We start from the raw sequence: 72,089 nt of genomic DNA, 5'->3' as shown, positions 1-72,089 counted from the left end.
ACAAGACTTGGATGATAATTTGTTCTGTAAGTACTGTGATATCAGAGCTTCTCCCTGCAAATCTGCAAACTCCAGCAGCTGCAGTGGAGTGTTAGAAACCCCAGAATGCATCAGAGCAAAATAAAAATTGAAGAAAGTAAGACTTTCCTTCGGACACTGCAGCTAGTCACATTTCAATTCCTACTATGTATTTCTAAAGAATCAGAAAAAGAAAAAGCCTATTCAATGAAATCTGATTTACCTCTACTCATTCAGTCCCCATATATCAAGCACAGTACGATCTATGTAATTGACAACTGGTCTGGGACCTTCTCTACAGCTTTGGGAAAGAAACAAGACAGATAACTACACCCTCTCTTCACCTGGAGCTAGAAGTTTGCAAACCACAAGCACTGAATTTGGGAAGGATGACTAACAGTGATACAGCCTTTAGACTGAGAAAACTGTACACAGAGAGAAAACTTGGGGGTGCTGCTGGTTCTTTTTGTCTCCTTTTTTTTTTTTTTTTGTGATGGTGCTTTTTTTGTTGTTGATTTTATTTAAGAGGAATAGCCCTGGAAAAGGACATACCTGTACAGCCCAATTCCCAATTGCACATTTCAGTTTTGAGCCCAGAGATGAATGGGCTGCAGCGAAGTGAATTGTTATAACAACATTGAAAATTCAAAAGAACTCATTATCCTAAATTTAATTGTTCCTTCCAAAAACTCCGTCAGGCTCATTATCTTGCTTCCTTTTTTGACAAGGTTTAAGCTCCTCCAGAGAGCAGCTGTACAATAGCAATAATAATGATAAAATTGCTGTTTAAAGCTCCACTGGACATCAGAAATAAGTAGCCTAAATTCACACTTACAACTACTTTTTAAAGCAAATTATCATTGTGCCATAATGGTAGAGCTTATGATATGTCCTTACGGAGTTAACTAAACACAAGCTTACTGTAAATGGAATGCTAGCCTTTCAAGCACAGGCCTCTGAAGGGTTTGAATTAGTGTTGATGAGAAAGCAGGCTACAAAGCTGAAAAAAATCATTATTTTGATAGATATAAACTATCTGAAAAAGAGCTACAAGAAAAAATGAAGTATTCACAAATTCACACTGAAGGGAAGAAATATATTTAGCCAAAAACATCAAGATGGGAGTATTTTTTTGATAGTCATACAGCATAGCAACATACAGAAGCTCTCAGAACCATGGCCCACAATGTTTTCAGCACCTGCAGCATCCCAAATGCTGAATGCCATTAAATAAGAATTAATGTAGTGTCTAGGAATTGTCTGACTCCTCTCTCACCGTGAACTTCTTCCATGGGGCCAGAGAGCCTGGAACCACTATAATTACCGTTGTGTCGTGGTATTTCTCAGTCCTGGGAGGCAGAAAACTGCAGAAGCTGATGCGCACGGGGCAGACTATTCCCACAGTGGGCCTTGTCTGGTCTGTTAGACAACAGATGGTTTAGCAAAGAAAATAAAAATCTTCAGGATACTCCACTTTTCTTACCAGAGGCCTTGTTTAGATAATAGTCCAATCACCATGAAAAACATGGTTACCTTCCTGTGAAATCTCAGTTCATCCACCTCAAACACAAATCCACTGAAACTGTAGTCAGAGGCTGCTTTATGAAGTATATGGGTTATACAGTACTGTTTTATGCTTCATTTACCTGCTTGCCACTGTGTGACATGAACAAATGAACCATGAGGACTCTTTCATCAGGTAATGGCAGGGGGGAGGGAAATATATATATTATTATATACATAAACACACACTGGATAAAGCATATCTATGTGTGTGCATATATATACACATGACACACACCTATCTGACCTGCACAGAAATTTTAAGGGCACATAGGACAAGCAAGAAAGGAAATCCTAATCTACTGCTTTTCCTTTCTCACGCTGATGAAATAGTCATAACTGAGCATACAAGTACAGTATTTTGTTTGTGTTTAAAATTTAATAGGCAGGGGTGTTGGCAAATTCCCTAATTTTCTTCTGGAACATAAAAAGCTGAAATTTTACCCCAAAGTGTTACAGTCTGTAGATTTGGAAATAGTTGGTTTCCTGTCCATCACACTGCTCCTGCCCAATGGTGCAATGTGCCAGCCAGGCACACTCAGCCTACACCACCCCACACAACCATCAAGGTCCAGAACGCAGCCCTGCAACACTGATAGACCACACAGAGCTGATTCATAGGTTCTCTGGAGGACAGACCTTTTATGCACAGAGTCTTTTCAAGCCATTGCAGGTTTCAGATAAGAGATAAAGGAATTTATTCATGCTTTTTGCAAGTCATATTTGACTGAGATTCTTGTATTTCTCAGAGGATTGTACTGTCAGGTGATGCACAAATGTTATGCATTTAAACAGTCTGTTTTGCAATATCGTACCCATTTAAGTTGGCTTTATTACACTTCAATGTGTTGCATATACTCAGCTTGCCTTTCTTCTCACTGAATTTCAGAGATATTGAACCCAGTTATTGCATATCTTAATTCTATTGCCTGAACGCTAGGCCAGAGTGGCCATCGTAGCAAAACTCCTCCAATACAGAGATTCCTCCTACAGAGAAATATTATTATTCCTTCACAAAAGCACAGGAAGCAAGGAGTTGGACTCAAAGATCCTCATGGGTCCCTTCCAACTCTGGATATTCTGCGATCTGCAAAAACTAGGCATCTAAATCTCAGGCCTAACGCGTGAAGGTACAACTCCTGCTGCACAGCTGACTTCTCAGTCAGGTCAAGCTCATCAGCACCCCCAGCTTCACCAGTAAAGGCCCTTGCTGCCCCTGTGCACACATGGGTCTGTCTGTGCTTTTCAGCACGTCACTATAGCTCAGACCCATGCAGCCCTCCTTGCCTATGTCCCATGGATGGGACCCTAACCCTGTGAGATGGGTGCCTACAGCTCTGCCCACGCTCTGCAGAAGGGTTCAGAGGCTCCAGGGGCTGGGGACAGCAGCGCTCACTGCCACGCTTCAGGTCCCTAGGTACAAAGGGCACCTGTCGATACCCAAAGGCCCACACACCTCCACTGATGCTCTAGCCATAGCCAGAACCCAGCCTGCTCTCTCTTTTACACTACATTTTGCTTTTCTGACTTCTGAGTAGAAAACCACCAACAACAACGGCACTGCAGAAAACAAAATATCATACCCCCCCCAGACACTATAATTCTACCGCTTGCTATCGGCTTTCATTTTATCAACAATAATCCTGGATAATAAAAAAATGGGAGCGCAGGGGTTCCAGAGAGCAGAGCTGTGCTTTGCACTGGAAGGGTGAGAGGATGATAAAGCATGGGTTTCCCCCCACCCCCTGCAGTTAGAGTAGGGCAGGTTCAGCAGTCAGCACCTTGGGGTACCACAGATGTCAGCGGCATTGGACAGGCAGGCACTATGGTTTCCCACGGCAAGGCCACCTAATGGTTTGGAAGCATCCATTTCCAGAAACACTTGGCCACGCCTCTCCTCTGCATTGCATAGCTCCCCTGCTAGGATCTGAGGCAGCCAGTGATACGGGACAGCTGCGCAGGGCACCGCAGGCAGACCCTGGTGCCTGGGGATCTCCAGCCTGGGCCCAGGGCCTCACCCCCGGCCCAAGCAGCCCTGAGCAGTGCCACAGCCGCAGGCACAGGCGGCGCGCACAGCATCTGTCCCGCAAGCACAGGTGGTGCCACACACCTCAGCGCAGGCGAGGCAGAGCCGCGAGGTACCTCAGAGCAGCCCTTGCCGTGTGCCCTCATGTTAAAATATGGCCCCTGCGACCCAGGGAGGCCTGGTTACTACAGAAATATCACCATACGCAGAGACCCATGTTTAGGAACACGCCTTAAACGGTACATCAAGGCAGTGGCTCTTCTCAGCAAAGGAACCCCCTGCGTGCTGAGACTGGCAAGACTTCACACATCAGAGTTTTCTTGAGGACAAGTAACATAAGCACAGGTGAACTTTCAGGGTGTGTGTTAAATAGAGCTATATGCAGGTGAATATCATCAACCAAATTTGTAATTAATTCCAGCAACTCAGCAACTGTAGGAGTGAAATCACTGGAGCTTCACTAGTTTATGAGACCTATCTACTAAATCATGCCACAGGTTTGTTATGTAGTGTAATGACTACTGTAGAGATGCTGTTCACAAGCTGCAAAGAACCAGAACAACATTTTAACTGAAATTCCACTTCAGCACCCAGGAGTTAAGTGGGACATAATATATAAAATCTGTACTAATTTCTCCTAAACTTTTCAGTATTTCCACTCAGAATCAGTAAAACTGCACTTCAGCTGCCTTGATAGGTCATGGTGAAAGAGCACAGAAACTTGAGTTGCATCTGGTCCATGCAATGCGCTTGGTACTTTGAAGTGTGCTGGGTATGACCCAGCATGCACCACTGAATAAACCAAAACCAAAGTGAAAAGTTACTTTGAGTTATTATTAACAAGCACTGCACTATTTTAATTGGCCCCCTGATGAATACTGGCCTAAGAGTGGGGACAATAAATTGCCTCACTGTGTGAAATTTCTGTTTTGACTTCAACGGTAAAAAAAGCCTCCAAGAGATACAAAAAGAACCAAAGTGCCGAATACTCTGTCAGACCGCATGGGGAGAGCTGATAGTACACCGGGTCTGTTGAGTGCTCTTCAGACATCCTGTCAACTACACTGATGCAGAACTCGGGAAGCCCTCATAGCTCACACAGTGAAACAAAGTTGTTCATCATCTTGTGTTTGAAAGGAAGATCTTGAAGATTATGGTGTAATTAATTCAAGTATTTCTGAGAGCTCCAGTTTAGAGGAAAATGTTCAGCTTTAAATTTTACCCTCTGTGCATCCCCCCCCCCAAAAAAAAAAATAAAAATCAAACAACAAAACACAACAAAACAAACAAACAAACAAACAAACACATAACAATGCTAATTAAATTCTGTGTCACCAAACCAGCAATGCTTATTTTCTAGCCAGGGTGAATGAAAATGGATTTATGCACTCCTGTGGTGGTTCCTCTTTCTCCTCAGGTGTCCTGATGCATCCGGAGCTGAGGCCAAGCTCTGGGAAAACCCAGGCTGATCCGTGCTCCGCATGGAAACCACACACATCAGCTGAGCTGCTCCTGCAAGCAGGGCAAAAGGCTTGTTTGCCAGGGCCACCTTCACGTGTGTCAGGGAGGAGAAGGGAAAGGGCACCTTCAAGGACAAAGGGGATGAATCCAGGGCATGCAACCAGGCCATTAGTTTGGAAAAAAGCCATCTGAAGTTTTCTGCAATCTACAGACTGAAAGTAAATAAATAAGTAAAAAGGCAACAGAACAATCAAAATGATTAGGGACAAAAATCTGTAAATGCAGTGATGCTGGGAGTCTGCTGTAGTCAGGAAGCGTTGTACTGGAAGGTACAGACAGAGAAAGAGCCACAATGCTATTAAATAAAAAAAAATCCTACTGGAAATTGAGTAATCCTAGAGATTTTAACTTCCCCTATCTAAACTGGTGAAAATGCTACCGGTATTGGTACAGTCAAATCTCCCTGGATGCAATGGATAGCTTGAACTGAACCAGGATAAAGAGATGTTACTGTTTTTTTTTTTTTTTTTTGAGTCAATTTTTGTGCATGCTATTTTGATGTGGACAAAATTGAATTTCATTCATTCAGTTTCCTATTTAGGTTAGAAAACAGAAGAAAAAAAATGTTTAAGTTGACGCCAAATATTTTTATTCCAACTTTGACCTGCAGCATAGGCTAATTCATATTTTTGAGCCTAAATGGAAGCTTTACCTTAAATATAAGCCATTTACACTCCAGTAATGGGTTGTTTGGCAGCTGTCTGATATACATGGCCTCATTCAGGCAACTCTGTGGCATTGGCATTACATTTATTTTAACCACGTCTGTTTCTCCAGCAGAACCTGGCAGTTGAGGGTGTTCCCTGGTGCTGCAGCAAGCCCAGGAACTAAGCACACCCAATATGCTTATATGGAATAGCTTATACCATAGCGTGTCTTCCATGTGGATTGCTGTAATAATCCCTGCCTTGCTGTTACTAGTTTGAGCAAGTTACATTCAGCTACTGCAGTTACACCTTGCTCAAGCTGAAATTGCTCACAGAACTGCTCAGAGTTCTTATGGTCAGAGAGTAACAAGAACAGGATAGTCTTGGCATTAATCTTGTGTAGAGCTGTCCCAGTTTAACTGCATTTACAGCACCTGGCTTTGGGATGGCTCTGGTGTTCTGCACTCCATACTTTGCTTAACCAAAAAGCTACACTTTAGAGTAAACTATTAATGATGACGAAGAAGAAGAATTACATTTGTCTAGAACAAAGTTCTTGGGCATCATGTAAACAGATAAATCCCAGCAGAACCTTAGCTAATTGCTTTTACGGTGTAAAAAATGTAAGAAAAGAAATGTTGATGAATTATTTAGTTTCCTACTGTGGTCTGCATAGTTGAAAATCCATGCTCTAATCAGCTGTGACTGAATTGCAGCAGGACTAACTTAAATTTAAGCTCATGAGTTTAAGACATCAATGGAAGTGAATATTATCAAAATGTATGATATCAGGATAATGACATAATTCCATCAAAGGTGCTTAATTTATACTAAAATCCACCATCTACTGATGACATTTGTGTCAATGCCATGGATGATGAAACAGTACGCATAGCAATGCAGCAATAACTCACCCTATGCTATGACAATCCATATCTGTATGGCAGCTCCTCATTAAGTTACGATATTATTAGCATCAATGACAATTTTGATGTCTGTAAGATCATGGGGTATTTTTAATGCTATATGAGCCCCAGTTCTGCACACTAGTTCTACATTTTCCTCACATTTGATCTTCTGGAGCTGCATCCATTGAGTTGTAGAAGTATTTGAGAACAGACACAGCCTCTCTTACAATAGGAAAATAACCATGGTGAAATCAAATGCTCTTGAGATGCAGTATTTCCTATTGCTCTGCTATGTTCTTCCCAACCTTGCTGATGGAGATGCCAGCTGACAATTCTGCATAGTCCAGAACAAATGTTCATGTGGAAGGTGACCCTGGTCATATGCATAGGTGGAGTGACTTTTCTTATGCATTAAAATTTTCCTCTCTTACACCTTTTGTAAAGTCAAAAAAGCAGCAGTGATCAAGTATTAGAACTCAAGACTAAAACAGTCCAGTTTTCATGTAAGTAGTTTTTGGAAACGTTATTACTTTTGCTTCTACATAGACCATTTCTTTGGCAGAGTGAAAGCATCCTGCAGGAAAGCACCAGGCCACTGCAAGAAGTCTGCACAAAGAACAGGGATAAGTGGCTATCATGAACCAGAACAGATCCACCCCAGGCACTGAATGGAGAGATGCTTGTTGGCACCAGCAAGGGAACTGGCTCCATAATTGTAATGAAAACTGACCCTCATTTGGTTAATTTAAAATTGCACTGGCTTGTGTAGTAGCTGTTACCCTCTCTCCCTGACAACTGGGTCAAAACTTGTGCTGCAGCTACATAAAGGAATATAACCACAAGTCATGTAAATATCTTTAGCCCAGTCAGCAGCACAAGGATGTACAATGCATTTTTAATTTTAAGGACAAAGCATATTCCCAATTAGTGCTTAAAAGGAAGCCTGAGTCCTTGATTCATCAACTGAAACAAATTGGAGGACTTCTACAGGAAAAAAATAAAATAAAAAATCACCCTAGAATAACATAATACCGAGCGTTACTAATGAAGAGAGGGGAAAGAGGATACAGGAGGATGGGGTAGATTAATACAGCACAGTGCAGTTATGGTCCCAGTGGAACTGCATCTATTCTGAAAGTTAAGCATATACATAAAGATGTTCAGGAGGGTAATGAAGACACAGGGCAGTCATATCCCAGGAGCTTACCACGTGTAAGGACAACAAGATTCACTTCTTAATAAGGGCTTCTTTTTATTTTGGATTAGGAAATTGTTCTGCATAAGTCATTTATACTTTCACATCATACTTATTTTCAGGGGGAGACTTTTCAAGTGCCTAATCACCATCTTGCTGTTCTCAGACAATCCTGTTGTGCTTTCTGTCTTTTTCTCCCTTTTAATTCTATTATTATTATTATTATTATTATTATTATTATTATTATTATTATTAATTTATTTATTATTTTTTATTATTATTATTATTATTATTATTATTATTATTATTACTATTCCCTGTGTCCTTTCAGCACAGGGAATAAAATGTCCTGAGTTGCTCACCTGGTTTTGCACTAAACTGCTGCCTCAGAGACTGCAGGAGATGCCAGTGGAGACATCCCCTCCGAATCTCCCCACTTATTTTCCTCATAGTTGTAACTCATGTTCTTTTAAGCCAATACCCATTAGGTAAAGTGACCTGACCCTGCCACACCACAGGCAGAGGGTAGATGCTTTCCCTTTCAACATTTTCATCTTTTGCACAGAACTGGTCCTACAAACCACTGCACAAATTCTTCCCATTTCAAAAGTAGAAGCAAGCCTCACTCAGAGCTGAAAACTCTATCAAATTCTCACAGCTCCTCTATTGTGATCCCTTCTTTTAATTATTGGGTTGGCTGCAGCAATAATGCAGAAGTGTTTTTGTCTACAAAGGAAGTTTTTATGTGTTACTATAGCTACTCACAGGGCTATCACTGTCCACTGTACCATCGAAAATACTCAGACCACAGATTTCTTGTTGCAATGCCAATATGTGCTATTCTATCTCTAGACACATTCAGACATGTTTTCTGTTTGTGCATTTACTTGCAGTATATGCTGGAAGATATCTTTCCAGGCAGTGTGCTCTAAAAATAAACATATTTCACTTGCTCTTCTACAGTGTAGAAGAGCTTCTAAATGTTGGGTGGCTTCTAGATTGATTCTTGTCTTAGAAATGAGCTTATTTACCTCCATTATTTGATAAAAACTACCTTTACTTTCACTCCTTCCTGACAAAGACACCTATTTACACTGAGCTGTGTGCAAGCAGTGCTTCTTCCCAAATACACGGTTATGGGAGAGTACAGTCTGAGGACAGCCTTCACCAAGGACAAGCACTCACTGGGTGCATTCAGTCAGGGTTCCTCCAAGATTCTGCAGAGCTCCACTGGATGTACTGAAGCTTGTGTGCTGGATCTAGGTTTTCTGGCATCACTTGCAAGAGAAAGCATCACAGAAGAGACAAGTTCTCCTGAAGAAAGCAATAACTGAGCCAAATGAACCTCCAGGTAGGTTCTACCGATGCTGTTGCCACCCAGCCCATTCATAAGGAACAATGGGTACGGGCACTGAGATTCCATACTGGATTCATAAACAGAGTGCTGCCTTTTTAGTATGTCATATTTAGGCAAGAGAACAGATTCTGGCTGTAAAAAAGTACCCTTGGAACCTGTTTTTATAGTTCTTACTTGAAATATTTCTAAACAGTTTTCTCATCACGCACGTTAAACAACTCCAGCCTCAGGAGTATAATAACACATAGCAAATATGCTGACTTTTGCAGAGCATAAATGCAAGTCTTACATGCAGGTCACAATTTAATGAGTTCACAGACAACACAGCCCCCAAATGAAATGAGAATCAATGCTAATTATGATGAGGAATCCCAGTGTCTGTACTGCATCTGTAGTGACACTCACCTGCAACCACTGACTTCTCACATATTGATTTTAAGGTTAACATCAGGCATAGTACCTTGACATGAAATGTGTCTTTCTGCCCTCAGATTTGCACTGACAGGGATCAGACAGCCAATAATTGGTAGTGGGGAAACATCCCATACTCTTCATGCGTAACTGGCACAAAAGAAAACACAGCTTCATGAATATTTAGCAAGTTCTCACACTCTTAGTCATGCCAGATGTATTTCAGATTTAAAAGAATGTCTCTTGTGCAATTAGAAAAGTCCTTGTTCCAGGAGCAGTTAGTTTTGCAGCTGAATCCCATACCCACTTCCTGAGTGAGGATTAGTTTGAGGTTAGAAATGCTCAGAGAGCAAAATGGTTTCTATACAGACATCTTTCGTTTGTAGACTTTTCAATTACATTTAAGCTTTTGATGTTTACATGTGCTATGTATCTGCCACAAACTAAAGTATTAGACAATGCTACCATTATTTCTTTAACAATAGCAGGACAAAAGAATGATATGCAACCAAAATACCAGCTAAGGAAGAAGCAGATCAGTGTGCGCGAGTGGAAGGTTACACGCAGGGCTGCCCACTGATGTGCAGGTCAGTCAGTTATGGGTGAGAAACACACCACAGAGCTAGCACAAAACCCTTCCTCGTGGCACAGTCAAAAGCACAAGTTCAAGGACGCATCAGAGGACAGGCGTGCCCAGCTGGCTAGAACAGAGTCAGGAACCTCTTCCCACTGTGTCCCAGACGCCCTGCTCCGCAAGCAGCAAGTGCCAAGGTGTCACCCAGCGGCTCGGTGCAAGCCATGGGCACCTCCCGTCCCTGGATGGGGTGAGGCAGGTGGATTCCAGGGCTCCTCTGCTGAGCCTTGTCCTGTCTCTGGTAACACAGGCATTCCCAAGCATGAAGGTGCCCCTCAGCCTGCCTCTCCAGCTCCAGGGACGGGGGCCTCACCGCTGGACCCACGCGGCTGCACCACGAACGCCTTTTCCTCAGGGAGTCTGCCTGTACCCATTGCTTGGGAATATGCTGTTGGAGCTGCCAGAAAGATAGTACAAGGGGCAGAGAGGTATATAAAACGCTCCGTTAGTGAATTTAATGCCTCGTGATAAAACGTTTTATCCATTCTGGAGGACAATATTTAAACAGATGCTATTAGTGGTTGTATTTCAAAAGTCAACAGGCCTAAATAAATAAAACATTTATTTCTACTAAAAATGTTATGAGGCCAAGCACTTTTTTTTTTTTTTTTTCTTTTCCCTTAGGTGTTCAATTAAGAAAAAAATACATAGATCTCCCACAGAATTTAAGACTGCCATCAACAGGAAAGCTTTTTGGTTAAACATTCATCCCATCGTGTAAAGAACCAAATTGATTATTTTTAAATAATTTACATCCCAGAGGCAGTATTAAAAAATGTCCCAAATGGAACTAAAAGCATCGTAAATATAATTTCCTGTCAGGTTATATGAAATATTCTGATGACTGAACAGTTCCTAAAAGGACACTAAGTGTGAACTTGGAAAGTCTGGCTCCAGCTTTCTGAAAATGCCAGCTTTGAGGTGTGTGTCGTTTGATTTAATTTTTGCTTACCTTGAGCAAGCCCTTTGAGCTACATAGCTATGTGTGTGTTTTCCTTTTCTCTGATGGATTACATTGATGCTTATATTTTGAATAGACTTATCTATCTGAGAAGCAAGAGTCATCAACCCAGAATTTGGGGGAGGGAGAGGAGAGGAAATCATGACTCTGCTTACAGGCAGGATAAAGATCCTTCTGAGAGCATCACCAGCTTGCCAATGAATGCAAATGTCTTTTATTTTTCTTTCAGTGTGAATACGTGTGGGAGGGGGAGGAGACAGAGGAGAGTCAGCGTTACCACCACTGCTGTAATGCTGAATTAAGACAACCACCTGTCCATCACCTACTTCCAAATTCTTTCTGCTTTTCAAAGATGACTGACATTTCACAGACTCCTGTTGCCCATCTTGCTAAAATATTAATGCATCCAAAGGTTCAGATGGCTGCAACCATTCAGAACAGAGAATCAGAAATTAAAAGCAAACAGGCAGAACAAAAAAACAAAATCTGGGTTTGAACTTGCCATTAGAAGAGGAGGTGAGCATGCATTCATCTTGAGATGTGAGTGATCCTGCTTTGCTATTAATGCAATATTTATTAGCATCGACTCCTCTCCTTGTGATTTCCACTAGCTCTGTTTTCACACCATGTTCATCATCACAACTTTTGAGTTTCTCTGCTCAGCTATCACAGTGCCCATATGTTGCCCAACTTGTCCAGCCAGGCTTCTTGCCTGGCTCTTTCTGTGTCGTATAATCTCACTGTGTAAACAGCCCCTTTCTCTGGATGTTTTCAATTGCTAGACAAAAATAAGATGAGTAGTTTTCTCATCTCTCTCTCTCTTTTTTTTTTTTTTTTTTTTTTTTTTATAAAACAAACAAACAAACAAAAAACCCAACATTTCAAGGACATTGAATATTTGCTTTTTTTGACTGAGGATCTCAGCAAGCAACCCATGAGTAATATAGACTGTTTTTTTTTTTTTTCCCCCACTCAGCTGACCACGGTTAATGTATTGGTGAAAAAAGGCAGCTGGGAAGTATGGACTATGAGCAGCTGCCTGAATACCTGCTGTGGAATAAAAATTAATTGATGTGGAAATATGACTCAGTAATGCTTCCAAGGATACAGAGATCTATCTATTTGTCCCATCCTGTAATATAAAACCAGGTGAGAATACCTAAATAATGATAATGATTATGATTATTATCAAGAATAATAATCTCAGAGATGGATGTGGTGATGCTCAGGGCATAAGCAAAGGCCACCTCTGCCTCAAGAATCATACTCCAGCCAGATCTGATGAAGAACCACAAAGGTCCAGTGCAGAAGGGTCTTGGGGACTTCACTGAGAGCTGAAGGGGACACAAGAAAATAGATTTGGCTGAAGAAAAATATATTCCACAGGAGGTCTACGAGGGGTTAATCACAAACCATGGCATGGGTCAAGACAAAGTAAGTACTCCTTCCTCCAGCCAAATTCCCACCAAAGCATCCTACACCATATGATTGCATAGCTAACACCTCCATCACAGGGTACTAAGGCACTGTGCAGGTCATCAGGATGCTTACAACCTGCTTTGTCTCTCTTTGAATTTGGCCAAGACACTTAGAGATTGTTCCACTAGCAGCGTGGAGATAACAATTTTCTTCTGTGTGTAATGTGGCTGGATTCCTCACCTATTGCTCTGTGACATCCTGTTCTACAGGCTGGGCTGAAATTCAAAGCAACAGCAACAGCTTTTGATGTTTTCAGAGGTAGGAAGAATGCCATTTGGACAACTAAGGAACATTACAGCTTGTGGAACTATCATTAAAACATGAAAAACCTGTCTTAGCATGAAAATACTAAGCAGACCTCCTTGCTCTTCTGGTGATAAAGGTTTATATTTCATTAAATCCGTGAACTCTGATTATTTAGCAGAGCGAGTTCTCCATCCCCAGCAATTTAATGGGTCTAGAATTTGTGCCCTTGTGCGTGTGTACAATTTGGAAAGTTTCTGATTTCCTAACAAAGAGATCAGGATACAGGGATCATCTTCCTTGTATTTATTACAGCATTATAATGTAAAAGTAATTTTGTGGAAGATGTCTGAGGATCAGTGACATGCAGGCTGCCCAGGGAGGTTGTGGAGTCTCCTTCTCTGGAGATACTCAAGGCCCATCTGGATGCCTACCTGGGCAGCCTGCTCTAGGGAACCTGCTTTGGCAGGGGGTTGGACCCGATGATCTCTTGAGGTCCCTTCCAACCCCTATAATTGTGTGATTCTGTGAAAACTTAAGTTTGGGTAGAAACTAATTACTAACAACAGTTCTTTACTGTGTCTTTGGGAATAACTGCAGAGGGTGACACACACTGGCCGTTCAGTTTCCATCTAGATCAAAGCCCTTGCACCACCCGTGACAGAGGTGCTTCACAGCCAGGATCATGAAGATTGCCGACCATTTGTGCCCATGAAGGCTCACGTGTCGGTCTGCTGGCCTCCATCCACAACATGGTGGCTTGCATGGACACAGCCCGTGGGGCTGAGAGAGCTCTCCCTTCGGCTAGGAGGGACCAGAGGGCTGCCAACAGCTGCACAGCAGCGTCTGGTGTCGGGGCAGGTAACCTTCCTGCCTGCTAGAGGTCTGCGACTGAGCCCCCCTTTCCAGGTGCACTCCAGCAGGCCCCGATGCCCCTGACTCGCAGTCACACTGGAAGCCCCCGGCAGGGCGGTGAGGAGCCCGGCACCGCACCAGGCCCCGATCCGGAGTGCAGGCAGGCAGCAGGGGCACAGAGGAGCCGGTGGTGCCGCAAGAGGAGGCACAGTGAGGGCTGGGAGACAGGCACTGAGAGCCGCTGGGGCACCGCGCCTGCCAGCCACATTGGCCCCTTGTCTCCAAAGGGGAGGAAATGCATGGAAGAGGAAAACTGTGCTAGAGGCAACACCAATGCAGACGTCATGGGAACTGCTCACGGTTTCCTTTCGCTCAGAGTGAAATTCAGGAATAACATCTAAACCCGAAGGAGAAGAGGATGAAAGGGCTTTGCTCCAAGGCATATGACACTGCCCGCCTTTGTTGGACCAGATGTGAGGAAAGAGAACTGAGGAGAAAAGCAAAGCTGGAGCTGAAAGACTTTTTTTTTTTTTTTTTTTTTTTTTTTTTAAGAAAGAACAAAATGAAAATGATCCTGAAAGAACAACTGTTCCTTTCAAAGCCATTAGTTTAGGAAGCTCGCTGTAAAAGGGTACATTTCTGAAATGTGGCTGCCAGTTTCCAAGCAACAGCTGAGCCCCGGCTCTGCTGCCAGCAGCCGCGCTCCTCCAAATTTGGAATTTGGGAGCCCACACAGCGGGGAGAGAAGGGGGGTGCAAAGGAGGCAGCGCTGCCCCCCAGTACTGGAAGCGGCTGTGGGGAGAGCAGGCTCAGGCAGTGCCCGGCGCAGGGAGCCCAGCCGAGCCCTCCCTAGGCAGCAGCAGCAGGCCAGCCTCCGCGCAGGGAGGTAGAAGCAGAGTGAGGCATTGAAAGTAAGGAGGATGGAAAACTGACCAACACGCTGCATTTGACAGAGTCTGGCGGAGGAACAGGGGCAAAAGGAAAACCTGAAATAAACCCTGTAACTGCAGCAGAAGAGCTCTAGTTTCTAGTGAATATAACTAAGCATAATTTGATGTGTATTACCAAAACCAAAAACTCTGAATTAGAGTGAAAAGTTCTCATGTGTTGGATACACTGAAGTGTATCTTTCTTCACGATTTCGTAGGCTCAGGGACCTAACAATGGAAAGAAGAAAGCAGATTCTCCTGGGACCTGCTTTTCTAGGCTGATTCTGTGAGCAGCTGAAAACATGCGGCTCCTGCTGCGTCCAGTGCTTCACGCTGTTTCACCCCACTAACTCCAGAGAAGGAAATAATTACAGTTACCTAATCCACTAGCTGTTTTGTTACCTCCATTACTATTCCAAATGACAATAGGCACAACATGTGCTTAATTTTAGAGCTTGAATTGAATTAAACTGGCAAAAATCTAAGCTCATGTTCAGCTACACAAAGGGCCGAGAGGTTTTATTTCCATGCATTTGGTGACAAAAATTGTCCCCCATACTCCACAGCCTCACACTGCCCCAAGCATCTTCCTGGCAACATGCATCCCCAACACTCCAAGCGGTCTGGAGCTGACATCTGGGTTCAAGCATCTTAGCCTGAAGCATTAGCAGAAGAACGGTGATTAAATGTTGGATGAGATGACTGAGGATGCCAATACCAAAAAATGCCCATCTACATCCACTCTGTTCATTACATAAAATAATGATGAATGGGGACATAACTGAGGTGTCCAGGATTCAGCATCCTACTACCACTGATACTAATTAGTTGCAGATACTTTGTGAGGTCCGGGAAAATTGTGTTGTGTATAACTGGGAAAGGAAAGGCTTTGCTGCACCCCCCTCAAGGAGCACTCTTCTATTTCATTGTTAACTGTTTGTAATGGGGTTGTTATTATTTCCTTACATAGATCCATTGCACTCTCTCTGCAAAGTGCCATGCAAACAGCTCTTTAACAGTCTGGAAACCCGCTTTGAGCATCACTGAACACCTGCTTGTTCTGATGTTACAGAAGAAATGAACTCGGCACCTCCAGCTCACTATTCCTTTTTCGTTCATCTTCCTACACTTTTCTATGATCCTGCCCCTTGTCCTTTCTCTGTGATTCCCAACTCTTTGGATTCATCTCTGATGGTTTGCCATAGCTGCTGTTTGTGATGCACTTAAAACTGAAGGGAGTGATCAGCTTTTGCCACCGAAAACCTAATTGGACAACTCAATAGTGCTGTCCCACGACAACCTAATTCATGGGCACCAAAGACAGCAGACTAATTGCAATGACTCAACTATTTACCTTTTCAGAGCTGTAAAAAGGGGGTGAGTGTTAATGACAAAGCCAGTTTGCAAAGAGCACCATACAGTACCCTGACTCTCATTTAAAGTCTGAATCAGTGTGATGGTTGCACTGGGCATTCAGGGCTCTCTAATTGTTGCTGTCAATTCCTGGTAATGAATGATTGGGTCAACATGGGTCAAAAATCCCTGATCTAATGCTATAACAATCTCACTTTTCTCTATTGAATCTGTAAAGGGAGGCTATGAAGGTTTCTGAGACGTGCTGATGCCGTTATTTTATGATACGGCCAGATATTTGGGACATTCAAATGTTTATTACTCAGGTGACTTTCTATATACTCAAGTTTATTATCGTCCACTAAAAATAAAGAACAAGACATTACTTACACTTGTCAAAAGACCAAGCCCTCAGGCAGAAAACAAAAACAGGCTTATTTGATTGAAGGCTTTAGCTGCTGTTGCTTTTGTGATTACCACAGTGTAAGGTCTTACCCGCATTATTCCTTCACACAGTCTGGCTGAACAGCTCCATTAAAGCCCCCCTTGAAATCCAGGTCTGGGTCTGAGTGGGAGAGGGGAAGCAACACCTCCAGAGCGTGGTGGCAGTGCAGGACCCACTGCGTACCTAGCTAAGACAGCAGCGAAGTAAGGCTCCTGGTGAAACTGCAGGTACCTTGGCCTTTCTTCTTTTCAACAAACAGCTGCATTTAAAAGATAATACAGGTCAAGAACATCAAAAGGAACCACTCAAGAAAATTTCAGTACTTTAAGCTAAATGTTTTTTTTCTGAGGCTGGAAGCCTCTCAAATAGGAAGGACAGACAAAGACAGGACGCTGATTTGGGCAGGGACTGTCCATCTCCCTTGAGCCTAGTACAAAGGGAACCTTCAGTTAGACACACAATACCAGGAAGAAATATACATTCACGGTTTTCTTCTAGTCCATGTGTGGTCACAAACATGTGTGTTTACCATTCCGAGACCAGGACTCCTAGTGAGTTGAGCCCTACATTTTGCCTCAGCTCCCCCACTCTGCTCCTTGGCCCACAGCAGGGTGGCCTGGGCTGAGCACAGAGCCAAGGCATGGTCAGGGCCCCGGCACACACTGCAGAGCATCAGTGGGATCCTGCTGGGCTCAGGCATGGCTGGTGCTGCTGGCCCAAGTGCAGAGATGCCGCAATACAGGAGGGGGCTCGCAGCCCCTGTGCATCCCAGCTGCCCTGACACATGGCCACCCTACCAGGATAAAGTACTTCTGCTGAGGCAAGGAAAGGTGGACATCACAAACCACCAGAAATATGTGGGCAGGACAGAGAAGACTAGAGGCGATGTAACCAGAAGTGTGGCACAGATTTTGAGGCCCAGAAGAATGATGACCACTTATTCTGGCTTCCTATCTGATACAGACCATTAAATCCAGTAACTTGCTTCATAGTTTGCCCTTTGGTTGTGCTACACCAGAGGCAATCTCTTATGACTAAGGTTGTTAGTCCCAAAATCACATTCAAATCACCTCAAAGATAATGGGTTCATAAAAACATATGTTTTCCAAGCACATATTGCAAAGTCCGATAGATTACCAAGACAGAAGTATTAGTATGTTCTTTGGGTCTAAAGCTTTGAGCAGTGCTATTAGCAAATTTACTTTTTACAGCCACTTAAAAATAATTCCTTTGCATCACCATCATCTCTTAAAGGTCAGTTCAAGTGATTCCCTCTATTTAGTTGCTTTTGCATGAAGCTGCAAGCATGAAGACCGGCAGAGATCAGCTAAATGTTGATTTTTACTGCAAAGCTAACAGTAAGTCCTATCCCAGAAATCACCTTCATGTGGCTATCTGCTCCAAACTGCACCTGCAGCTGATTCCCTTGAATCCTCTCCACCAACAACACCTAGCTGTCTTGTTCCTTGTCAATGCTGCAGAAAAGCCATGTAGTCATCTCATTTTTGTTCCACCAGTTGTATTTCTCTTCCCAGGGATGCTAACCACACCACCATCGCTTCCTTGTGCAGCCGTATGTGCAATTGCCATCTGTGTAGTTGGCACTTCATCAAAAAATATTTAAATATCTGTGGAACTTATAAGAGTGTAAATGAAACATGACAAAAACTGTAACACAACATAATGTACGCCTGAAGTAAGAGAACATCAACCAGTTCACAAGTGCAACACACACAATCCCCCTCTCCTAATTTTCAAAAGCTTGCCACCAGCCTGCCAGAATTGCCTCACAACCTCTTGCTTCAAAGCAAATTTGTTCCTAAAACAAATTACACAAGTAGCTGCTTTCTACAAATCTTTCCCCTTTTCAGTTGAACCAAACCAGTTCCACATTTCTGTGCTACTGTTAGATGACGATCTTTGAGGCAGTGAGGAGCTGCACAGCTTAACCATACGTGACGAACCACCACCACTTTTTGTTTATTTTGAAGCTTCCTCTTGCTATTTTGTGGTATCCCTTCTAAAGCTGTGAAGCAAAACAATAATGACCTTTAGTCCTGCAACTTCCTGACAAAAATCATGTTTTCCTGTTTGTTTTTATTTTTTTTTATTTTATTTTTCATAGCATACTTCAGTCTTTCAATGGATGTTGAGCAGCAATAGGAACAGCAATTTTATTAAATTTGCAGCAATCTTCACTGATGCTGAAAGTCTACACTTGTCTTATCCTTTTTGTTCTGTTCATTGCAACAGGTGTGAGGAGTGCAAGGTGTATGAGGAGCAGCTGAAGTCACTTGTTTTGTTTAGCCTGGAAAAAAGACTGAAGGGAGACCTTGTCATGGTCCACAGCTTCCTCATAAGGGGGAGCAGAGGGGCAGGTGCCAATCTCTGCTCTCTGCTGACCAGTGATAGGAGCCACGGGAATAGCTTGAAGCTGTGACAGGGGAGGTTCAGGTTGGATATCGGGGAAAGGTTCTTCTCCAAAACTGTGGTTGGGCACTGGAACAGGCTCCATGGGGCAGTATTCACGGCACTGAGCCTGCCAGAGTTCAAGAAATGTTTGGACAACGCTCTCAGACACATTGTCTGATTTTTCGTGTGGTCCTTCGGGGACCCAAGAGTTAGATGATCTTTCTGGATCCCTTCCAATTCAGGATATTCCATGTTTCTACTATTTGTTTATCTGTTAAGGGATCATTCCTTACAGCACTTGTTATTGGGCACAGCATCTGTCCTTCCAGACCCCAAATAGTGCAGCTGCTTCCAAAACTGCAACCCACCTGAGCAGCAGGAATAGCAGGCAAGAGGGAACTCTGGAGCTGGAGGCTCCTGACCCAGATGGGCAGATTTGTGCTGCATCTTCCAGCAGCTGCCACCATTCTGAACCACACTGCATCATGACCTTAGTCGGATGCAACTGAATAACATCCTATGCCACAGCTTTGTGCATTATAACCATACAGCATTGCTATACAGATTAGCACCATTTTAGCATCTGCCTTTGTCTTCACATCTACAATACATTCTGAGGGATATCTTAGGAATGTAAGGCTCTTCACTGATCTGCACAGTCTTCAACAAATACTTTGCATAGCTGTTGTCATATCCATTGCTCCAAAATCTTTGGGAAGTTTGCCAATAATTTTATTAGACCTGATAGTTTTCCCTATACTATGCATAATGATGCATTTGTGTTATGAAACCAACTATTCTGGTAAAAAAAAATTACATTGTCAACCACTGCAATAAATGGCTGTTTTGCTTAGTCATTTTATGAAATAACTGAAAATTCTACATAAGCACTACACGGAATACCTAATCCCTGAGCATTTATGATTATTAAATAAAAAAGACAAGAAAACTATTTTACATATTATATTAATTTACGAAACCACACAGAATTTTAGATCATTTATTGAAATGACACCAACAAAACATGTCTCTTCCCTGAACTGATCCTTACTTGAACAATTGAGACTGTTTTCTGAAGTGACTGAAAGTTTGAGTCATTTAGCACAAGAACTGCTTCCACAACAGGATTTTAAAAGTAATGCCACTTGTTTCACAATTTCTGTGCTGTATTTTGTATAACAATGGAGCAGAGCCATCAAGCAGAGAAGCAAAGTGCTCAGGATTTTATTCAGACGCAGAATGCCTCCAACTTCTGCTCATTCCATCAAATGACTGATTTTACAGCGTGACCAGAACAGATACATGCTTTATTTTCCCAGTTTTTGCTCCTTTTCTCTTGGCATTGTTAAACATTTTTTCCCATGTGCGCGTCCTGCTCAGCTTTTTAAATTTCCTTTTCACACTACTTTTCCCTTATAAAACATCAGATTGCGTTTTCAAGTTATGATCCGATCCATTTCCCTCTCAATTTAACAAGAGCCGCAACAGGCATTTGCATGGGTACAACTTTTCTATAGACAATGGGATGACAGGGATGAGAAAATAGCGAGTAACACAAGAATAATGTACTGTAAATCTGAGTCTGAAAACATGTGAAACAATCTTACACATCATTCTTCATAATAAACGCTATACATGCCTTTTCTCATTTAGTACGTCATATTTTTAAGCTCTTCTGAACAGTATGTATTCCCAGCAGTCCTATTTGACTGAGCAGAGGGTGGTAATACACCAGAGCTAATGCAGATGGATGCTGAAGGCCCATTATTCACAATCACCTTAAAGCCTGGCATGCTATTCAGTGCTCACTCTTTAGAGTGATGCGTTTGCATTGCCATACTCAAGACTGTGTTAGCACAGAACAGATATTTCCCTTTAAGGCATTTAAACAGTAGCTGTAAACAAAATGTTAAAACTACCAATCCCTCCAGTCGCAATGGATTACCCAGCTGCAGTAAAACAGAGGTGATCATCTCTGCAACTCTGAGGCAGAACACGTCACAAGATTTTTGCTCTTGAAAGCATGAAAAAAATCCCCAGGAATGAAAGAAAAGCAGTATTATTAACCAGATGAGAAACCAGGAAGTGGAGAGATTATGACTAGGACCGTTAAAGGTATTTAGGCTTCCTTCTCTCTTTGATATCTGTAAATGATGCCAGAAGTCATTTAGACTGTATCGTAAGAATCACATAATGGGTTTATGGTCAAGCTAAGGTCTGAACCTGCATCCCTCAAGTTACTGGTAGCATCTCAGACAAAATGCTGTGTTTCTCTTTCACCCATGTTTGAATTTAGTATAACCAACAGCAGAAACAGGCTCATCTCAGCCAGTTACTTCATAAAAATTAAAATGCTTTTGCTGGTTCCTGCAGAGGTCTTCTACAGTAATTTTTCCCTGTTAGCTCTATTCCTAGCCCCAGAAAGTCCTCTCTTACTTTTTATTGAAGCCGTGAGAAATAAAGATTTAGGCTACATGTGCAAGAAGGATCAGAAGCCAAAAACAGTACCTTCTCCTAGGATTTAACTGAAATTCAGATGTTGGCGACTTTGTATCCTGCAAAATCAGGGTTAGGAAAACCTAAGTGCTGTTGATGAGTTTACAAAAGACTTTCAATTCCTAAGACCACTTCTAGTTTTCACTCTGTAGTTGATTGGCTCAGCTTCCTTTCCATCTACCAAAAAAGACAGCGTTTTCCCATTACATTTAACCTTATGATTTATTTTTTTCAAACAGCTTCATTTTTTTCATCACCCACCTCCACATTCCTGAATTCACCAGGCAGGGTCCTGCTCTCATATACAAAGGTGCAGATCTGAAGTGGTTCCCACCACCTTTATAGAAATCACTTCAGATTTGCATCAAAGCATAGAAAAAAAAAAATCACAGAATTCTGTCCTGCTCTTTTCTCAACTGGAATGTTCTATTGATTTGTATTTTTTCCATATAATAGCATATTAATAACAAAGCAGAGCTGACATAAGCAATGTGGAATGAAAGATAATTTCAACTTACAGAAAACATGAAGTACCGACACATCAAAGGGTAAAGAAAACCTTGCAGATTCAATATATAGATGTTTTGTGCAAGATGCAAAGCATTCTGGCTAAAATGGCCTCCCCAAACTGCCATGGATTTAATCTGTATTTGTTACGCATGTACAAAAAGAGAGTAGAATTAACGTCATTTGCCAGGAAGATTACCAAGAGATTTGTCAACTATCTGCTCACAAAATAGCAACTCTATATAAAAAAAAGACAAACAACCAAAACCAAACCAAGTGTTGTCCGATGTAATGCAGGTCTTCCCATTGCTGAGGATGGTGATAGGAAAGCACTTCACAGTGGCATCTAATCTGGTGGCCTTGTAAAAAAAGCATACACCAGTTCAATTCAGATGGCTTAATTAACCTTTTGCAAGCCCTATGTAGACAACCTTACTTTAAGTTATGAATGCCTTGCTTTGTTTAACTGAAACTACTTTATAATTTATATCTTCACAGAACTGAGATTTCAAGGCTCCCACTGACAATTAACATCACCCAATCGAAAGAGTTTACCAACTGCTTGTCTACTGCTTGTCAACAGGTAAGCTACACTGAAACAATAAGATAAGCTTTGAAATTGTCTTTTGAACATGTAACTAAATTCAATTAACCAAGGAACCTGTGTACAGAAAGGCCCTGCACACATGGCACTGTGCCCGAGCAGTGCGAGCAGTGTGGCTGAGCCCATCCCTAAGCCACCCAGGGCGCTGCACGTGCCTCTTCCTACTGGGCCGTGTGGTAACATCGCAAACCTTTGGAAAGGCTGCAGAAATTAGCTGTGACCAGGTCAAATATTTAATGAAAAAAAAAAAAGTGGATGCTATTAAGGTGTGGCTGTATGTGTCTTGTGTAAGCAGCATTTGGGGTGGGTGCAAAGCAGAATCCCCAGCTCCAGGCCTGCAGAACCTTGCATGCAGGACAGCTCTCGAGTACAGGGGGGGAAATATTTACACTGAAAAGCAAGTCTGCTGAAAAAAAATAAAATAGTAATTTTCCCCAAATTATGCTGTGGGAGCCATTTGCCAAATGAAGACCTACCCAAGGCTGCACTTGAATGACAGAGCAGCAAGGGTCCTCCCAGGGAACTCAGGGAAAACCCCAGGAAAGCATTTTGCTGTTTATCTCACAGGATATTGCTGTGGGTGTCATGGTGCAACAGGGGCACAGAACACTCCCTGACGCTCCACTGCAGTGAGTCCAGGGGAGACGAGTGGTACCACCCGCCCTGGGTTACAGCTCTACCTCCTGTGGCTTTCCTTGAAGATCCTAAAACAATGGTGCAGGTTTGGGTCTCAAACTAGCACAGCACTGCTGTTTGCAGCTCAAGGTTGGCTCAATGCCATTGCCTCAAGGCATGTGTCATGCTGCTGATACTCCATAGTGCAAATCTGGGGTTTGGAACATTTTATGGCATCGTTTCATTTGTACTGATCATGTTGAACTTCATTTCCTGCCACTGTTTCACCTGGGCAGGTTCCTGTAGTCCTATCGATTTAGGCCTCAACCCAACATAACATTTAAAAATATTATTACATTAAGCATTTGATTAATTTTATTTCTGTAAAATTAAATTAATTTCAGACTTTTGCAAGCTTAAAGCTGTATACACAATTTAAAGGTTGGATGGGTTGCAGTGATACATTGCTAAATCCTGGGGTTCTCTGTTATTCATAATTCAAAAAAATCACTGTACAATTCAAGTCCTATCAACATATTAAGTCCCAGAAAATGTTTGCTAAGAGCAAAACTATTTTAGCTATTCATTTTCACATCTTATCAAGTCTGAAGGATCATCAGATTTATGTGAATGCTGTAACAGCTTGAAACTCTTTATATTTCATTCCTGAATTTCTGTATATGACAACTATTTGCAACTACTGCAAATCTGTTCACAGAAGCATCTTCTATCAGCAACTGGCATTTTTTCTCCATAGGCAAAGACAGGCATAGCTTGTGATCAAACGCATTCGCAGTTTCCAGTGCACCTTACATTGTTAAATTCTATCGCAAGCCCCACTGCACGATGCGCAGGCGGGCACACAAGGGGCACGCAGGGCAGGGTTGCGTGCGCGGTGCAAGGCACCGTGCGGCTTCCCAGGTTCTGCTGGCGCCTTGTAGGCAGAGCTGGGAAGAGACCCCCCATGGCCCGGGTGTGCCCGAGGTGCTGGTCCCTGCCTCACCACTCCCCTCGCTGCCCAGGAGCAATGGGAATAGCGCGGCACAAAGCGCCCTGCTCGCTGTGTGCAGAGGTGATGCTCAGGACAGCGTCAGCACCTGGTGCTGGGCCCATGGCAGCACCTGGGGCTTTGCTGCCAGGCGTGGGCTCTGCTGCTGTCCCAGCTGAGTGACCGCCACCTGGTCCTAAGCCACATCCAGAGGGGATTTCTCTATTTCTGAGGGTGTCACAGATCTGACCCTCAAAAAAACAAAAAAAAAGCACATCAGAAGTGCAAATTCCTTCCTCCACTACAAGTGCAGATTATTTTCCCACATTCTGTAGCCAGAAATAGAAGTTCCTGCATTTGTTTGCTTTTAAAGGAAAATAAGACAAGACATCCTTCAAAAAAGGAAAGAAAGAAAAGTAATCTGACCAACTCCACTAGCCACTGGTCACTGAAATCCTCAGGCTGGTCGGACAGCGAAGTACTGTGCAGCATGCAGATGGGAAACAGCAGCAGCCCCCACAAGGCATCTGAACTCCCTCTTCCCTCGCAGATCCCAACAAAGCAGAGTGCCGGCGTTCAGCGTGGCACGACTGACCTAACCACAGGAAGTAAACCGTGGTCCAGATAACTGCATCCGAATTTAGCTTGGAGACACGGATCTCCACAGGTCTGATTTAAATATGCAAAGACTATGAGGTGCTTCAAAAGCCACATGCAGTTAAGTGCAGTAAGTGTGTAGCCTACTGCCATTTAAGTGCAGATGCTTTAAAAATAATTATAAACTGATAGATCTTCCTGCGAACCAGCAGCAGAAAAGAGTCTGTCCTTGCAGTGAAGGCGGCAGATGAGCCAGTCCTAAGGCCAGCGCGCAATCCGCCGCTCTGCTCTCACGCTCAGGAATCTTTTGCTTCTCTCCACCTGTGCCCACGCCCCGCTGCCTGAAGCCCCCAGCCGGGGCCGGGAGCTGCCGGGACGGGTTGCCCGCCCCCCCCCCCCCCCCCCCGGCCTGGGGGAAGGGGCCTGGAGCTCGGTAGGGGCTGCCCCTAGTGGGAAGAGGCACGGAGGAACAAAACCAGTTCCGAGCCGTTCAGCCGATCGTATTCGGTCCACGCTGCCGCCACTTCGCGATCTGCCTATGCAGCCATCCGCGCATTCAGGCAGACGCACGGACGGATTTTGCGGGTAGAGCTGCAAGCGCCCGTAGCGGCCAAAGCCTGCAAAGCTCCTCTGCGAAGCAGGCGTAGGAGAGAGGCTGCTTCCCGAAGAGCGGAGGAAGGCAGCCCTACGAAAGGCCAGGGGCCGGCTGCGGCTGGCGGCCCCGGCCCGGCCGCGGGGGAGCCCCCCGGGAGCCCCGAGCCCGGCGGCACCGCGGGGCAGGAGCGGGGCCGGGCTCGGCGGCGGGGTCCGCGCCGAGGGCAGCGCAGGGCTCAGCCGCCTCTCGGGCGTGTTCCGGCTCCTTGCGATTCCACCGGGTCGGCTGGGACTTTGCCTCACTACACCGGGAGTTCCTTGACCGCTAAAGAAAGGTGAGGCTTTTTTTTCCCCCTCTTTGTCTTACCCAGTTACGTTATCTGCTCCTGCGAGCTGTTTGTCTGCTGGCCTTGATGCGAGTAATAACCGGACAACTTTTCGCAGACGCTGGGGTATTAACATACAGTCTGAATGGCTGCCTGATCTGTTACATTTATCCGTGCCATCTAAGAACACGAGGCTTGGCTGCGTTATTTATGAAGACTGCAGTTTACTGTCGAGATGCCCTTTTCTGAGCATCCACAACATACTGGACTTGAAAAGTAAGAATGGATGATGCAAGTGTGTGTTTGTGTCACAGAGCCTGGTGAAGCAGACTGGAAGGCTCTGTTTCTCTAAACAGTTTCTGAAGCATCATTGTGCTAAATAGACTAAGGATTTTTAGTGGGTGGATGTTGCAGGGATTTGGGGTTGTTTATGAAAGACACCTAAATACCAACGTTCTAGTTACAGATCTGCATGTTATTTTAATTTCAATAGATTACATTGCCCGCAGGCTAAGATCTCTAGCTACAATAGGATAAGGCAAAAAAAAATACACAGTGCATTTTTTTATAACAAGGTCTTGGAAAACTTCAACCTATAGCCACAGAACCATATTGTCTGGTTGTTGTTGTTTGTTTTTAATTGCGCACACAGCATCATCTGCTGGGTGTTTGAGCTCTTAATACCAAAGGAATGTACATTATACATGTATGGTTTATTATTGTTCAAAATACTTTCTAGGTTCAAGAATACTGTTTGCTGACCAGGCTCAGATTGTCAGTGAATGATTCCAGTAGACTGTATGTGCTTGTGGTTATCTTTTGAGTACACATCCCTTTATGTACAAAATACATACACACATATATGTGTATGTACATACAAATAAAATGCAAGCTTTTATATATGTATATTTGCATCTTGTCCATATTGGCATGGAATTGCTCCTCCTGATTTAGTATTTTATCATTGACCTAGGTAAAAGTATTAGACTCTCAGAAAAAATACTGTATCGCCGTGATGTGCTTTCTGTTACAAGCTGTCACTGGAGTACTTTCCAAGTCAGTGCTGTCTCACAACAAACGTTCCTGGACCAGCTGCCTCCTGCAGGCCCTTCTGCATCCCTCTCCATAAGCTACAGTGTTCATCAATGTTATTTTCTAGATTTACACCTAGATATGCTAGCAAACTGGTCTTGAACAAGTGGCGTGTCTAGTAAAAGAGATGCAGTGACCAAATTTGCACAAGTTAGCACTGACAACCCAGCACACTCAGGCTGCAGCTCTGTTCTGTGGTATCACCTTTCATTTCCAAAGCTAAATTATCTATCAGCCGTAGAACACCTCCTGTATTGTACAGGCTGCTGTGTGCAGTGGATACTATGTTGGTGTGTATATTTTCAACATGATTTGACTATGGTTTACAAACTACACATTTTTTCTCCACCCCCCTGCCAGTTCTACATAAATATTTTTTTCTGCTTGATCACAGTCATCATTATTTAACAGTTTTAACACCATACCAGCATCAAAGTCAACTTTGCAATCTGATAAATCATGTAGAAGCACACGTGTAGGAAAAAAGAACAGATGAGGGAGGAAAGAGTAAACTTGCTAGAAAGCCCTCTCAAGCTGCAATGTTTGCCACTACACCCTGTGGAGAAACTGTGGTGCTTCTTCCTTGCTTCCAGTTTGTTGACAGACCTTATGTTGTGCTTGAAGTAACACTCAAGAAGCATTGTGTCTGCAGAGAGCTGGTCACAACAGGGGCATGTGGATACAGGGTCAGCCTGGATCCACCCTCCAGCAAGTAAAACTTCCTGAGTTGGAAGAAGCTCATTGCTTCTGAAAGCCCAGATATCAAGGCCAGATCTCTTGTTAGGGAAGATGTCATGCCACATGAGAGCATCAGTGGTCAGCACAGGCTGAAGGTCCCTTCACCTGTGTTCTTGTATTTGTGGTTTCTTTATTTATTTTTAATAAAAGGAATTAAATTCCTTTAAAATATGATATGCTGCCTGAAATGAAAGTTAACATGGAAAAACCTCATTGGTTGCCTCTTTAATTTACTGAAAATCCCAAGAGGATGAGCTTCATTTTGATGGGAAAGGGTGGGAGGGGTAGTATGTAGAAATATTTAAAAGTCAAATTATGCTCTAAGTCAGACAATTGGCGGCGACTTGGGAAGAGATGTGGAAGAAACCCTTTCACTGCATTTCATACAAGCCCTCAGCAAGTCCCGCAGAAGCAGACCGAATGACTTGGTGGGTTTCACATGGACGGCGATGCAGGATGTGCATTGGCCCTGGCTCATCTTCAGCCGCACATGTCTGAGACATCCTGCCTTGGAACAAAAGAAAAAAAGCTGCCCCAGTTTCCCACCTGTATGGGCAGGAGGGCAGAAACGAGAAGGACTGAGGAGCAGCCACAGTGGGGTGAGTGGGGTGCATGGGAGTAGTGGCACGGTGCCTGCATGCTACCTTGTGGGACAGGGACGCGTCCTCAGCAGTCGCTGTCCAGGTGCTGTGCATTTGGCCTGGCAGAGGTCCCTGGCCAGGGGTCCAGCCTCACGGGAGCAAGGCCAAGGCACGGCACCCTCTGCTCTGCACAGTGCCTGTCCCTTTCCACAGCAGCACTGTGGTGTCCTCTCCTTTGCATGGCTCCAATGACCCTGAAAAGGATTGTTCCCGTGCTGCTGGGCAGTTACATCCCTAAACTGCGATTTTTGAGTTAGAGAAGCATCCTCAAGATTCAGCTTGTTTTTCTTCAACATGATTGTGCAAGATTGGACCCAACCCTAGAGCCCAGTCAGCCACAAGTCCTCCACGAGCAGTTCAGCCCACAGCCCTGCTCCCCCACCAGCTGGTGGCCAAGCTTCCTCTGGCCGTGGTGCAGACGCATGAGGCTGAGCAGCCAGACCGGGGTTTCCCCAGGCTAGTGGCAAGCATACCTGCGTGGCCCTGTGGAGCTGGGACGGGTTTGCCCGCCTGCACTAGGGCTGGGTGTTGCTGCCTCTTCGTCTAAAGCCACAGGGCGGATTCCTGGATTCTGGATGATGCTGATCTGAGCAAGGCTTTGTAACTGCCAGAAAGATCAATGATCAGTTTATGTACTCCACAGACCTTATCTCATAGAAAAGAATGTTTTTAAGTTGGGAAAGTAAAAAAATAATATTACAGTAAGGTTTCATTGAAAAAAAAAATCTTTTTTTTTTTTTTTTTTGTGTGTGTGAAAGAATAACTTTAGAAGGGTGCTGGAATTCAGAAATTACCTGTTTTTGTTTCACTTGCATAAATTTCTAAGTTACATTGTTAAGTTAGTGAGATGATGCTGCATGACACTACCTAAAGGAGCTAGAAAAACTAACAATGGACCTGAGCCAAAATCCATCAACATCAAAGTATATCTTGATCTGATTGTATTTTGGCTTAAGACAGCAGACAGGCCATGTCTTCTCAGCCTTACTTTCAACATGTGCTGCTTTATACACAGCTTAATTTTGCTCTCATACCCTGTGATTCTGAAACTGGGATAATGTGGCATTTCTCTGCTGAGACCATTCAAGGTACAGGGTGTAGACTGTAGATAACTCACCTTTGGCTTCTTTTCTAACCACTTCCCCAGAACCTGAGATGGCGTTGGCCATACACAGAAGTACCACTGTGATAAGCACTTGCTGCCTGCCTGATGGGGACCAGCACTGGCAGACACTGAGGGTGCCTTTAGCTTTAGGAATAATGAAAACTGCAAATTTTTGATGGGATCCCAATTTTCAAATCATGCCTTCTTGAATATTTTTCTTCCTGCCCTACATACATGCATTTGTGAAGTATGATGTTGGCCTTGACTTTCCAAACAGAGCCTCCAGAAAATGGTATGCAAAGTCACCAGGCGAGGGTAAATGTCCAGAGTGATCTGCAGTGAGCAGCAGACACAGCCACCTCCCTTCTGCCTCCCTGGCACCCACCAGATTTAGAGGAATCTTTCTGTTAAGTTGTTGGCTGTCCCAGAGACAGTGAAAGTAGTCAGAGCATTGCCCGTGTTAGGAAACGGATCAGAACAAATACGTATTTTGAGATTCTGGAATTTGGGGTTAGAGGCATCTTTTAGCTCTGCATTTAGTCCTGCTGGTAAACACAGCATTGCAAGGTTTCCTCACAGGGTATTTCTAGCTGTACCATAAACAGAAATACTAGAGATCTCACAGAAAAACGTAAATGCTATTCTTTCTAATGGTGTTTTCAGGCAAAAATTTCTAGGCACAAATAGCTAAAACCCACCGTTCAAACAAATGAATGATTATCTGACTTCCATACAGTTAAAAAATCACCTGTGGCTAGTAAAGTGAATAAATTAATATTTTATAAAATAAGATCACTCAATGCTTCTCTGAACTCCATCAGATTCTTGCCCTCAATAATTTATGGAAGTGAGCTACCGCAAGTAATTATCCATTTCACAAACAGGCATCACCTCATTGTGAGCCACGCCACTTCACCAGTGGCGCAGGGCACCCTTCCCTCACTACAGGCAGAGCACCCAAAATACCGTCCAAAGCAGCGCTCACCACCTCCACAGCCGAACCACCAACCCTAGCCACAGCTCATTATCTTCCATTTTCCCATTGCAGTGTTAACCCTTCCATTTCTCTCTTCACCTACAGGTCTTTTCTGCTGTAAAACGGTTCTCATTATCCAGCTCAAAGTCCTTCCTATAATCATTTCATGATTGTACTGACTTTAGCTTAACTGTCAATTAATGTGGTCCTCAAAAACCCTTTGGCTATGAGAACTGATAAATAGGAATAGAAGACTCTACTTCTCTTCCATTTTACTTCATTCATTTTACGTGAAACTTGTATAAAGAAGAAATATGATATATTTTCTATAACCAGATACTACTTCATGTCCTCCTTACTCTTTCCTTTTTAATCTCATCATCAAAAGTGATGCACTCGAATTCTTTCAGGCATACTCTGATGATACTGCAGTACGTAGTTTATGGAAAAATCAAATTACTTTTTTTTTTTTTTTTAAATGTCAGCAGCACTCTGATATTTCACCACTAAAAAGCAACATTTAATTTTTGAGTTGTACATTTGCAGCAGTTGCTGTGGGTGGAGAGTCTGCTTATTTATTTCGTTGGGTTTTACTACAATGTACTGTCATGGCAACTGTAGTGAGGGCGAATGCATCTGGAGGTAATTTATATATGTCATATTGACTGCAGTAAAATTGGCTTGTACCATTTAAACTTTTTCAACCACTGGGCAAAGGCAGGGTTAGCCTTTTGAGACCCAGAGGCAGTTTCTCCTTAGAAAGTAAATAAATAAATAACCCTTCCTTTCAGGCAGATCAGCAGGAGCTATGCCAAACGTTTCTTGGTGCCTGGATACAGAACTTGCTTCATGCTTTAGTTCAGTCTGACAACCCGGGCAGTCACCCAGTGATGCTGATGTGCAGCAGGACGCCAGCCCTGTGGTCACACAAGGTGGTGCTGGGGCGGCGTTGGCTGGATCCTGCCTGGGCACTGGGATGCAGTGTCTCAATGGCAGTGCGGCATCGTGCCCCGGCGAAGCAGATCCCCTCCTGATGGGGATGATGCAGCTTCAAGCTGCTTCAGCTGTGCATCATTGTGAACATGGAGAAACTGGACTGGAATCAGCTGAAAGACTGGGGTGCACAGTGGTGATAAAAGGGTCTAAATCAGTCTGCTGATGCAGTTTCAGGCATAACACTGACACCTACACTGCACAGCTCTGATGGTTCTTCTCCAGCCAAGCTGCTGGTCTTAGACCAAATTTGCCCTGCTGCTAGCACTTCCTTTCTAATGCAAATGACTTAGGCACACTTGGGAACCTTGGCTGTAAGCATTTCTTGATGTTGTAACTCAATCACATTATGAACAAACCAGAAAAGCTAAGAAATACAGAATTATGATTGGACAAAGATGATTGAAACTTTGTTAACTTTATTTACCCTCATCTTGCTGCTAGGGGAAAAAAACCTTCTGAATACCTGCACGACTGCAGCCATCATTAACTCCCCAATGAAACTTTGCAGCACCACTTGATTAAGAGGCACCATACCTCTGCATTGTAGATGGCAAAACGAGAAGAGTGTGCTCAGCCGCCAGCCACCAAGGCATGCAGCTGCCTCCTCCACTGGCCAAGCCTTACCTCGAAGCACTGTATGCTTCCAGGAACACCATAATTTCCCATCAGAATTTCAAATGGCTGATACACGCACCCATCTTTCTTTTAGATTAGACAGGTTCTACTGGGAGTAGCTCTAAAGCTTCCAGTAGCCCTGTGTTAGGAGCGACTAGTGAATCAAATGGTATCTGTGCTGATAGATACTACTTCTTCAGATAAATTAGCACGGTAACAATCTGCAGTGTGTAATTATAGCTAATTTTCTGTTCATCTGTCTAGGTACTCCTGACCCTTTTACTGTAATTCCTGAGCACTCACAACGTTGATCAGAGATTTTCAATAATTTAAATCTAAGGGTCAGCTCTTCAGCTAGTGTAAATCAATTCATTTTCTTTGGCTTTGGAGCTGATCAGAAGGGAGTTGTGGTAACTTTCACAGTGGAGAAAATGATCTTAATTTATTAAAGTACACTACTGCCACACAGCCTTTGGTACTGCTTCTTTCCTAGAGTTCATCAGCTGCTGATAGACCCACAGGTGTGGTGGATGGAGAATAAGTCCTTGTCAGACCAAGCTCTTGGAGAAAGTGTAGAAACAGAGATAAAGACATCCAATATTTTTGATACTACATTTGAGACCAGTATAAAGCAACAACAACAACAAAAAAGGAACCTCAATCAGGTCCTTAAGACCACCCGAACTGCAAACTGCCTTGTGCCAACTCCACTTAGCAATCAATGCTGAAAGGTCACACAAAAAGAATTCAGGCTCAACTGACAAAAGATTCAGCTGGGCTTTAATGTATTTTTGGCCTAGAAGTTTCTGAGCTTTGTTTCTGATTGCTGCTTAAGAGAGAAAGAAATGGTGTAACTAAATGAAAAAGGAAATGAGTGCAGACTTTCAATTGGTGCCATCTATTTAAGAGAGAGGTGCAAGTGACTATCCACAAAATAATAAATCACACATGGAAACGAGGAACACAGAGAACAGATATTTCTTTGCCAGGACTGGGAATTTCAAGAGTGTGCCCCAACTGCAAGTTAAGCAAAAGCCATAATATTTTCTTTTCTGGAAAACATTGCATCTTTTCTCAATGCTTGCCTGGCTCCACAGAGAAGTGATTGACTGGGAAAATAGGAACTTATGGGGAGATGCCAGATTGTATTTGTTACAGGAGGTCAAAGGTTCCCTAGAGCACAAAGGATCTTTTCTTGCCCAGACAATCCCATCATGGTACACATCAGCAGAACTAAAGCCTGCAAAGCTCAGAAACAGCCAGGACTATTTGGTGATACTTGAAATTAGTTCTTTTTTCAGACATTCACTGATTTTTTTTCTCTATGCACATCTACATGTCAATATTTTTTAATAGAAATTACTTTAAACACAGCAGAATCTCTGTGGTTTCTTTTAAAGTGATGTACACAGTACCTCGCACAGGGGTGCATGTAAGTGCAGAACCACAGATAGCCTTCCAACACAATGACTGACTTTACTGTGCTGCAAAGAGATTAATAATTATCTTATCTATTGTGAGTTGATGCAATTGCCCCCCCCCTCCTTCCTTCTGTTCTGCATTTGTAGCCTAGCTACTGTTCAACTGAAAAGAAAGAATTTGATAATACTTCCCTAAAAAGATGTCTATACTGTGGCGGCCTGTTCCAGTCACTGACAAAGAATGGAGATGGCAATTGACAAAAGAAAATAAAGAACTTTTTTTCCAAACCCCAAGAGAAATAGCCTCATTATAAAGGCATTTCTTGCACATTTCTAGTTAAAAAAAAAAAAAAAAAAAGGAATGCTGAAGAGCTGAAGCTACCTTCTGCTTAATCAATTATTCTCACAGGATTATTGTCATTAAAGTGCACAATTATAAACAGCAGATGGAGAAATGCTCAGCTGAAGAAAAAGGCGCGGGGGGGAAGGAAGTCGCCCTGAAGACCAGCATTTTCTGCACGGCGCTGACCCTCTTCCCCTTGATGTTGCAGGTGTGGGCGCCAGCCATGGGCAGCTGGGTGATGGCACCAGCCCAGGGCTGTGCCCAGCCCGTCGGCTGCCTGGGAGCCTGATGGCCACAAGGGTCCGGCCATGGGTGGCCAGAGAGGAGACCACACATCTGGAGACGGCACCGAAGTGATGGGCTGAACTTATGGGAGGAACCAGCACCCATCCAGGCGGGGGTCTGGGGGCCCACTGGGAAGCGTGAAGGGCCCATTTCAGTAAGGGCATGGCCAAAGCTTTCTTCAGGCTACAGAAGTTTCTTCGGCGGACCCAATTTCTGCTCTTTTTCCTGACAGCTGCTTACCTCATGGCCGGCAGCCTCCTGCTGCTGCAGCGGACCCGCCTGGTGGTCCAGCAGGGGCCACGCGGGACCTCGGCCGGCCAGGCCCTGCTGGTGCCGGAGGCAGTGCCGGGGGCTGGGCTGGCAGAGCCTCGGGGGGCACAGAGCCCCAGTCCCAGGCTGCTGGCGGGCACGGCTGCGCTGCGGGAGCTGGCGTCGTCCCAGCGGCACGGCCCGCACTGGCTCACGGCCCGCAACTCAGAGCTGAGGCAGCTGCGAAGAAGGTGGTTCCACAGGTTCATCAGCGATCAGGAGCCCATGCAAACAGCAGGACTCAAAGCAATGAAGCGTACTGCTGAACACAAAGGTAAGGGATCTGCTCTCTTGCTCATTTTCTGGCATGCATGTAAACCACCTCCTTCCAGGTCTGTTCCAGGCACAAACTAACGAGCATCACGAGCATCACAGTCTGCCTGTGGAAATGCCTTCCTTCTGGCTCAGCACCACTTTCAAACTAATTCTAAAATGCATACACAGTCCAGAGTAATGTTCTGATGTCCCCAGTCATGCTGAGCTGTAGCTTCCTCCAAAAATATATTCCTGTTGATTGAATGGATGCCTAGACAGTGAAATTTGCTTCCTTGATTTAAATGGTTTCCTCTTCAAGCAGGCAGAGATGAATGCTGTTTAACAATAATTATCTTTCTCAGAACAGAGAAAATTTTTAAAGTGAGGTTTTTTTTTTTTTTAATTACATGTCCAAAACCATGCAAGAGGCATGTTTTACTTGTGCAAAAAGCATACCCGGAGGCAAAGAACCAGGAGCGCAAAGCTGGGGTGTCTCAGGGAACCCCACTGCATTTCCTAGCTTGCCCTGAGCACACCACCAGGGTGCTCAGAGTTCAATGGCAGCACAAAAGCGAGGCACAGCCACCCTGAGCTGACACCATCAATGGCACCAACCCAAGCCCAGGGTGGGGGCATAGGAGGCTGTGGGGAGCCTGATGCCGCTCCCAGTGGGGTATCTGACCGTGCACCACTGGCGCAACCTCGCCTCCAGCAGATACACCTGGTGCCGGCCACCACCTACTTTAAGGGGCCCTTCACAGCCCTGCAAGGCTGTGCAATGACAGTGTGCCCGGTTCTCTTCTCACTGACTGTGGCTGCTCTTGTCCCCCTTGGGGCTCGGATTATTTTTTCTGTGGTTAATGTAACAGTAGACAAAAAGTAGAGAAACACAGTGTGTGTTTATGAGCTACTCTAATACAAGGCTGAGCATGAACCTGTTCTTCCACAGATTTCATGAATAACTTTTAAAGCTTCAATTAAAAACAAAAGGATTAATTTTCAAAATTATCCATAAAATTAGTTAAGGCTAGTGCCCATATCAGTCATTAAGCCAGTGCCTTGCTCAAGTTCTAATTGCTGACTGAAAGGGAGCCAGAAGGACTATTTATTGCTACAAGCCATTGAGTTATGTTGATTCAAATATGCATCATTTGAATATCTGACTGAACATGAAGTGACATTATTAATAACAGTATTGTTAACAAGCATTGGAAAGCCTTTGGAAATTAGGATCAATTAAAATTTTAACTTCCTGCATAGAGCATGTTATCTTCCTCCCCTCACTTCTCCCAGTAAACTTACAGGCTTGTTATTTCATTATGGATCCCTTCCAAGATATAATGAACTCCTCTGCGACTGTAGCGCTTGTTAAAGTTCCAGCATTGCCCTACGACTCACGCCTTGCAAGGCAGCGGGGTGAGCAAGGCAGTGCTTATGATGGAAGTTGTGCTTGGCACTGCTCCTCAGCACTGTGCCAGCACCACGGGACTCCCAGTGGGCCACTTCCACACAGGTACAGTGGCCAGCCCTGGGCACAGACGCTAACCCAAAACAGAAACGACCACATCTGCTCCGGCACTCTGTAATCACCTCCAGTTCCCTTTGCCTTGCCCCATGCTCACCCAGCATCCAGTGACCTTGACCGAGAAAATTCAACTTTTTATTTTTCTTCACTTTAAGCTATTTTGCTTGCTTACTTCACAAATTGCTTAGGGCAGGGATCACATTGTACCCTGCCAGGGCAACTGGCAAATACAGTGGCAAATAGCGTGCAACAAGTACCAGTAAAACAACAAAAAGTAGCACTTCATTAGGTAAAAAAAAAAAAAAAAGAATAATTCTGTTAAGAATGGTCCAGCTAGTGGGGCATTTTATGTTGTTTCTCCTGACCTGGTTAGAAGCAGCTATGCCATTGCAGAGGATGGCAGAGGTGGCAGAACCACCGGTTCTGGTCACAGAACCACTGATGTGATGCTTGGCTCTAAGACTGCGAGCTGACAGCAGCAGGTGAGGGATGCAGGCAGAGGAAGGATGTTCTGTGCCAGCTGGTGTGCCCCTGCCCCTGGGTCAGGCACCCTGGCCCCATGCACTGAGTTTTCATCTATTGCTGGTCTGAATCAACATCCCCAAATCACAAGTCTCTGGTAAAGTGCAGAGCATCCTCATTGCAGGTGTATAACTCCCATCTCGTTAACAGAGTACTGTGGGTGTATATTCACAGCTTGTGAATTTTCTAATTGCATGTTTGCAAATTACCAATGTGCTGTTCTCTGAATCCACTGTTGTGTTTGTGATGTTTAAATGTCTTTTTTTGTTTTGTTTTTAGTTTCTTTTTTTTTTCTAGCTGCAAAATCTCTCTTAGAATGGCTTGAACTTTCTTTTTCTTGTGAATTATTTTATTCTTAATATAATGCTTTTTAATTTCAGTTTTCATTGTATATTCTCTTCCTGTGCACAGCTGACATTATTTAATTTCCCAGCATTGTTACTTTAATACTACTACTTCCAAAATCAAATTTCCCTTTTCCTTCATGTTTTAATGGTAACATGCACTTATATACACAAAATCGCTGTATAACAGTGGGCTGCTACATTGTCCTTCCAATCATATACTAAAAAAAAAAAAAAAAAAGGCTAGGTTTTTATTGTGTTTTGTTCAAGACAAAAAAAAAAAGAGGCTTAACATGGATGAAGTCTAACAGAAATACTTATCTTTCATATGCTAACTAAAGCAAGGCATATTCTAAAATACTCACTTGCACCAGAGAGAAAGAGATAGTTTAATGCGATAGGTAGACTGTGCTGCCTAGTTAAGGATGAAGTTATCTTTCCATTATAGCTTTAATATAACTCTACATACCCAAAGGAAATTGATTTTCTTAACATTTTTCTTGCACTATCTTATTCTCAACTTGAGATTTTCAAGAAAACCTGGGAGAAACGCATCAAGATTCCCCCAAGTTTCTTTTTAAAAGATTGCCTTCACTGTTCCTGCACAAACTGGCCATGTTTTACCCCCGGAGGGAGGGAGCCTAGCAGCTGGCAGCTGCCCGCGGGTGCTAGCTAGGGCCAGTGAAGGCTTCCCAGCGTGCTGTCAGCACCTTGCCCAGGGAGAAGCCTGGCTTCCTGGCCCTTCCTTTCCATTGCTCATCCCAGCTTGCCCTTCTCTAGCACATACACATATTCAATACCAGCAGACAGGTCAACAGAGCAGTCAGGGCTCCAGACATGTTGCAGCTCGATCAAACACAGCCTTGTTTGCGATTTATGGCTGTGAATCACCACCAGAAGTCTCCCTTCTCCTGGAGCCTGTGCACATTTCCTGACTCTGGTCTTGCATGCACATAGGTACCTACATGGGATGCTTCAGTGATGATTCGAGGGAAAGGACACTGAAGGGTGCTGTGTTTTATGACTTAAGAAAAATGACAGTATCTCACTGTCAGGAAGCTTGTGCTGAGAGGTAGGTGATATCTTTTTACTGCAACTTTTTTCTGACACTGAGCAAGGATGAATTTGAAATGGAAATGCGTGCATATATTAAACATACAGCATCTGTGAAAACTGTGATTATCTCGTACCTTCAGGCATGGAGCAGCTCTGCTACCTTGCTTCAAGTAGACTGTTTCACTGCTGCCTATCTATTGCTTTTTATTATAGCATGACTATTTAAATATATTTTCTGCTGTTCTGGTCAAAAATTGGTGTTTTGTTAGACAGTTGTTAGCTATTACCCCTTGGCCCCTGGTCTGAACCGTAACCCTGGGAGCAGTGCAGCATTCCCAAGGGCAGGACCGCACAGAGGAGCAGGTTTGCGGCTGCAAGTGTGGCCACCCCCAGCAGTGGGGCTCACCAGGGTGGAGCCCGTTGGCCATGGACCCACGCTGGTGCTCAGGGCACAGCCACCTGAATACTCTTCGCATGAAAACGTCTTCCTGTCACTCCCAAGCATGAGAGAAAGCAGAAGTAGCACAATTCCGAGCTATTTCTGTGAACATTCCCTCCTCTGCAAGACAGTGCAGTGTCCATGCAGCCTGCTGCTCTGGGGGGGCTTCACCACAGCTTCACACCCCCGTCCCCCCTGACCTTGGGTCTCCCCATGCCAGCCCCTCAGCAGCAGCCACCCAGAGCTGTCCTGCGATGCTGGGGGCAGGGCCCAGCCGACCCCCCACACGGGGCAGGGGGTGGTGGGCAGCAGCTGCTACTGGGGTCAGGGCGGGTGGGAGGCAGCCCATGGCCTGACCACCCCAAGAGAGGCAGTGAACCGCTACACCGTGCCTTCACTCTCAGCACTTGAAAACAGCCCAACATATCCGAAGTGCTCAAATTTAAATGCTGGTTAGTGGAACCTCTGAAATGGGCCTTTCTTCTTTGCCACTCTAAACGGTCCTAAATATTTCTGGCAAAAGCCCCAAGTGCTGGCTTGGGGTAGGGCTGGCTGTCACCTCTGCAGTGCCAAATTGTCACTGCCACAGGAGCCAGGGCTGCCACCTGGGTGCCCACGCCACCCGGTGAAACTGAGGGTGAGGCCACCCCAGGGCACGGCCTGGCTCCCTTTGCCCACCGTTGCTCCCTGCCCATCACCCATGGCACAGGCTCCTTGCTGCTGAGCCCCAGGGGCCAGCTGTACCTCTGGAGCAGCGGCAGGCAGAACACATGGAGGGGATCTCACATTTGTTAGGTAGGAGACAGCCCAGGGCACCCATGCTGACTGTGTTTCATTCTGCCACCCACAGGGCCTACACCTACGCGGGCCTGGCGTATGGAACAGAGTGCTACTGCGGGAACAAGCTCCCAGTCACTGCCTCCAGGCCTGAGGAGTGCAACAGCGAGTGCAAGGGCGAGAAGGGCTCCATCTGTGGCGGGGTGAACCGGCTGTCTGTCTACAGGGTGGAGGAGCTGTGGGCAGCAGCACCACGACGTAAGTGGGCGGTGGCTGCTCTTGGGTGGTGATGCTGGCACTGCAGCTGGAGCGAGCATGATGTCCTGGGCTCGTCTCGTTCCACTTGCCACCAGCGCCAGAAGCAGCAGAGGATGAAGGTGCCTGCTGGGCACGGTGCCTGCTTGCTGTTGGCCCAGTCCCTGGCTCCCTCCCCAATACAGCAGTGCTGCTCAGCAGCTGGTAGCATCCACCTGAGAAAGCTAGTGGCACTAGGGGAGGAAGGGCAGTGCAGTGACTGTGAGAGCAGCAGAATTTCAGCTGAGGAAAAACTGCACCCTTCTGCACCTGCTGCAAAGGCACAAAACGACGTGTTTAAGAAGCAGCCCTAGAAAGGGGTGCCTCATAAGAGAAGGGCAGAAAAATCACACCCACTAATATAATCTTTAGCTCAGACATGATCCTAAGCAAAGTAAATACTATGTGAGTGCAGCAGGAGAATAAATAGAAGCCAGAGAGAATTGCACTGGTACCTCTCTTAAGAGACAAGACCACAGAGTTCTGCTTTTCCAAGGACTTCTTTCAGGCAGCAGCTGATTTTTTTGTTTCATGTTTAGATGGCAATACTTGTCATCTACTCGCTACGAGTCGTCTGTTCTCTGGTTGTCATTCAATTAGCTGTCATGGGAGACACAATAGATAAACCTTTGGGCCAACACAAGGCATATAAAATACCCCAACAGCTGAGCAGTCTTTTGGCAAGCTCACAAGACCCTTCGGCTGTTATTTGCTGAGAACAAGCACCAAGACCTTAGGTTGTGCCAGTATTGATGGTACTTCAGATCTTAAAGACAAGTCAAGGTTTGTACAATCATCTACCCAGCTACATATAAATTATATATCAAAGGCACACAGACCTAAATTGCTAGTGTCAGACTGACAGGCACATTGGCAGGTTTCCCAGGACATGCATCACTGTTTAAATCATCAGTGTAAAAATACATATATATATTTTACAGGAGAAAATGGCTTTTTTTTTTTTTTTTTTTTAAAGTATTAATGAATAAGTCATCAAATTAATCTAGCCTGGAGCTAGATTTGTATTTTGTTTGCCCTTAGTAATACCTGATATTTGACTGTTTGAAGAATCCTATTGACACAAGTTAGCTGAGGGGCCAACAGAAGTATTAATCATGATGACTAATTGTGAAAATATATTGGAAGTAACTCTGAAACCGATACCATCTGTGATTTACAACAGGCAACACAGAAAACAGTTCTGGCACAAGGATGCTCCTAATGCAGAGCAGATGCAGAGGTGCCCCTGTTCAAACCTCATGCAGCCAGGGGCTTTGCTGGCTCCTGCCCCACCCAGCTCCATAAGCTGCACAGCCTCTGTGCTGCAGGACTCGTGCTCCACCTCACGCTAAATAAAATGGAGTTCCAAGTCTGCAGTCTGGGACATTCCCTGGGGGCAGGACATGGCCCTCCTCACCACCAGAAAGCAGGAGATGACACAAATGCAGCCGCTTCCAGTGTGAGCCATGTATTCCCTGGGAGCCCTGCTCCCTCTTGCATGTTGATAGGGGCAGGTAAAGTCACCTGCCTGACCAGCTGATATCACTCTATGCTCATAAAACAAATATGTCCAAAATTAAATATTAGTGTGAGTTTTAGCAGGAAGTCTTTCAACAGCATCTTGCAAAACTGCAAAACTGCTCTTTTATTCCTCGGTGCCATGCTTGCAATGACCTGATTGATCTCCAGGAGATTCCTGTTCCTTCCCCAGCTTGCATTAAATTATTTGCACATCTCCTGAGTGATCCCAATATATAATACTGCTTCTAGTAACTGCTTTGAACAGTTATTACAGCAGTTATTGGGCAGCTTCTCCATAGATCTGTTCTTGGTGCATGCTAGAGAACCTGGGCCCTTCTGCCTGAAAATTCACACAAACAAATTTTCCCCTCAAAACTGTACTACATCTCTCCTGTCTTCCACCACAATACATCATTTCTGGTGAGTGTTATTTAAGGCAGCCAGTGGGCGCAGACCAGGATTTGGAAGACCCACATTCATTTCCAAATTGACCTTTCTTCCTGTTAAGTCTTGTTAGGTAAATTATGTCAATAGAGTTGAGTTGGTAAAAAGACATTTTCCACCTTTGGAAAGCCCATAGAATCTAATGAATTACAGAAATGTGTGCATGCAGACATTTTCCGTTTTCTAACCCAGCCATACAGTGTTATTTTCTTCATTATCATTAGCTCATCTGTGCAAATGCATTGCCTCACCTGAGATAGCGATAGCTTTGGTTTTGTGTTTGGTTCCCTCAGGGGACATTTCTCTCTTAAAAGGAGGGAAAATTGTATTACTGCTTGTAAAAAGCATTTGGGCCAAATCCTGAGTTCACTCACAGTGACGCAAAAAAAATGAAGCAGTTCTGCCAAGCTCTGTGGCATTTATACAGGAGCAGGTCAGATCAGAGGCTGATGCTAAAGACTTCAAGAAAGCTATTCTCCCTGAACAGCTTACAAAAGCCTAGTTCAGATTCTGAAGCCTGCAGCAAACTCCCTTGCCCTGAAAAGAAAGCGAGTGAGTGGGAAGAGGAGAGGGATATCTGCAACTGAGCAGATGTGCAGGAAGGTGAGTCCCTGTGGGGGCTTTCAGGATTCATTTAAATTCCTCTCCTTTTCTGGTGCAGATGATGTGAAGCTTTGTAGCTTTTTATCAGGGCTTTTAAGTCTTTCAGTGGAAAGCATGTCTTCAAAAGAAAACTGGCAGCTGCAAACAATAGCAATGCCCTCCACTGGTGGAATTTAATTTAAACTCTTTGCTGCAGCCCTACTTTCAGTGGTTAGTACAAAGCTAAAGGCATGTGCTCCTTTCAATACCACAGGATTTGCAACACATTTTTCTAGTGTATATCATGGTTTCTCTTATTTCTAAAGCATTTGGAATATAAAATTTATTTCATTATTCTTTAGCTTCTGAACCTAATATTGTTCTTTGTGATAGAGACAGGATACTATGGACATTGTTTTCTCAAGAGAAACCTATTTCATATCCCTGCAGGGAGGAATGTTATCTATCGAGGATGTTTTAGAGCTCCAGAAAATTTAACAGACACCTTTCCAGCCTCTTTGATACAGCCCAATTTGACGGTGGAGATGTGCTCTGAATTTTGCTCCAAGAAAGTAAGAACAGTTCTCATTTCACATCCTTTCTTCTTTTTGTTATTTTAAGTTTTAATCTACTAAGAGAATAGCAAAGATTAGTGCCTTAGAGCTCTGAATTTGTGAATGAATTTCTAAAGGACAAATCTCACCATGGTAAATACCCAGTGATGCATCTGGTCTGACCGTTCTGGAGTGGGGCAGGTGGGAGGGCAAGCTACAGAGCCATGCCACTCTGTATCAAGAAGCCACTCTGCACAGAGAAGCCATCCCAAGTGACATTTTTCAACCCCAAGGAAACTGGTACCATTTCTGTGCCCCCATTCCAACCACACCCAGTGCAGGATGTGGCCCCGAAGAGGTTTTGGCAGCTGCGGTTCATGTGGGAGATGTGTTGCCAGGGGACAGATGTGGGTCAGCAGCACCTGAAACATATCTCCAGTGCTTTGGGGAGGCTCAACGGGCACACATGCAAGGCAGGCAGGACACCCACTGTGTCCCCAGCGGGAGTCTATCCCCATTTGCTCCCTTATGAGGACAAACCATGGATTTTAGTTTTGAGGTATCAGCACACAGTATTCTATAGCAGTGTAACTGGGTCAGCTAGGAAAAAGATACAATCTTCATTAAAAAAAAAAAAAAAAAAAAAAAAAAAAAAGCTGCCAGAGGAGGAAAAAAAAAAAAGCAGATAAGCTTACTAAGAGCAGGTGGGCTTTCCAGGTACTTCAATACACACATCTCTTTCCTCACAAAAAGAATTTTTGCCACTTTCACTGTAACACAAAGAATTTAAATCTAATTTATTTTAACTTCAAATGGAGTCATTGTAGAACTTATTCATTCCAAGACAGAAGACCACCAGAAAGCAACTAAAGAGTTCAGTTGTGTGCTTACTGGCTTTTGGACAGAAGGTGTGAATGGACATGCTAGCATCTGCCTTTGTGCATGCCCTGGGGTTACATCATCACCTTTGTGCTCCCATTTATCAGTGTTATACCATGGACATGAAAACAGAAGTTTCGTGAGCTTGGGTATCCCTGTGGGAAAAAATGTTTGGCCCATGACTATATCTGCTCTGTGGCTGTTGCTGTGGTTGGGTCCCCCCCTCACCCCTAACTCCCATTGGGCTTGTTTGTATCTGCAGAGTAGTGTTTTCTCAGTGGTCAGATTTAGCCTGCAGCCATGTGCAGCCTTAGAACTAAGCCGAGCATTCAATTATTTTGTCTTCTGGCATCACAAAATTTACTAAAACTGTTATGGCAAGAACAAAAATTCTTCTTAATTACTACATAATTTTAGTTGCTTTTATACCATGATGGGAAAGCTTTTCCTAGTCAACCCATTGTCTATACCAGCTCATCAGTACAGTGTTTTGAGAATGCATTATGGAACTAATTCTGCGCAGTGAGCTGCAGTTAATCACCTTTATATCCTACACGCAGTGCCTCACAAACATGCATACACACACACACCCTCCATCCACATAAACATTTAGTAAAGCAGGACTTTGTGAGCAATTCTTTCCAAGATCTGCCACTGATGTATTTCTTAACCGTAGGGGAAAAAACATTGAATCTTTCTGTATTGAAGTTTTACCCACAGGTAACATTTTATTAATATTTATTGATGGTGCAATTACTGCTTCTATACCTAGGAAAGTGTACAAAAACTCAGGATGAGTTTTTTTAGATGTGCTTATACACAAAGTTAGTAATTTTTAAGCATAGTCATAATATTGTGGTTTGGGGAGATGGCTTTTCTGAAGAAGTGGACTTTCTGAAGTTTATGATCCTTCAAAGTTTTATGGCCCAAAAGTGGAAGCATCTGAAATTCCTGCTGACTGAGAAGTGTAGGGAAAAGACCAATACCAAATGTTCCTCATTAGCCTAGCAATTGAACGGGACCAGGAGAGCAGCAGGAGACTATTCATCTCCAAGCAAAACACTACAAAAAAAACCAAACACACACACACAAAAACAAAACAAAACAAAACAAACAAACAAACAAAAAAAAACCACAGAATTACACCTTTGTTGAAGGAACATGAAAAACCAGTATCAGCTTTAAATGCTACCAAAGCAAGTCCTATTATGACGGTGGAAACATTCATCCCAACTTTGGTTCCTTTCCTTTCAAAATAAGTTGGACAACTTCCCAACTGTTATAGACCTTCTATGGAATTAGGAAAGCACTGTCATTTCTGTCTTTTTAGTCTAAACTATTATGCTGCAAAGAATAATCCCACCAAATCCTATACAACCTGAAAACATAGTGGGCTTTTTAATAGGACTAGTCTAATGCCTAAATTTAAATACATAAATAAGTCTTTTCCTATTTGGGACTCAGAAGAAAAGCAAACAGACATACCACATCAATTTGTGAGCCTCAGAAATGGCAGCTCCATCCTTTGGAAATGTATGAGATGTGAATTCAAGGAAACAACTTTAGATGATACCTGCTAAATAGCCTTAATTTTCTATTTCTTTCTTAATTAACAGAATGATGACATGTCTTAATTGCAACCTATTATTGCCCTGTAACAGAGCCATGAACGTGTTTCTTTGCCAGAAGTCATAATTTTCATATATATTATTTTATAAGCCAACATACATAATAAATAAGCCATCTCCACTTGAATTTATATTTTTAAGTAATCATTCCTTTTAACTCCCAGCTGCTGTATATAGTTATATATAATCAAAAAAAAAAAAAACTGAAACTACACTAAGTCTGGAAGAGAAAACCCCACCATCTCAATGCATCCAAAAACCATGGCAGCAAATTTGCAAACATGACCACCTCCAAATTGTTTCTTCTGTTTTTTTATTTGTTTTGTTTTCCAAGAACACACAAAAATTCTAATTTCAAAAACAGACGTGCTATTTTGGTTTCCAGATGTAGATACATTCTGTTATTTACTCATAAAAAAAAGACTCTTGGGATTTTGATTAAAATCCCATTATAGAATATTTCTATACCCTCATTTGGATTTATTTATCTTAATAAAGGCAATAAAATGGATAAGTAGGCCAGAACCTCAAATAGCACAGATAACTACAGCCCCAGTGACTTTATTCCAGCACTGGGAGAGGAGTATTTCAGATCAGGGTCACACTGGGTATAGCAGTGCATTGATCTATTGTCCCCTGGCCCTAATGGATTACAACATAAAACAAGTCAGCATTTTTACCCAAGCGGTGATTTGCTCTCTGGTGTTTTATTCCTTGCTCTTATAATATCCAGGTCAATGAAAACTTGATGAATGACTTCTAGGCTCATTGTAAAGTGAACACGCCGTTTTTTAAAGTAAACCAAACCCATCATTTTTACTTAGGAGAGAAATTTTCATCTACAATTAGCCCCCATTCTCTTATTCTTTTCTGTAGATTGAGAGAAATAAAAATAACTATCAGACAGAAAAGTTAGCAAAGGAAGTTGGAAAAGAGTTAAATTTAGCAAAGTAATCAGAGTGAATCCAGTTGTGTATTTTTAACCTATTCATAACTCTTAATTTGAAAACAATCTAATAAAAACAATCAGTATCTGAATCATCATAGTATCTGTGTTGCTCTTGGAGAATGACAGTGTAAGTGCTGTAAGGAAATTTATCTAACATTCAACGTTCTTGTAGATGTTACCTGACATCAACTCTCACTGTGCTACAGCTTGCAGGATGGACACCATAGCCTGTCAGTGCATGTTCTAAAGCTCCATCCAGAAAATTGCCCCTTCAGGCACCCACAGATTTCCCTCGCATTTCATGTGTTTAACTGAAGTGACGCATTGAGGATTTGTGCATTGGGCCTGAGAAGGACTAGGACCAGGACCACACTTAGGAGTGTGGTTGGTTAAAGCAGTAACCACAACGTGGGGCTGAGTGCAGCTGATGGCTTGTAGCTGCTGATTAAATGCAGACAGGAAGACAAAGCTGAATATACTGTTTTACAATCAGTGTGCTGCTTCAGTTAGATGCAGAGTATGAATAATGAGTCGCTGAACACCGTACTTTGCACTGATGCTGAGGGTCCGGGTACAGAATCACAGAATTTCTAGGTTGGAAGAGACCTCAAGATCATCGAGTCCAACCTCTGACCTAACGCTAACAGTCCCCACTAAACCATATCCCTAAGCTCTACATCTAAACGTCTTTTGAAGACTTCCAGGGATGGTGACTCCACCACCTCCCTAGGCAGCCTGTTCCAATGCCTCACAACCCTTTCAGTAAAGAAGCTCTTCCTAAAGATACGATCCCCTCAAATACCATAGCACCTCTTCCATCATGCCCTATGATCTGAGACCTGCTACTCATCAGGCCAGCTCCCAGCTTCTCCCCTTTCCCCAAGCACATGCTGAAGCTCAGAGAGCAGGCACCTGTGTGGTTAATTTTTGTGTAAATAAATGTAAATGTCCATTACTGAACCAAGAAAGGCTCTGCTTTTCAGGGTCCAATCATGCTGCTGAAACCTTAGTGTTGTAAATAAAGCAACTTTATTGTCTGAAATTTTCCAGTCACTTTACAAACATACAGGTATGTCAGTTTAAAATACTTGATGAAATAAAACAATTCAAATTGCTGAAAGTAAGATAATCTTCTTTTGATTTAAAAATTGCTATCATATTAAAGCTAGTAGAACTGAAGGAGTAGGGAAAGAGAGGTGAAAGAAGCAACTTTTTTGTTGTTGTTGTTGTTGTTGGTTGCTGTTTGCAGTTGGCAAATATGCAAGGATTTGACACTTCAATGGAAAAAGGCACTGTGTCCTAAGTGTAAATTAGTGACCAAAATGTTGTTCTTACCCTAAGTAATGACATTTTATGTCGCTAGAGAAAGGATTCCTGAAATGCGCTAACAGCATGATTTCTCCTTTCAAGACAATTTTCAGACTTTCCTTGAGTCTGAAAGGTCACCTAACACCACAGAAACAGGAGGGAGATAGACTGAACTCTTCCAGAGCATCGGTAATAAGTTTTGCCAGTGCCTGTGTTTGCACATTAGGGTTGTACTGCCTATGCTAAATTTACATCAGGGTGCTTAAACACTCACAGTTAGCAAAGTATCCACAAAGAAGTGTTAGAGGTGGCATCAGGTGTGAGATCGCATCAGCACTTCCAGCTGTGCAGGACAGCACACTCAAGCAGCAGGAGATAAAAGAAACATCCCCCATCACTTGTATCGCAGCCAGCTCTATTAGGTCACAAATATGTGACAGAGGCAAATACATCCTTCTCTCTTGGTTAATCTGTGCTGGTAAGGACAGCCCTTCACCCTCTGCCAGCCAGGTGCTAGGACACTCATTTGTTTGAGGTCTTTTCCAATTCCTCTTCCTGAAGGTTGATTTAAATGAGTGATACAAGTAGGAGACACCCATGTTTTTCGTTCCCCATCCCAGAAATACCTCTTTGCTAGATGCTTCATATGGTATATACCACTAGGATTACCAGACTTTGAAGTTAGGCGCTGATAAGAAGAAACAGTGGAGGCAAGAGGCGTAGCATCAGTAGTAAGGCTACAGGAGACAGCAGGAGCTGAGTCCCGATAAAGGTCAATGCTACTGTTTATGGCCAAAACCAGAGCCCTGCTGCAGGAAAGCTTGGGAAAGACATTGAAAGACCCACACAAAGAAACACAAAATAGAAAAACAGCAAGAGATTGCTCTCATAATACTGCCTGACCAGCAGAGAGGCCACACACATGTGGGGGATTAGCCTGGCCACTCCTGACCTCTACAAGGGCCAAACACTAGCCCCGAATCTCTCTTCCCTGAACTACCTTTAGTCACAAACAGCGTTTCAGAGTGATTCCAAAACAGTACTATATTATCCCAAGCTTTTTTGCCTTCACAAAAATGATTGCACAAAGATGCAGAAGTAGAAAGATGCACATACTTAAGCCTTGTCAAAAAATCTCCGACCTTCCAGAAGAGTAAATCCTTTGCAGGTGCCACTTGGCATGAGGTAAAAGGCCCACTGTTATTCTAGGCTGTGCTCGAGGGCCAGGATGTTTATTAATTTCTCCAATGGAGAGACACTGCTTCAAAATAAAGGGAAAAATCTGTTTGCAAGCAGACACAGAACACTCATCCTTGGATCAAATCTGTAAATAGTTTTTGACAATGTCATATCTCATTCACTAAGCAAATGTTGGCTGTTTGGGCACAGATGGCACATGTGTTTTATTTGACTCCTTATCAGAGAAGGAACACGTGGGGAAGAGTGAGAGATAAGATGCTCAGCAGTCCTGGCATGTGCTTCCAGAGGCCAGAAGACTTTTAAAAGACAAAAAGTGTTGGTAGGGAATAGGTGGAATTGAATGCTCTGTGCTTGAATAACCTGACCTTCCCTCGGCCACTGTCACCGAGGCCGGGCCCTTCCCCGCATGCTGATGTGCAGCATGTCACCCAGCGAGCTGTCTGGGAGGCTTCCAAAGTCTGAGAAAACGAAAGCCCAGTCTTCCTAGTAAAGAGGAGGAAGGCTGAATTTTAGGGCAAAGTTTTGCCAACTAATGAATGATTTTTTCATATAGAGCACGTAATCACTTCCAAATTTCTTCAGCAAGCAACTAGCACACATTTCCCTCTGAAAGTGGTAGTTACTTGGAATAAAATTTACTTGGCAGTTTGAGTAATTTTTCCAAAATATATACACAGTAGCACTCAAACCCTACACCAACCCCTCTATACACAGTAGTGTTTTTCAAACTGTGAAGGTGTCACAGCAAGATGCATACCTTATGGCTTTATTTTATTTTTATTTTAAACACGATTGCAGCAGTTAGTGGGTCTAAGTTCCTTTTTCCTTTTAATTTTTTAAGGTTTCTTCTGCACAAACTCTGGTAAAGTCAACAGAATGTGTCCAACCTTTTAGCAGATGACTCCTCAGTTTGGAGGACTATAAATGGAAGTTTAAAACATGATACAAGTCAAAATGCTCATTTTGGGGGTAAACACCTTTTCCCATACTGAAGTTTCAAATGGAGTTACATACTAAAGACTGCAGGAATATTACCAAATGATATATTTAAGAATAATGAAAAGATAGTATCGTGACTTTTCAAACTTTACAAGATCTGTCTAAAAGCTATTTTCAAAGAAATTGCCATGTTAAAGACAGTAGTATATAAGAAGCGAGATTTACAATGATATATCAAAGACTGCTTTGATCTTGACAGTGGCCTCGTGAAAATTTATTTTTCGTTTGCATAACAGGAGTATTCCCCACAGGCTGCTGATGCTGTGGCATTTATGCACTGATCTATTTTCTCTCCTTTACAGGAATTTCCCTTGGCAGTCATCCGAGGGCGGGAGTGCTACTGCGGCTACCCCACTGGGCGCTTCTCGCTGCACGGTGGTGCAGACAGGCAGCTCTGCAGCGGGATGCTCAACGTCAGCTCTGCTGCCGGGGGGAAGTACTGCCTGGTCTACCAGACGCCGGTGCAAGGTACAGCTCCAGCCCTGCCATGCCAGGACTGGACCCCCTACTGCGGGAAAGAGCCCCCCCGCACCCCTTCTGCCTCTCCCTCCTGCAGCAGGTGGGAGCCATTCAGTTTACAGCAGTCTTACCCTCTATGACTAATATCACAACAGGAATTTAGATGGCACCCCTGCTCTAAATTCCCTTCTTGCAGTCATGTTCGTAAACATGCATCTTTCCAGGTATTATTTCCAATCATTCTCTTGTTAAATAGTACAACCTCCCCGTCAGAAAAATGATTTCGCAGATGGAGAGAGAAGGTAGAGCCTGGGGAGCCAAACCCCGAGACACCTGGGGACAAGGACCCTGTAGTCTGGTTTGAGTCCTGTTCATTGAGCGCACACCCATCCCCCTGTTAAGCAGAGACATCAAGACTGCAAACTCTAATTGTTCTCTGCCCACCTTCCTCCAAAATATTAATCTTCACGTGTGTCAAAGCCAGAAAATAAAGCAGACAGTAAGGCCCTAATCCTGTAAGCTATCAAGGCAGAACCTGTAGCTTTTTCCATGTGGTGATTTACACCAAGTTCAGCAAAACTATTCACAAATTTAAAATTAAATTCTGTGCTAGGTTGGTGCAGTTCCCCATTCCCATACCCTCTTTTGTTTTTCCCCCCTTCATCTTTCAATTCAGAGGCATACTGCAGATAACAGCATGTCAAAAGGTCATGCAAGAACACTCACTTTCATGAAATCGCTAGCATCTACCACATCTGAGTAGATCAGGAGTAGCACAAGACAACCTTTTCTGGACTATGCTGCACTTACTGGATCCATGGATCCATCTGTAGGCTACTTTGAAGAATGAAGAAGGAGGGATTTCTGATCTATTTCCTGCCTTCTTTTTGTACAGACACAGAGAGCTGGGATTGCTTCTCACCCTCTACCCTTACTTTTAATGGCACGTTAAGCAATAGAGTTAGTATTTGCAAAAACTAAGTGTAGGAGCTACACTTAGTGTACTAAATGTAGGAGCGAGGTTCTAGCCCCACCAGAGATCAGTGCAGCACAGGCATCTTAACAGCCCCAGGCCTTTTTCTAGAGAAGAATAGTAGTCTGGATGCTTAGTTGAGTGCCAGCTCTTTTCAGTAGGAGGGGTTTTTCCTGTGGTACAAAATTTGCAGTTTTCGGGTATAATGGCACATTTGGGGTTTCACTGAAGAGCCAGCCTGCCAGGCAAGCAGCAATTAACAGACAGGCATCAAGGGACTTTCATCAGAACTTGCTGGCAAGTAAAATGGTTTGCTGTAGCTCTAAGAAAAATGCACTGCCTAACACAAAACCAGCAAAAACCTTTTCTGAGGTTTTATTTTCTCTTATGGATGAATTAATTTTGGGAAGGAGCTGACTCACAACTGGACTCAAATTGATATCCTATATTTGAAAGGGAGAAAGAAGCAATACACCCTGTAATCTAGGGCTGCCACTGGAATTATTAAAAAGCCACAATGATAACAATGAAATATCTTCTATACTTGCAGACACCCGCTGTACAGACAGAAAATTCTTAACCACTAAATCCAAAGTGTTTGTTGCTTTGTCGAGCTTTCCTGGAGCTGGCAACACATGGGCTCGCCATTTGATAGAGCATGCTACGGGCTACTATACGGGCAGCTATTACTTCGATGGAGCGCTCTACAACAAAGGTACTGCTTCAGGGGACGGGACACACAAAGTGCTTCAAGGAACAGGGTTTTACTTGCGTGCTCCAGCATCCTTCTGCTTGGAGCCAACAAGGGCGTCACCGTCATCACATCTGATCCAATTTAAACACGTGTCTAGAACAAGTGGTCCCACGTGGTGCAGGTAGCAGCAGGGACTGCTCCAGCAGCGTGCTCAGTGGGCAGATACTGGCATGAACAGCAGTCTGACCGTGTTCTGTTGCTGTGTACTTGCAAGCATGCAGCTCCCATTTAAAAGAATGGTCCAAAAGACGAAGTTGACCAAACCCTGAGGTTAAGACACTTTAGTAGCACATGAAACAAGAGTGTTTTTTTTTTTGTTAGTTTGTTTGTTTTAATGTTACTAATTCTTCTGGGAGGCCAGTACCCTGAGGGGGGGGGTAACCTTGATGTTTATCATGCACCGAGAACTAGTTTCACAGAGAGCAACCCTTTTGTCACGAGTGCCTACCAATTCCTCCTGAGCAGAGGAAAGCCTAGCTTCCAGCACACAGCCCAGCTCAGGTGACCTAAGCAGCTGAGCGCCAGCCAGTCAGAGACAGGGTCCTGCTTACAGCAGCTGTGGAGGAGCTTGCAAAGTGGCTCCAACCCAAATCAGGTTAATTAGCCATGCAGGTGGCCAGCCCTGGTCTCAGGTACTGGGTGGCAGGCTTAATTGACTGGTGTTTTCACAACAGTTTTACACTTCTGTAGGGATTGGTTTAAGAACATGAAAATGCATAAATACATGAAAACAAAAACAAACAAAACATATCATGTCTTGTAAAACAGGTTTTAAAGGAGAAAAAGACCACTGGAGAAGTAGAAGGACCATCTGTGTGAAAACTCATGAAAGCGGCAAGACAGAGATTGAAATGTTTGACTCTGCCATCCTGTTGATAAGGAACCCGTACAAGTCGCTCATGGCTGAGTTCAACAGGAAATTCGCTGGGCACCTAGGCTATGCCACGGACCGCAACTGGAAGAGCAAAGGTAGTGTGTCAGAGCACCCAGTGCTGCTGTGGCATTCTGTGACAGGGGTAACACCGTGACAGGATGCTGAAACCTCAGTGAGCACTGCAAACACTCAGTGGAACTTGAGTCCCATCACAGCACAGGGCAGGCCCAAAAGTCTCAGGCCTGCACTCTGGGAGTGGACACGGTTGGGCCACACTTCTGCTGCAGAGAGATGCACTGCGGCTGCAGGCAGCAGCAGTATTGCTACCGAAGTACTGTGTGGCAGAGAAAACACATCCAGGCACATGAGCCCAGCGTGCAGCCCATTCACCAGGCTACGTGCCGTGAAGAAAGTTTGCCCCTGCAGCACGTAATAACCTAGAGAAATCTAATTTAAAATTTAGAGGATTTGATGGAGCATGACTTTCCTGAAGGCAGTTTTACAGCACTGCACAGGTGCTAGTGAACTGCAGATAAATAAGGATAATAGCAATAAGGAGACTTCAGATTCAGCATTCCTTGAACACATGAAAGGACTTCAGAGTATGACTGCCACACTTCATGCCTCCGACTAGCAAGCTGGATAGCAGGACTGTGATTTCCCTGCTGCATACAGACTCTGCAGCACAGAAAGGATTCAGCACGCATTTATCCTTTCATATGTTTTAGACGTAACAGATATGGCTTGGCAAACAACATAGAACAGGGCTCTGGGGATGGCAGGGAAGTGTCCTCTGTCACAGCATGTTTCTTTCCCAAGTTCACATATCATCTTTCATCAGTCACAACTCAAGACTGATTCATCAAAAAGCAGGCAAAATAGCCCTTAGAAAAGAGAAAATAAAGACTTGACGGAATGGCTTTCCTGTGCTACAAACTACAAACTGTAATATTTCAGCCACAATTGCTCCTTGTCCAGCCCAAAACTCAGACTATCTTTAGCCTCAGGAAATTATCACAACCACCCAGAAGAGATTAAGGTGTCACCTAAGGCAATAGCTGGGAAAGTAATTCAGGAAATTTTGTCCTGGTGATGCTGACAAGTGACCATAAATCCCTCCCATGTGCCAGGAATACAAGAATCTTCCCAATTAATCCTATTTTCTTATCCAATCTCCCCAGAAACAATCAAAATGCTATATTATTCAACAAATCTGGAAGTGAGTGAGGACCACCTCAGGCCCCAGCAAAGATCAGGGTCCTGATGCTGCATGTGTGTGTATTTTTATATACATATATATGTAAATATAGAATTGCCCTGTCTCTTTCTCAAACACCATTTGAAACAGAGGTAAAAGGGTAGGAAGACTATAGAGGCAAAAGAATCTGATTGAAGTCACGTGGCAAAGCACTGCTCAAACCAGTGTCTGAGCAGGACCTGCCCTTTCACTGCTTTCCTCCAGTCACTTCTCCCTTCTCTTTTTGCCCTACTCCAGCCCCTGCACAAAGCTGCCTGCTTGCATGCACAGAGTAGAGCTCAAGCCCTAAAGGCAAGACACATTAAAGATGCAAAGTTGCAGCTCTGCCTGGCCTTGTCCTGACCCTCCCAAGGGGCTTCCTGTACAGCTGAGTTTCTCCCAGCACTGTTAATGCCCCAAACCTGCACAGTCTGGGTGACTGAGGGGCAGCAGGGTTAGGCATCCACATCCACACCATCACTACTTTGAACAGGGAAAGAACAGCATCCGCCTCCATACCCAAAGCTGGAAGCAGAGCTGCTGTACCTCTGCAGCTGGCCACATTGCCTTCTGCAGCACACACCCACTCACCAACATCATTCCATGGCCAGCACCTCTACTCCTGTACCAAGGTAAAATTTAAAAAACTGGGGAAAGTATGGCTAACATTGTCTTATTTCTCTGTTTTTCCCCATCAACTAGAGTGGCCTGATTTTGTGAACAGCTATGCCTCCTGGTGGGCCTCCCATGTCCTGGACTGGCTGAAGTATGGAAAACGCCTCCTTGTCATCCACTATGAAGACTTGAAACAGAGCCTCATACCCAAGCTGAAGGAGATGGTGGAGTTTCTCAACATGACAGTGACAGAGGACCGGCTGCTCTGCGTTGAGAACAATAGGGATGGGAACTTCAAGCGGTCTGGTGCTAAGCAGAAGAATTTTGAGCCATTCACCCAGGAAATGAAAGATCTTATCAACAGATACATCCTGACAGTGGATGAAGCCCTGAAGGGAAGAAACTTCACAGGGCTACCCAGAGAGTATGTGCCAAGATGATAGCGTGGTAGCACTCAGCTATGTTTAGAAATATATATTTTTTTCATAAAAAAAAAAAAAAAAAAGACCTGTATAGCAGCTAAAGCAAAGATACTTGTGGAATCTGCTGAGTAATGCAAATTCTCTCTACTCTTGGATGTTCTTCAGGGCACTAAGACCTCCAAAAGACAAAACAAAACATAGAAATTGGGTTATAGACCAAGACAAAGATACCAGTGTCTGCCTGCGTGTGCCCCTCTGTGTGCGAACGGCCAGAACTCCGCAGCAAAGTGATGCTGCTCCTGCAGCAGGCATCTGCCACCAGGGCTGCTGGGGATTTCACAGCTACCGAGTTGAAAATGGGTATATGTAATGGGAGAAAAAAAGTCTCAACATTGACAAATGATTTTCAACTGAGCACGTAAGACAATAAATCCTGTTCTTCTCAGCATGGTCCATGGCTTCCCTCTTCAGGTTTGCTGGCCAGGACGGGCTCCAGGCTCCCTGTGGGAGCCAAAGCAAGCCCTTAGTAGGCAGGGTGAGAGGACCAGGCCCCCCAGGGAGCACCAAGATGGTCTTGACAGATGCTGAAGCCTGCACCACCTCTCTCCAGAGCCAGCCAGCAAGGTGCTCACCTCAGCTACTGCCGCTTGCTCCCCTTTGTGCCAGGGAGCATCCGGTGCTCAGCAGCCACCAGCGTGGAAGCTTATGAACGGCACAGCCTAAGGGACTGCAAGATGCTTCTGTTCATGTGAAATAAAGGATTCCTTGAAAACCTGCCTGAAAACAGTAGTTTTAATAAAATAAGGAGTTTGTATAAAGGAAGCTGGGTTTCCTCTGTGTGTGTCATTTGTGCTTTAAAATAAGTAAATAGTCCCACTCCACACAGCTCCCTGTCGTGCTTGGGGCACTTCCCCCCAGCCTCTCCCTCCAGGTCTCCCCCAGCAGCCAAACTACCTTGACAGTGGTACAGTTACAGCACTGAACAGATTTACAATGAAAGCCAAAAATTTTCTGCCATTTACATGACAAACACAGCCAGAAGAAAATCAGCTTGATTCTGATGCTGAAAATCCACGCAAAGGCAAGTGGGGAAGAATTAAAAACAAAAACACACAGAACAAAGGAGGCTGTGGCAAATGATTTGGAAAGCTTTATTCAGCTTCCATTACCTGAACCCTACTTAATATTAATACCCAACATTTTACTTTTTCACATAAGCTGCACTAAATAATGGTTGTCACTAAAATGTTAACAACAGAAAAGATAATAGTAGGCACCCTTGACGAATGTCACTCTAAGTAGTTGTAAAACATCACTAAGAGTCAGACAACTGAAAGAAAATTAGAATCCCTAAAATCCAACAAGAGGAAAGCACTTTCTTTAAACATTGAATAAGCATTCATATTCCTAAAGCAACACGCACACCGCACTGCACAATGCCTTCACATCAGCAAATACAAATTTCAGCCAACTTGAGCCTTCCTCGCTCACTGACTGGGGAGCAGCGCCTGGGCACCCCCAGCACTCAGGCAGCGGGACTCGTGCTGGCAGCGTAAGGGCTGGACACAGGCACCTGCATGGGGCTGCTGGCCTGTGCCTTCGGAGTTCTCCCCACCAGCCCCCTTGTCATGGAGAACAAGCAACAAAGTGGGTAAGTCGGGAACCTACAAAACAGGACTATCACCACCGTTACTGTGACTTTAAAAAGAGCGGATTCTTTTTGGACATAGGCATTAAAATGCTTTGAAGACCTGTTTGGGCACCAATTCCTGTCAGTGGATTTGGGCCATGAGCCATGGAGTTTGAGCCCAGGCCTAAGCCAGTTGTGAAAATTCACACGAGACCACAGGCCAGAATTGTGGTTCCACCACAAAACACGAGGATTGTGAGAATGACATCACATTGCCATTACAGAGCCTGGTCTAAATTTATAGAATCATTTAAATATATGTATAGGTCATTTCATCACTGGTGAGGACATAGCTTGCAAACTCTCAAAAAGACTTTGTGATTATGTGCATGTCCTGTACTGAAGGCTCCAGGTGGCTAAAATTAGAACTGTAGAACATGAATATTCATAAACTGTGTGCGCCAAAAATCAGCTCATTGTAGCCTACCAATACTCAATAAATGAGGTACAGAGGCTGCCTCTTTATCTACATTCTGTATGTAACATATACACACTCACTTACAAACACATATGTACGTATTAGTTTGTTATACATTCTGTGAGTATACATTTAAGATAGTAAGAGTTGACAAGGACTTTTTGGGCCATTGCACGCAATCCCTGCTGCTGCCTGCACCACTGCATGTAAGTTATACTCACAAATATACTGACTTCTAACTTAAGAAAAATTGTAGTATTTTTAACCCTTTTCTCTCCTACAAAGGCTGTAGGATTTTTGTCATCTAATGGTTACGAGTCATCTACAAACTGAGCACTTAATACATATTTGTAACTCGTGCTTCTCTTTTTTTCTCTTCTTTCCCCAGCATTATCTGTCAGTTTAAGCTGCCCTCCTTATCTATCCCCAGGTGTGCTCACAGACACTGATCACATACCCTCTCAGTCTCTGTACTGCAGGTGTAAATAATCTGTGTTGCTTTTGGCTGTTATCCCAGGTCAGCAGCTCAACAGCACTTGGCAAGACAGAGATCTTTGCCACCACTGACCTCAGGACTGCAGCAAGTTTGCACAGTAGACACTGATGCTCACATGCTGCACTGCACCATAAGTATTTTACACAAGTATTATGCCGATCCATGCAATATGCAAATATGCATTTCTTACAAAAACAGTGTGCAAGTTTCACTTAGTTACTGATAGATGCACAGACTCTGGTCAGACACGCAGAACGAGAAAGTGAAGCACCACATGTGTCTAGTGCTGTCTAGGTCGCAGAGAAAGTTCTTTTTTTCCTTCCCAAAGAGACCACCTACCACTGATCACAACGGACTTCTGACCCCCGTACACTACAGGTTGCCCAGGTGGACCTCTTCATGTATTCAGACACAGGAAGCGGTGGTCTGAGTCCCAAACCCACCAGGTTCAAGAGGACAGAAGGCCCCAAAGAAGCAAGATGCTACAGCCAGTGCAGATTTCAGACTGAATTTTACTGGGACCTTCTGCTTTATGCCAAGTCAGGGAATGACACTAGCAACAAAACTACTGTAATCAGTCTAATTCATTTGCAACTAGGTCTGTCACAAATAGAAGCCCAGTAATGAAAGTTAGGTTTTATTGATTTGTTTCTCCCCCTGCATCTATTTTTATGACACATAAGAGCAGATGAAGAAAACCACACACACACAAGCAATTTCCCTGCAAGGCAAGTTTTCCTACGCTCAACAAGCTCAATGCTTATCATACTGATCTTTAATTAACTAGGATATTTTGGTCAGAAAAAATAAGCTATCATGCCATTAAGAGCCATGTTGATGTTCACTCCACATACATTTTTCTTATTTTGTACTCAATAGTAGCATATTGGAAATAGAAACATGCATGCAATTCCCCCCAAGCTTTCAGCTTTCTTCAGGAAGTTAAAGCTATGAGTCATAAGCAGGCAGCTAGAACAAAGCCGAGGTACTACATTTCAAGCAGGTTTTTTTTGTTGTTTGTTTGTTTGTTTTTTTAAAAAAAGGAGTTTAATACTCAAACTTTTCAAGCAAAACACTATTATGATATACAAGCTGGAATCAAGACTCTCCATCAACTTGCAGCTACATTTTGTCCCACTGCCCACCAGGGTTCAGGTTACCCCCAGAGCAGCCCCATTTGATCCCGACTGCTCTCATGCTCAGGCTATTGACTTGGGAGCTCAACATCAACCTCCAGCTATCCCACTGGGCTCAACCCACTTCTCCAAATACGCAAGTTACTGATGCTCTGCATTCCTCATCTCCTTCCAGAATAGCCAGTGCTGGAACCCACAGGACAAGACATCTGCAGACACTCACCCATTGCTGCAACCTGTGCAAGGTTCATTATGTCAGTGAGCAATGCTCCCTGGGTGCTCAAGCTAAAAGCCCCAAAGATGATAGGCATACGGCCATGTTCCCTAACAAACAGACCCAACATAAAACATCCATATGAGCATAAGCTTACCACAAACACAGTGTAACAGCAGAAAAACATGAATAACTTTGGGAAGGCTTAACTTGAAAACACAAACAATGAATGCCCTACCACCCTTCATCAAAGCCAAGATCCTGGAAAACTTTTACATGGAGGTGGGAGATAATCCCTCTAGAGAGAGGGATTTTGTGGGTATCTGTTTAAATCTGCTTACCTCACAAGTGCACTTGCACTCTTCTGGAGAGAGGGAGGGAAAGGAAGAAAATAAAGGTAAACCTGCCCAGGAATAGAGGATACAATAGGAGAGAGAAATAGCTTTGCTTCCTGGAAACCAGCTGCAAAGTAAAACTTTTAAAGCAACACTTAAAATCATGAACATCATCACCAGCCTTCATATGCAATTCAGCCATTCTGCATTGCTTTATTAATTTTCCATTAAAACCATTTCTGCTGAAATCCATTATTCACTGCTAAGACCAAGCTACTACTCTACTACAGCAACATTAACCTCCATAAAATAATTAAAGGATGGGTTTTCAGCAAGAGACCTTATGCATCACCTCTCTGGAACTTAATGTGCCTTTCAATGGCCTTGAATATAATGAGATGTTCAAATATAGAAGGTTGAGTTACTGCTTTTTGCAGTTGTGACATTTATGCAGCTAGAAATATCCAGCTTTTCAACTGTTACTTATAATTTACTTTTGACCCTTGTTAGTTGAGAGTAATCTTTAAGGAAGCTTCCTTTTAATCTGATTTTTATATTATCATTTAATTACTCTAACAAATTTGCAGATGTACAAATTAAAAAGGACCAAAAGTCAGCTCTTGCCTTTTGAACCACAATGTCTTACAGGAAGGCATTTGTATTTTTTAGCCCTCTTCATACTCAGACAAGCAAACATCTTTTTCCCAGCATTTGTTTTTCCTTATAGCATCTCTATTCTCAATTAACAGCTCTTAGCTCAGAAGTTTTTCCTATTGCAATACTCAGTCCACCACTTGTACATCACTGTTTGGTTCTGATCCACCAGGTTCTCAAATGGTGACATAACACATACCTTCTCACAGATACAGCAACTCACATGCATGCTCATGAAAATGCAAGAATCTTATCAGAAATTACATAATTTCTACACATGGGGCATAAGCATTGTAAATTGATCCAGTATGGACCAAGCCATCTGTAACAGCAGCAAGGAAAAAAAAAGCCTGCCCTTAGTCACATAAAATGGTGTCAACACTCCCGTAAATGAAAAGAAATATGATTAAAGTGCATTATTAAAATGAAATGTTTTATGCAACAGTTAAAATGCTGTGATAGGCCTAAAGATTTTTAAATGAAATTAATTCTCATTAATGTGCTCCCATTTCATCAAGCCAGGCTTCTTCCCCTCTCCATTCCCTGCAGAGCTTCGTCTCACCCCCATTTTTGGAGCCTGCTCCTTGGACCATGGCCCAGCACAGGCTCCATCCCTTTCTGTGCCCTGTGCCAGGACCAGCCATGGAAACAGCACAGGGAGCAGCCATCACCTGGGGACCAAGCCCTCAGCACCTCCAGAAAGGCAGAGCCAGCACGGGTCTCCCACAGGAAGGGGCCATGAATCTCAGAGTTACTGCTGCCCCATGCAGAGGACAAATCCTTGGGAGCAGCCAGTAGCAGGAGAGGCTGGTATTTAGCCTACTTTTAAAGCATAAGGACATGCCAGTGCAGTGCATCAAACCCACTCGTTCCTGCCAGTAAAGCTAACTTCGCTTCACAGACAGCCAGCAGGGGCCTGCTGAGGCAGTGCTGCACTGCTGCGAGTGGGTTGGCAATAGATCTGGGGAACCTCAGCCACAAGTCGCTGCAGGGACAACCTCCTTGCTACCCAAGTGCCTCCCCTATGACCAAGTTGCATGTGAGGGCATTTGCCAAGAAATCCTACAGCCCCATTCCCTGGAGAAAGCCAGGGCTGGAGTGGGTGGCATCACTTAGCCCAGCCAGAAACCATCTCCTGCCCACCCTGGGGATGCTGCTCAGTATTTTGCCGAGGTTCGAGGCTCACCCAAGCCTTGGCCAGTGATCCTTCAAGTCCTGCCCTCATGCAGCAAATAACATCTGGCTGCCCACCTGGCTACTGCTACAGCCTTTCAGTGGTGCCAAGTGTGGAACATTGATATTTTCAGACTGGAGATGCTATGCAATCACAAGCTCTTAAAATTATTGAAAAGGAGAACGATTTCCTCACGTGGACGATAGAGGAGAGATATTTCAAGGTCAGTTCTGCATCAGTGGGGTGTGTCAGAAGAAATACTGTGTAAATAGAGCACTTCCTGCAGATATGCATTGACTGGATTACAAGCAATCATCATAAAACCACTGCAGAGGCAGAACAAACGATCACAGCCTTTGTTTTTGTAAGATTGGTTGAAAGTCTGCATTAACCTGTAATGCTTCTAAAATAAAGCACTTAGCACTGCCTTAGCAAAATTACACAGCTCATTTCATAGAAGAAAATTCATGTCACAATGGATAAAAAATACAGATAGGGGAATGATTTAAAAGAAACACCTTGCTAATGACAAGAACATTTCTTTGACAAGTTGGCTTATAAAGGAGCAGTCTGAAGTAAAACTGCATCCTTCATGAAGCATCAAATATGCTGGAAAATAAGCCAAATCTTCCATGCTGACATACTCTATTAAAATGATGTTGTGGAAAATTGTTATACACAGTCAGGTATGTATGCACATAGCCACATGCACCATAGGGGACCTATCCTTCAGGGAGGGACCGGGAGGTTTGGCCTTGCCTCTGGTCTCCTGGATGGAGAAGCCAGTGTGGGGCTACCACACTGCGTGGGGGTGTGCAGGGCTGGGACCCAGCCCCAGGGCAGCCCCATGCCCCTCCATGTACTGGAGCAGTACCTGCACTCAGCAGCCACCCCAGGGACCCAGGTGCTTCTGCATTTTAGCAACTGCACTCCACCTTTTTTTTTTTTTCGTTAAACGATTGTGCAGAACGTTTGTTTTCTTTGAAACTGTATTTCTTTTGCAGTCACTCGGTTAAATGGATTCCACTGTGCCTGTTTTATGCCTCTCTTCATTCCAGCAGAGACTAAATTAAGCTTTGAAGTTTAGTGAGAAATCCCAATGGCATAAGACTTCAATGTTATTTCCTGAATCTTGGAGAATTAAAAAAGGTAAAGTACAAGAGGAAAAAACCCAGTCTTCACTGTTGTTTTCTACAGCTTGATTCTGAAATGACTGGCTTTGAAAATAACCTTAGTGCCTGACTTTATGTATTATTCATATATATTAAAACATGTAAATACAGTTTTCAAAGGTTAAATAAAACTCCTTGCCTATACAGGTCACAATTATTTAGCATTTTGATACAGCAACATACATCATAAATATTAAATAGCAGAGAAGGGAAAAAAAGTGACCCCAAACAAACATGAATTTTTCTCCTCAATATTGAACATGTACATATCACTCAGATAAAGTTTCACAGAAACTAAAACAAGTTGCTTTCTCAAATGTGATTGTAACAAACAAACAAAACCGAACTACTCATCAGGGTAAGTCTTCCTCATGCTGTGACACACCAACTAGACAAATATTCTAAATACCTAACACCTCTGCAAATTTTGTGCTCTTTGGTCAAAAATACCATTTCACCCACTGCTGTCACTACTAAACTTCCTTATCAAAGGCAGAAACAGGCCTGGGCTTTAAGCATGCGTTCATTTCTTCTTAGGTTCATTCAGAAAGGAGAGAGGCAAGTTCTGCCTTTGACAACTCTTTACCAGGGTTGGCTAATTGCCAGCGACAGAAATCCTGTTAGGCTACCCAGTCCAGCAATTTGATAGCACTGGATATTCCCCCAGGTTTCTAGTGCTTTCTTCAGGCTGTCTTCGAGTTTTGTGTTGATGCCCATAACTAGTACATAGCACCTCAAGCTAATTACATTGCTAAGGAATGTTAATACATCTCACAGACCCTCTGGCTCCCTGGTGCAGGTCACTGAGGCACACTGGGCAGTGGTGTGGTGCCTCACATCAGAAGCTGACAAGAACATTTCTGGCTGCATCCTCCTCCTGCCCAGTCTTATGGAAAAAGGCTTTCGTGCAAAGTGTGCCAAATTAAGAAAGTAGACTGTGGGGGAAAGACAGGTATGACAGGAAATGCAACTACAAAGTAGCATTTATTAAAAAATAAAAATTTTTAAAAAAGCTTTGTTTTCGTTCAAAGTATGTTAAGTTTACAATTTCAGTTTATGGTTGTTTTAGAAATGACTGAAGGTAAAGCAACATCTTATCAGCCTCTTTTCTTGCTCAGACTAATTACTTTCATGCACACACAAATTGTCCTTTTATCTCTTGTTTAAAGTAACAGCAATATGAAAAAATGAAGAAGTATAAACAAATTGAAACCTCATATTTATTCTGGGACAGCAAACCAAGTTTTCCACTCAGATCCATGACAGCTCTAAGCTCTGAGTTGTTTTGTTTTTTTTTTTTTTTTTTTTTTTTAAAACATTACAAACCCTTACAGAAATTCTATTCAGTCTCCACATACAGTAGGTATAACAAAAATATTTTCCAAGTATCTTCTGCAATATTTTACCAAGGATTGTTGACAATGTTTTATTTGTTATTACCATAAATGTGTCCAGTCATCGGTAAAACAGAATGTTCTAGAAAGTAGCGTAAAACTACTTTGTTAACATCCTTACAGAAATTCAGGAGACCAAACGATTTAGAAAGCTTCAGAGAAGCTCTGCTGTGCCCCTATCAAACTCATCTTCACAATGCAGAACAAGTTCTCATCACCTGTAAAAGTATTTCAGGCTGTCTTAGGTGAGGACTTAAACCAGAGGACTGATTTTAAAAGCATACATTTAATTAGGGCAAGTAACAATCCTGTTTGTTAAGTTTGAGACTATCTCCATGGAAAAAATTGATAGCCCAGATACTTAACGTTCAGCAAACATCACATGGCACAAGACAGGACAGAAGTGTTTGCTTTTGTTCAGTGAAATCCAGCTACCAGGGATTGGTGCCTGCAGTCTGGAGCTGCAAATATTGGGAAGGCATCACAGGAAACCTCATTTCCACTGAGGCTCTACAAGAAGCTGTTTGATTATGGATGGCTTGAACTAGAGCAACCAGAATTGTTCCTCTATATATCAGAACATAGAAATCTGGTCAATCCCATCATTATCAGTGCTGGAAGCATAGTAATTTTTTATTTTTATTTTTTTAAGTAGAATGAAAAATCAGAATGTTTTCTATTTAACTAATCTGAGAATTAATTAAAATAAAGATTAACTGTCAGTTGCGAGCATCAAAAAACACATTATACTAATAACAGCTTATCACATTATTTTTCTGCTAGAATGCAATATTGATTAGAAATCCTTGGAATAGAATAAATTGAATATTTGAGCAAATTCAGTAACAACTGTTTTCTTATAAGTGCAGATGCATATTGTTTAATTTGAAGGGAGCATGTGGGTGAAATCTAGGTGTGGGGACCCAGCGCAGCCACAGCACTGCTGAGCAGCTGCCACCAGCTCCAGCATCCTTTCCCACACCCGATGCCCAAGCTCACCCCAGAAGCCACATGTTGAGCCCAAATGCAGGACCAGCTCCCGGCCCACCCAGGGCTGCCACCAGCATTGCACGTCCATCGAGACGCATGGACAGCTCTCCATGCGCAGGGACCGATCCCACAAGAACATCAATGGTGCCGAGCCAATACCAAGAAAATGTGTAGAAGTAACAACAGCATCCAGAGATTAGTCACTCTCTACTTGCAGACATTGAATTCGCTGCATCTTGCACTTCAGTTTCTGGATACCACAGCTACAGCTTAATCAGTGCTGAGATATTGGAGTAATTAGCTTATCCTAACTCAATAACACAGTTTCCAAACAGCTTGCTGAAAAATCATACCCAGCAAGAGAAGTAAATTCCACTTGTTTTGCAGTGTGTGGCAAAAAACATCTCTGTGCTGACCACAAAGAACTCTCCTGTGCCACCACAGTATGATTTGGGCTAGATGCCCATTTCAGTCAGCATTCTTAACAGCACAGAACAGCCATCCTCTTCCAGTGGGTCTGGCTCTGGGTCTTAAAACAGTCAGTGCACACATTTAAATTAGGAACAATAGTATACACATGCTCTAGAAATAATTTTCAGTGTATCAGCAACATACAGAAACCTCTGAAGGCAGATAAAGACTTTGATAGTGTCTGTGTTTCAAACCATTCCAACTTTCTTCATTTTTAATTTCTGTATTATTTATGCTGATTTAAAATTTACTAATACTACTAACCTGGTTGCAGACTTTTAAGTACCTGTGAGTGGGAATGGGGATGGAAATTAATAGAACTATACTAGATCGGCTTATTCTGTTTGAGCTATGTGTAAAATACACATTATGTTTCAAATGCACCACAAAGACCTTAAGAACACCTCTTTTGGATCCAGTCCCAAAGCTGACACATGCTGAAAATCTCCTGCTTTTGGCCTGGTGACTGCTCCAGGCCCCAGAGCCCTGCAGGGTTGCAGCCCTGCTCTGCCGTGCACAGTGAGAGCGCGGCCCCAGCACCACAACCCAGGGCTGCTGCAGGTCAGCCCCTGCCCACATGCACTGCTGCCCTGCCCAGGGCTACAGAGGGCACAGAGGAAATCTGAGCAGAGACTGCAAGAAGCAGCAGCCTAAGGATGCTGAAAGCACCTGCTTTCAAGTTACAGAAAAAAACATTAATGCACTCACTTGAAAGCTGGGCCAGTTGCATCCGCTAAGCTTAAATTCCCTTTTGTACCTACCACGGCCAAGTTTACAAACAGCAGCTCTGCTGTGTCACTGAGTACTTGCTCTTACAGGAAGTCAAGAAAAAAGAGCAAGCAGGTTTTTAGTAATTTGTCTCAATGTAGGCTTTAAACCCTCAATTTATCTCTGTCATTGCCAACATTTAGCTTAATCTGTTGCTCTGTTTCTTTCTCACTGCTAAGAATCCCAGAAGGAACTAATATACATAAAGAATTGAATCTCAATTAATGCAGGCTCTTGCTAATTTTTCCAGCACATAACTAAGAAACATTTTAACTCACTATTTTCTCATTGCTGAGCCTCTAGAGAAAACGCTTCCACACATTTATTCTTTATGCAAGTTGCTATTTATCACCCAACATGGCAATGTCATTGCTTGCAAACTTTCATGGTATTGACTCTATCTTCTACCTTCCCAGAAGTAAATATTTCAATTAAAATGAGAAGTAATTTAAATATTAGCATGAGGTTTCCAAACAGATTTAAATAATGCCCCAGCTGCACATTGCCTAGTTCTTGTCTGGTTCAAGAATTTTAAAGGAGAATATACAATATTAACCAAACACATTTCATATTCCTTCAGCACAACACCACTAACATGAATAACACCAAGGCACATATGAAAAATACAGATATTTGTGTTCACCAGAGGAGGAGGAAACGATGTCTATGGTACATTTAAGCAGACTTGTCGCATTCTTCTGTAAAGATAGACCAGGCCTGCAGCTTCAGGGCATGTCACAGGGGAAGGGGCTGTGCAGAACATGCAGCTGAGACCCAGCTCTGATGGCAGTCCCAGCTTTCTCAAGGAGGGCAACACCGAGTACATGGGCGCTACGAGCAGGGCCAAGCACCTCACCAGCCTGGTGGCTGTGCTCAACAGCCAGGAAGCCATTTGACACAGCACATGCATTAAGGTAAATGCACTTCCCCCAGAGACAGATGAATTTCTAACCTGTACATTTTTATTTTTTGATAAAGCCATTAAAAAATGCAGTATGCTCCCCCTGCTGGATCTTAACCTCTTTCCCAGCTGAAACCTTTACCAGAGCTCAAAGCAGAACAAATGAGAACATTTTACTTACCAAGAAAACCAGATGCTTGAGAATCCTGTAAGACTGGGCGGTCCTGCAGCTGTGGAGCGTTCCCATCCAGTCAGGGATTTCCTCTGTTGCCATTCAGCCTCAGCGCAGCAGAAGCACTGCTGAGAGCCCCTTTGCCCCCAGGCCACCAGCCTGGGCTGCCTCCTGACAGAAGAGCCAGGCTCCGAGCCCAGCACTTCGCCCACCTCTCCAGCATGGCAGGACACAGCTAGTGCCTCACTAAGGAGAGGAGAATCTGCGCACCCCCAAGAACACCCCCCTCACCAGCCCCTTATTACCATGTCTGAGACAGCTGAGGTGCCAGCAGGCAGGTGAAGCCTTTCTAAACTAAGCTGGTTAACCCTGGTGGGAAAGGGAAGAGGAAAGACTCCTTCCTTCGATGACTGACAAACAGTAGAGAGCATGAACTTTTTGGTGTATGTTGACAAGAGTAACTTATGCTGGCACTGCTTTGTTAAGGCTACATGGCCCTTTTGGGAAGGACACCAAGTTTAGTTGTGATCCTAAGGATGATGAGCTGTGGGGCCAAAGGAAAGCCCTTGGCTACATCATACTCACCCAAAGCACAGCGGCCAAGTCTGTTAACTTCTCAGCGGAAAGCCAAAGCACACTAACATCAGCTGGGAGTTGATGCCACGTACTGCCATGAAGGTTATAGATCAGGCACTTTTATTGCTGCATTTAATTTTTTCAATCTACCTCCATAGCCCTGACACATCCCAAGTTGCAAGCAAATGCATTTGGGACATACCCAACTGCATTGACTCCTGAGGGACAGGGTGCAGCTGGTGGGGAGCAGAGCTGCCAGGCAACAGCCATGGAGCTGTGGAGCCTGCCAGCACCCCAAGGGGCTGAGAGAAACGGCCCCACACTGGCATGGGTGCACACACACCAAAACCATTGCAAACCAGGGGACTCAAAGCCAAAACACAGCTTGTAGTGTTAGCCTGCTTTCAACAGCAACATAAACAAAATACAGCCCCAGCCTAAGGAAAGAAAACATACCAATTTAGGTAATAATGCCAGGCAGAGCTTTCTCATATTGCCTCATTTTCTGACAAATTAAAAAGAACCTTTTGATATTTTCTTTACTGAACAATGCTTTCTTTCTAAGAACTCTGTCTAGAATGTCTAGAAATAACTGCACTGCTATCTGATGAGCTGACAGATAAGGGACCATTCAGTCTCTTTCCAGCACTGGTACACGCTTTGCATTTCTCCTTTGTGCTGCTAATTGACTAATCTCCTATATCTGCACTCCAGTCAGAATTCTTCCTCACTGTTTTCCTCATGAAGTAGTGCTTTGTATCTTCTGATTGTCTATTTACCCCAAATAAACAAGACTGTACAAAAAAGGTCACACATGTCCTCTTCAGCTTCCAAAATTAATCATTTCTCTTTATCTTTAAAATGTAATTTAAACCAAAGTTGAGAAAACTGCTTTAAAATATTACATTCTTGCCTTATGAAATCTTTGAGAACTCTTAATTTTGTGTTAATGTGCAAGAATTTTCTTCATCATTTGGCAGTTTTAGGGGAATGTGATGTTTTCTCTTTGCAAGAATTGGGCCTAGAACTGTGCATGTGCTTGCGGCAGAATGGATGGAGATGTCACCACTGCACGCTACTGCCTTGGGTGGCTGAGAGCATTTGCTGTACCTGGTAGTGCTGGGACAGGGTGTTGGGCTGTTTCCTGACAGCAGATTTTTATCTCCTTCACTTTGCTGTTAAATCTTCATCTCCCTGTAATGTGTATATCCACACAAGAGCTAATGGACCATGTTTAGCAATGTGAAAGTTACATACAGGGGAATATTTGCAGGATGCTTTTCATTACCATAGTGCCTATTATTCCCTATCCATACAGTGCTTAAATTTCTGGTAATACAGCCAGGAATCATCCTCTCAACGCCTGAATGAAATAACTTTTAATGAAACACATAAATGGTTTTTAAAAGTCACAAGCGTCTCCAGCAATCGATAAAGCAAGCTTGTTGGAACTGTGGAAAGACTCCAAACACACAAGATGATCAGGCTGGATTTCCTACAAGTCAGGCACGTGCACTTTGAATATCCTGTGGTCCATAAATAGATTTTGTGAAGAAGCCAGAAAGCTTACAAAATGGTGACTCCATTAGTCCAAAGGTGCCATGGAACTCCATTTTTACCACGGTAGGTGCAAGGGTGCAGCCAGCGATCGTTAAAGGGTAGAAGGAGCATTTAGAAACACATTTGAAGAATACTCCTGGGAAAGAAATCTCTAGCTGGAGAGCTGCACCAAGTCATTACTGGAACTAAACTAATGGAACAGCCATTAATAGGCAACACCAAAGAAGCAAAAAAACAACCTGACCTTCCCAGGACCAAAAGTGGTTTCTTTGGTTTTCTCTGAAATTGACTTTAAACTAAAAGCCTACTGTTAGTTCTCCTTTATCTTCTGTAGGCTTTTTGTTCTACAGATTCTGCACCTGACTGTTTTAAATTTTGTTCAGCTTTACCTTACATCCTAGCACAGTTTCTACAATGAATCCTAACAACAACTTTGAAAGCCTGATACAGAAGACAAAAGGCTGCAGAACTTGGGCTGGAGTCACCCTCTGAGAGAGGCAAGCATTTCCCCATGAAGTTAATTGTAAGGATGCATTGTAAAGGATGCCTGGCTGGCCAGGAACACTTGGCTGCAGCTCCAAAGTCACTTGAGAGCACCTGCAGCAGCACCAAGCTCCAGGGCAGCACAGGGAGGGAGGGGAGCAAGGCGGCAGCTGGGGGCACAGGCAGGGCCCCCGCTGCCACTGTCCTTTGGGAAGCTCATGCAGAGTTGTTGGTGACACCAGGACAGTCACCAGAGTTGCCTGAGATGAGCCAGGTTCAAGGCAGAAATGCTCAGCAAGAATTTTACTGCCAGCCCCAGTAGCAGGGAATCTTGTCCACAGCAACATGCCATGGATTTGGCAGTACTTTGCTTTTGCTGACAGAGAGCTGTTGCCTCTGCAAAACACAGGGAATCCCTCAAGGAGCAGAGCATACCAGGGATTACTCAAGGCTTTGCAAGTCCAAGCCATTTTTTATTTTTTTTTAACCTTTCTGTAGGAGTGAATCTCAGTACACCTGGTGGGCAGTTATCACCTCTTGGGGAAACAAATTACACAGTAGCTGTCTTAACTTCTGAAATGGAACTGAATTCATATGAGTCTGCCATCAAATTACATGGCTCTGAAGTCAGTGAACCTACTTTGTAGGTTTGAACCTGCCCAACATGTCTGGGGTGCTGCCAGCTGAGGTGCCACCATGGAGCAGCGGCTGTGTCAATAGGATGTGCCCATCAACAGAGATTCAAACATAAATGAGGTTTGAACATAAAGGTTTTTCTGAGCCCACAAAACAGGCAGAAAGATCCCTTAGTAGGATTTTGGTACTTTTGCTCATTACCTTCTGGAGCACCCCTTGCGCAACAGCTGGGGAGGAGGGGGCTCACCTGGTCCCCTCCCTGAGGCAGGAGCTCATCCCAGCCTGACTGCTCACCTGCACTGGGGTAGCCCCACTCCCCGGCAGCCTGGAGGGGAATGCGAGTGGCATTTGCAGATTCCCAAACGTCCCTTGGTCTTTCCAGAACTGTTAAAGGGAACTGCAGTACAAATAATAACAAAGTATTTGAGACCAGAATTAAAGAGCAAGATAAATTTACTTAAACCAATGAAACTTCTCTTAAATTCAGTCCTTTCTCAGGTCTACAGATTACAATATTTAAGGGGGGGGTGGGGGAGTCAAAGCTATTAAAAATTTTTTTTCAGTGAGTAGCAGCTTCTGACTTCTTGCAACCTGATGAAAAGGAAAAAACAGGGGCTTATCTTTCCACTGACCTCCAGAAGTGTAATTCCTGTGCACAGTCCCATTGATATTTCACATCAATACAACTCTCAACTTACCTCCCTCATTTGAGGGGGGGGACACAACAACAATAACTTATTTGTTTTGGCATAGAAGAGTTGGAGCTGTTGTCCAGCAATCAGTCCCCAATCTCTTCTGCCCTGTAAACATACAAATATGAGATGAGATGCTTAATCAGGTGAAATGACAGTGGCTCATAAGGAGTCAGGAATGCAATCAGCACTGAAAGAGCAACCCAGTATCTATCATTTTACTCTATTGAGAACACTTTGCCTTCCACTTCTTCCATACAATTAAATTTACTATGGGGAATTGGAGTGCAATATTGCCCTCTTCATATGCATTGTTGTTAAATTAGCCTACAATTAGCAGTAATAAATCATACTTAAAACACTTACTATACTTGGTGGTTCCATCAACATAACCTTATTGTTAACTATAGCAGCAAGGATAAAAAATAAAATGGTATTATTCACTTTTAAGGAGCCACTGACAAGTTCTATCCACATTTACAAGCATCTCTTCCATCACATTTAGCCACATTCATAAACTTTGCTTATATTTCCATACAGGCTTTTCGTCCTGTTTTTCCTGGGAAGACAGAGAAGCGGAAAAACCTTCCTGCCCTGCCTGGCGGGACAGAGAGGCAGAGGGGCAATGGCAGGTACCCAGCTCCCACAAGACAGAGACCAGGTCTGCCTGGAATGGATGGAGGGAGTACTTCCACCAACAGCATCATCAATTCTGGAGCTACCCTGTACTACTCAGTGGGATTTGGGCCCCCAAATCCTTCCATACATCGCAGCTTTTTGTCCACAAGGACATGCTGTGTGCTGGGCACACAGAACTCTGGGGCAGGCATCTCCTGCACAGATGCAGCAACTTCCCCTGCTGCAGCCATGTATGACTACCAGGACCTCTAAACCAAGCACAAATGCTCTTCAGTGCTCTTTTTTCTTTAAGAAAAATGCAAATTGTGTCATGCTTGACACTCTGCAAGCTGAATTTAGCCACTGAGGATTCAAAGTGAGCTGTAATACTTGGTAAACCTGTCAGCATTTAAACCCCATTCCAATAAAACCCACCATAAGATAATTGTAATGTTAGCATTTTCCCAAGACATCAGAAACAACAGCACAGAATATGCCTGTGCAGTGGTGAACAGCTGGCACATCAGCTTTTGTGTTGTGCCTGGCCAGATTTATATACCAGGAGGGCAGAATGACAGGCTCTGATAAGTGATAAAAAGGTGGATTAAGGCTTGTAAAAACATTTATTCCTGGTGTTTTTGCATTTCCAGTGAAGTTAAGCCTGAGATTTTTCAGGAAAACAAAGAAAAAACACTCCTTTGGTCAAAATGGAAGTTAGGAGAGA

At 43.6% G+C, this 72,089-nt stretch overlaps 1 protein-coding gene across 1 annotated transcript; it reads left to right on the top strand.

Annotated features, from left to right (window-relative positions):
• The first annotated feature begins 25,190 nt into the window (after positions 1-25,190).
• Positions 25,191-55,637, top strand: WSCD1 (WSC domain containing 1). The gene is made up of 9 exons (XM_027472088.3): positions 25,191-25,693; positions 33,820-34,479; positions 37,809-37,923; positions 39,197-39,381; positions 42,415-42,536; positions 49,784-49,949; positions 51,464-51,628; positions 52,436-52,636; positions 54,481-55,637. The coding sequence occupies exons 2-9, from the start codon at positions 34,059-34,061 to the stop codon at positions 54,831-54,833; spliced, it is 1,728 nt and encodes a 575-aa protein (XP_027327889.2). The 5' UTR covers positions 25,191-25,693; positions 33,820-34,058; the 3' UTR covers positions 54,834-55,637.
• Positions 55,638-72,089: the final 16,452 nt, after the last annotated feature.

Source organism: Anas platyrhynchos, chromosome 20 (assembly GCF_047663525.1).
Source record: "Anas platyrhynchos isolate ZD024472 breed Pekin duck chromosome 20, IASCAAS_PekinDuck_T2T, whole genome shotgun sequence".
NCBI classification, from domain to species: Eukaryota; Metazoa; Chordata; class Aves; order Anseriformes; family Anatidae; genus Anas; species Anas platyrhynchos.
This window is presented reverse-complemented; position numbering and strand designations above follow the sequence as displayed.

What these genes read in the sequence shown, in the direction of transcription:
- WSCD1 (XM_027472088.3), top strand. Translation starts at nt 34,059, where the DNA reads ATGGCCAAAGCTTTCTTCAGGCTACAGAAGTTTCTTCGGCGGACCCAA. An exon ending in GCGTACTGCTGAACACAAAG is followed by an intron (nt 34,480 to 37,808) that starts GTAAGGGATCTG and finishes GCATGCACATAG; the next exon opens with GTACCTACATGGGATGCTTC. An exon ending in CTACCAGACGCCGGTGCAAG is followed by an intron (nt 49,950 to 51,463) that starts GTACAGCTCCAG and finishes CTATACTTGCAG; the next exon opens with ACACCCGCTGTACAGACAGA.